The 71,250-nt window shown below is 38.8% G+C and overlaps 7 protein-coding genes across 7 annotated transcripts in view; 3 read left to right on the top strand and 4 right to left on the bottom strand.

Annotated features, from left to right (window-relative positions):
* LOC113764017 (histidinol-phosphate aminotransferase, chloroplastic-like) overlaps window positions 1-2,635 on the top strand; it is a 6,966-nt gene extending 4,331 nt beyond the window's left edge. The window contains exons 8-11 of the mRNA XM_027308047.1: window positions 118-275; window positions 975-1,117; window positions 1,234-1,374; window positions 2,205-2,635. Coding sequence (XP_027163848.1) covers window positions 118-275; window positions 975-1,117; window positions 1,234-1,374; window positions 2,205-2,336 — 574 coding nt within the window. The 3' untranslated portion in view covers window positions 2,337-2,635. The remainder of the gene's footprint in view (window positions 1-117; window positions 276-974; window positions 1,118-1,233; window positions 1,375-2,204) is intronic.
* Window positions 2,636-4,663: 2,028 nt separating this feature from the next.
* LOC113760895 (50S ribosomal protein L34, chloroplastic) lies at window positions 4,664-6,592 on the bottom strand. Its single transcript, XM_027303645.1, has 2 exons — window positions 6,209-6,592; window positions 4,664-5,123 (listed from the first exon to the last, which is right to left on the bottom strand). The coding sequence occupies exons 1-2, from the start codon at window positions 6,429-6,431 to the stop codon at window positions 4,867-4,869; spliced, it is 480 nt and encodes a 159-aa protein (XP_027159446.1). The 5' UTR covers window positions 6,432-6,592; the 3' UTR covers window positions 4,664-4,866.
* Window positions 6,593-15,573: 8,981 nt separating this feature from the next.
* LOC113760770 (protein trichome birefringence-like 38) lies at window positions 15,574-18,007 on the top strand. The gene is made up of 5 exons (XM_027303487.1): window positions 15,574-16,181; window positions 16,306-16,477; window positions 16,901-17,079; window positions 17,253-17,411; window positions 17,489-18,007. The coding sequence occupies exons 1-5, from the start codon at window positions 15,880-15,882 to the stop codon at window positions 17,772-17,774; spliced, it is 1,098 nt and encodes a 365-aa protein (XP_027159288.1). The 5' UTR covers window positions 15,574-15,879; the 3' UTR covers window positions 17,775-18,007.
* Window positions 18,008-18,934: 927 nt separating this feature from the next.
* On the bottom strand, window positions 18,935-23,145 carry LOC113760771. The gene is made up of 4 exons (XM_027303488.1): window positions 22,820-23,145; window positions 21,931-22,007; window positions 19,963-20,074; window positions 18,935-19,367 (listed from the first exon to the last, which is right to left on the bottom strand). Exons 1-4 carry the CDS (start codon window positions 23,113-23,115, stop codon window positions 19,238-19,240), a joined length of 615 nt encoding a protein of 204 aa, XP_027159289.1. The 5' UTR covers window positions 23,116-23,145; the 3' UTR covers window positions 18,935-19,237.
* Window positions 23,146-25,783: 2,638 nt separating this feature from the next.
* Window positions 25,784-32,051, bottom strand: LOC113759767 (protein CHUP1, chloroplastic). Its single transcript, XM_027302341.1, has 6 exons — window positions 30,206-32,051; window positions 29,465-29,596; window positions 29,165-29,346; window positions 28,575-28,686; window positions 26,675-26,809; window positions 25,784-26,034 (listed from the first exon to the last, which is right to left on the bottom strand). Exons 1-6 carry the CDS (start codon window positions 31,520-31,522, stop codon window positions 25,906-25,908), a joined length of 2,007 nt encoding a protein of 668 aa, XP_027158142.1. The 5' UTR covers window positions 31,523-32,051; the 3' UTR covers window positions 25,784-25,905.
* A 9,031-nt stretch (window positions 32,052-41,082) lies between these two features.
* Window positions 41,083-42,405, bottom strand: LOC113757157. Its single transcript, XM_027300569.1, has one exon. The coding sequence runs from the start codon at window positions 42,403-42,405 to the stop codon at window positions 41,083-41,085; it is 1,323 nt and encodes a 440-aa protein (XP_027156370.1).
* Window positions 42,406-53,465: 11,060 nt separating this feature from the next.
* Window positions 53,466-55,074, top strand: LOC113763589 (phospholipase A1-II 1-like). The gene is made up of 2 exons (XM_027307436.1): window positions 53,466-54,127; window positions 54,251-55,074. Exons 1-2 carry the CDS (start codon window positions 53,543-53,545, stop codon window positions 54,854-54,856), a joined length of 1,191 nt encoding a protein of 396 aa, XP_027163237.1. The 5' UTR covers window positions 53,466-53,542; the 3' UTR covers window positions 54,857-55,074.
* The last annotated feature ends 16,176 nt before the right edge of the window (window positions 55,075-71,250 follow it).

Raw genomic sequence — 71,250 nt, 5'->3', positions numbered from 1 at the left:
TTAAATATTTGTCATTTAGTTTTTTCTGTTAAGACTTTATTTGCTAAAGGCAAATGATAATGTGAACTTCCTGGATTTTGTTTTAATATGAACTTTTTTGGTGTTTGTGTTGAACAGCATAATTGGAGATGATACTCTTCTGAAAATACTTGATTTGCCCATATTGGTTGTTTTGGATGAGGCATACATTGAATTCTCAGGAATTGAGTCTAAAATGCAGTGGGTGAAGAAGCATGAGAATCTGATTGTTCTCCGCACATTCAGTAAAAGAGCTGGTAGGTGTATACACCCTCAGTTTTTAACGGTCTGGAATTTTAGGAAGACCTTTCTCCTATTACTATTTCAAGGCGTATCTGTCACAACCTTGACCGGTCGTAACAGTTACTGTGATACTGTAATGCCTGACCAACCTCACTACTCACTTTGAAGAGAGGATGGTTTTATTTATTAGTTAATCAAATTGATTTAAGTCTTACCCCCTGCCTTGCATAATATGGTGCCATACTACATGGACTTGGGTATGGATGTTGGACAAGGAAATATTTCTAGGTGTCTGGATTCATGAAATGTCTTAACTAGGATTCTGCATGGGGATGGGTACAGGTGTGCTATATTACCCTGACTCTTCACTTTGCTCTGCCATACCTATGTCCAACTCTTCATTTTGCACTAGAGTAGTCGTGTTGGCGGGACTCCCATACCTCAGTCCGGGTAATATAGTGGGCGTCTTTCTTCTATCCTTATTTCTAAGTTATATATTATGAAAATATGGCGACAGAGAACCAACTTAAATCTAATTGAGGGCTCATGTTTAAATTATGCGTATGTGTCCAAGAATTATTTATTAGTCATGCATGGGGAGAATGTAAAAGAGAAGAAAAGGCACTCAAATAAAACATCACATTTAGAACCCTGTGGAACTTTTACTCTCTGCTTTATACCTATCAGTTTGGATTGGAATGTTTGTCATTCAGGTTTAGCTGGTCTTCGTGTGGGTTATGGAGCTTTTCCCCTGAGTATTATTGAATACCTCTGGAGAGCAAAACAACCATATAATGTGTCTGTTGCAGCAGAAGTCTCTGCATGTGCAGCATTGAGAAACTCTGCCTACCTGGAGGTAAGCTCAAGACTCTGGCTTTGCAGAGGGCCTAAAAAATTCTGATGTTCAGATCGATCGGTAATCTTCACTTTGATGTCCCATTGACCATCACCTATGTGATTTATTTTTGCCAGAAAGTAAAAGTGGCTTTGGTGCAAGAACGTGAAAGGCTGTTTAAGCTTTTGAAAGAAGTACCATTCCTTAATCCATTTCCAAGTTATTCTAATTTCATCCTCTGTGAGGTTGCATCTGGAATGGATGCCAAGAAGTTGAAGGTACAATACGTCGTTATCATGAAAAAATTTTTTGAGTTTTAAATGATCGTTGTTGTTTGCCACTATGAAAGTTTGGGTTATTGTTCCGTCTCCATAACTCAGTTTAACCTCCCTATCTTTAAGATTGCTGCCTTTTCTTTCCCTGATGAAAAAATGTACTTGTGTGTGTATTTATGTATCTCCTGTGTATGACTGCTAAGTTGCTTGCTGTTAACCTCTTTGAAGAATATTCATGAACGTTACTATACAGCAGCTCTTCTGTGGTTTGAGAATACAGAACCCACTCTGCTTCTTCCATCATTTTTCCATTTTTTGGCTATTCTTTTGAGCCACCACTTATCTTGGCCAAAAAACGGAGCTTCATCTCAGCATTTGACCCTTGATGGCTAGTCCTGTATAAAGTTGCAAACCCATCTTCAGCTTGTTTCCTTAGTTCATGAACAGGGTTCATATTCTTTTCTGCCGCCTTGTACGCTAGAATTATTTGATGAGCCAATTTCCTGCTTACCACAGTCAGCAGGTAGCCAAGCAACCTGAAATTGGTTCTCTTTGTCATCACCTCTAATAGTTGTAAATTTACTTCAGATTTAATCAAGAGGCACAATGTAGAAAATATATTATACTTACTAGGTATAGAAGTGATTATGATCTATGGTTTTCAGTGTTGCAACCTACTCATTATGAATGTGTATGGCCTAGTTTTTCTTCATCTAAAAGAAACTCCAAACCTTTCCCGTCCACATTTTTTTTGTAAGTTGCTACGCATTACTTCTACAAGATATTATGGCTCCACCTACTTCTTTGGCTTACTGGCATTCGGTGTCTTGCAGGAAGACCTTGCCAAAATGGGAGTGATGATTCGTCACTACAACAACAAAGAATTGGCAGGTTATGTTCGTGTATCTGTGGGCAAGCCTGAGCAAACAGATGCCTTAATGAAGTGTCTCAAATGCTTATCTTAATTCTAAAGCAGCACCAAGTACTACTGGAAAAGGAGAATCTCGCCATTACCTGCTCTGGTGACTATATGCGGAACAAAAGCTGCAGAAGTGATTTGGTGACCATTTGAGAATGAAATAGAACGTTGCTGTAATTCTGGAAGGGCATAAAAAAATCTTAATACCCAAGGAAAGATATCAGTTTCCTGGTACGTACGTTGAAAACTTTTAGCACCCTAGGAAAGACAATAAATAAGTTTCCTTGAACGTTGTAACCTTGTACTTTGAGAATATTATTATCTTTTGGACGTTTCATAGCACAATGTTCTACTGGCACTGGCTGTCTATTGTCCTCAGCACCAGTCTCTGCTTATCAAATGGAGCACACGCAGACAAGGACTCCCTCTTTGCATACACTCCGTGTAATTTAAGAAAAATTTGTAGCCTTTGTTTTTTTTGGGGTGAAAACTAATTAATGAAAATTAATTTCAGAGTTTAAATAGAAACATTAAAGTTTTTTACTTCTTTTTCTACTGCATCTCTCACTGTTTGGGTAGCTATTGCTAGTTATTACACTGGTGAATAGGAGTTAATTTTTTTCTTAGTGAAAAGGTAGGGAACCATAGAGCAATCCATCCAAATGGGAGCAAAGGGTGTATGATCATTTCCACCATCGAAACTTGTTTTAAGCTTCGAATGATTTATCAAGCAAAGCATCACAGAAACACAAGAAGTCAACAACCACACAAAAAAAAAAACCCCTAATGGAATATCAATTGATGCAAAAGTAATTACTAATCAGCTCAAAGCACTTGGGACTAATCAACAAACTTCAAGAAAATAAAAAATGGAAGACAAAACATTATCAATTCCTCCAACCAGCTGATCAATTTTTCTCGTTACAGCTTTTAGTGCCTCCCTCAGAAGTTAACAGCTTCCAACAGCCTACAAAACTCCAATTATTCATATTACCTCAGTATAGTCCAGGTTAAATCACTTGGATGATACTAATGTTACCTAAAAGGCTAACTGAGAAGGACTAATATTATATCATCATGAGCAAGGACGCTAACAATGTAACAAATTTTTGGAACATGCAGGTTTTGATATTCACATTCTGCAAAATCATAGTACTACAAACAATCCCCCAGTGTATTCTAAGTGGCAAAGAGGTTCCTGCACTCCTAGTTCTTTGCTCAAAACCCCAACCCAGACAAAATGAAATGTGCATGGCTAAGAGACTAATAGATTCACGGCTCATGATGGATGAGGGTACAAATATGAGATAGAAGGAGGCCAAATGACTCCAGATAATTCCTGAGAATGTTGAATTTCAACTGCACTGGCGATGCCAATAAGAGTCAGAAATCGACTATCTGCAGATCCTAGAAATGACCAAGCGCCATGTTGTTAGCGATGCACTCCAAAGTCAGACTAACACAACAACATTTAGGTAATGTTAGCATAACAAATCTACTTGATGCATTGACAGGAGAAAAGGAGTTGTTACAGGCATCAAAGATCAAGAAGCATGTGGCAACAAACAACCTCATCTTCTGTGTTAGAATGTTATCCACAACTAGTTTCTTGCAGGAACTAAGACCAAGTTGAAATTGGATTTGTCGTTTGACTTGACCACTCTAAAACAAATATATCCTCACTGCCATGATTAAAGGGATGTACTCGCTCAGAAAAGGCAACTTCATGATACAACAGCACACTTCTGGACTGGTATAAAAATTAATGGTGTAGCATCATGAATGATGCAATTGCTACATTTCCCTCAGCACCCCCAGACGATAATGAAGGTTATCCTTATAAAGGTGAGAAGGTGTTTGCCAGAAAGTAGGTTCAGTAGCAGAAAATATTGCAGGCTACAAGACAGTGATCTGACCCAGATAACTAGCTAACACAAACGAAGTTTGCCGCCAAACAACTACTCTGATGCTGTACATGCAAAGACTCTGGGATCCAAATATTCAACATGCAATCTTTTTGCAGGAGGTCACAACTGGAAAGAATAAAAACATTTGCTCGTTACAAACTCACTAGGCACCAGCTGCAATGAAGGGGCATGCAAAAAAGTAAAAAGGCCAAACCAATAGCCAAAACAAAAAGATAATGCCATCATAGAAGGCCACAGTGGCAGGGCCATTAATAAAGAAAAAGAAAGCTGCAAGTTTAGAGCCCAGCCATCCAGAGGTATCTAATTACAGCATTTATTTTGGTTAAACACATCCCTGTTTTGGAAATTTAGCATCTGGCTTCTACAAGTAATCACATCTACTTTGGGAATCGATCATCACTAGAATCATTCCTGTCGTCTCTGTGGTAAATTTAACACTAGTTTGAGCAGCATACTTGTTACTTTCTCATTCCTTGAAATCGCATTTCAATTAACCAGACAAGAACAGAAATTAATGATTGGCACAAACATACCATATATCTCGTACAAAACCAATTTCCCACATGAAATGGTGAAGCATGAGTATAAATCACTAATAGTAGACATTACTTTTCCGCACCTACAGAAAATTGATTGAACAGTCAATATTTAGGCACGTTTTCCACTGCTTGGATTGGACTTTGGGCAGAGGTCCCATCGACCCTTGGCACGACGTCGCCTGATAATTGCTCTTCCACTTGTGGTGCTCATACGCTTCCGAAAGCCATGAGTTCTAGCCAAAGACTTCCTTGACCTATTCCTCTTTGTTTGACAAAGAGCATATTTTTTAGCCTGCACAACCAAACCGCGCCTTTTCACTATCTTTGCTGCACCATTAGAATGCAAGTCCCATCCCAATGACAAACCTGAAATTTTTTAAGAGATGTTAGTGCCAGTAAAGAAACCAACAATCCATCAGCATTCACTTATCAAATTGAAAGGAAATTAAGTAATAGTGGAAATGCCAATCACATAAGCTCCAGCACCACTTAGAGACATGTAAACCTTCAAAACACATGATGAAATCAGCAGTTAAAAGCTATAGCTTTTCAATCAGGGAAAACCACCATAAAACACACAAACAATAAGGAAGTGAGTGACATAATTCAAAAGTCTGCTATCCACATGGGTATCTAACTCTGTATGAACTATATTTGGCATACTCGTATCCATTTTACCATAATTCTCCAATCCCCATTGATTTAACTTTTCTTTTTAATGTGTTGAAAATTTGAAATTTGACATGTATTACAATCAGAGAACACTTCAAACATTAAAAAAAAAAAAAAGGAATGACCAGCAAAATGGACAAAAAAAAGCCTCAAATTTTTCATGAACAATTGAAAAGATAGTCTTCTTTCATTGCTTTCCACTTCTACTTTTCTTTTTCTTTTTCTCTCTCTTTTGGAGTGAAAGTGGGGAGGATTGGGAATTGAAGCAAATAAATGGGAATTTTGCCCAGCTTTGTCAAACTTGCAGCTTTTCTCCCCTCAATAAATTATCAATTTCCAAAAACCATACTACAAATTTCATTTCATCCCAAGAATTGACTAAGCCAATGTCTATGAATACTCAATAAATTCAAAAGAAGCAGCCCTTAATAAGGAATACAAGTCCATTTTCTAGAATAAGTGGATAAAGGTCCTTAATTCTTGTCTAAGAATGAGAAGATTCTACTCTTAAAGTCTCCAGCCTCAATGCCCTCCTAAGTCCGAGCTTCTTCCTCCCCATCCTTATCCTTCTTAAAAGAGGAAAAAGAAAAAGTAAATTTTTTAGAAAGAAATACAAAATAAAAGTCTAGAATCCACCATTTACCGTAAACCAAAACGCTTAAAGCTAGGTACCAAGAAGCAGCCCAACAAAAAAGCTTCAATCTTTATATAGCCCAGCAATTCAGATTGATCAAACATCAACATTCAAAACCAAAAAGAAAACCAAGAATTTACATTACCTGAAAAGGCAGAGTTGGAAGAAAAGGAGAGTGAAGAGGAAGGGGCTAAAAAGGAGCAGTGAAGCAGCCCAGAAGAACGCGAAGTGGCAGCCTTGGCCTTGGCTGCAAATTTGAGAGACCCATGAGAAGTTGTTTTTGGACCAGTGAGAATAGATAATGAAGCTGAAGGGACAGTAAAATTGGTTCTACAAGACAACATTGTGGCCATTGAAATGCAAGCCATTTTCTTCCTTTTGCCCTCCCTGTCCCTGCTTCAGTAGTACAATCTCCCTATTTCTTACTCCTACCTTCCCGCTGGTTTTTTCTTGGGTTCTGTTGTTCTGCTGAATTCTCCCACCTTATCGCCTTTGGCTGCAGAATAAGGAGTGTTTTTTCCCCGTCTAACCAATAGTGAAAATACACAATTTCGAGAGTTAAGAGTCGTGTGGCCCTCCATAATTTGCAAAGATGTCAATTTGGCCTCTAAATTAAATAAAGGAGTTTCCAAAGTTAAAAGAGTAGTTTTTTGATGCCCTTTCGTCCAACTCCCTCCTAATTCTAACCTTTGATACACTCAATAATGAGTAGGCGTGTTTATATCACAGTCAAATCGAAAACGCGACTGATTCAATTTAGATTAGATAGTAAAATTGATTAATATCCAATCTTACAAGTTTGGTAAAATAATTTGATGATGAGTATTGATCTTCGATTCCTCAATTACTGATTATTAGTTGAATTTCCAAAATTTGTATATAAACAATATACTATATGTATTATGTTATAACTAATAATAAATGGTGTTATAAATCATCACTCACAACAACACATGTTGCTATAAGCTTATTCTTGATGAAGAGAGAAAATTTAACACTCTTTGCTTGCTTTCAAAATTTTGGACATTACTAATTTAATGGCTACCTTGTTGAAAATCAAAAGTTTCAATGGTTAAGTCTTGTAAAAAAAAAAAAAATTTAAAAGAAATGAAAATTTCTTAACCGAATTCGTGATTACGAGCCCATGAAATGGTAACAAACACTAAGGTCTTCTCAAAGGCAAATTTAGATGGATACACGTAGGCCTGTCAATTTAGCCCAATCAATTGGCCCAATGATCTAGGTTTCCACAAGTCGAGCTTGGGCAGAAGGAAAACTCGCAATTGTCCACCAAGCCCACTCTCAAAATGACATTTGCGAGGCTCTATCTGTACCCATTTATTGATCAGGGGATTTGAGCCAGGCTTAATTTTTGGAAAAAATGTGTAGTTTTACATTCTAAAAACTGTTAAACTATACTATTAACCGATTAAATTTTATAGAATTATTTACTGGATTAAGATGATACTATGGTTAACTAATGCCAAAAAAAAAAAAAGAAAAATTAAAGAAAGTACTGCCTCTAAATTGTTTCATTATATCTTCTCTCACATACATGCTTTTTGTTCCTTTCAAAATAAAAATGAAGATTTTTTTTTTTTTTGAAGATAAACTTATCATTTCTGTGCAATATTTTGATTCAGTGCTTAAATCCATATTTTAGGTTCAGTTTTTATGACCTACATTGGCTACTTAATCTTTATAAACACTATTGAGAGGGGACCTTACTTGGAAAGTCCAGTTGGTAGAAATCAGTAACTGGTAATTCTGTTATCAAGTTTTGTTCCAAGAGTTGTATCTAAGAACATCAGGCTCATACTACTGAAGAAATAAACATGTTGCGTAAATAAAAGACCGTACGTGCATAAAGAATAGCAGCTTGGATTTCATTGGTAAAAAGATGATTCCTTGAAACTAATCTCCAAGTGCTCAAAGTTTCCAATGTCTAGCTAATTTATGACGGACACACTCTTCATGGGTTATATGTAGGCAAGCAATACTATTCTAAAGGTCATCAGTTTCTTTTTTTTTCTTTCCTTTTCTAGGGTAGATTACATTTTACCCCTTCTATGATTTAGCACTTCTCTGCATAATTCTTATAATTTCAAAAAATTATACATAATTTCTTTATGGTTTGGACTAAAGTGTGAAAGTGATAAAAATTTTCCTCCATAATAGACCTGACATAAATGTTAAAATTACCCCAATGTCATTATAAAAATTAGCTATTAACCACAAGGGATTATGTATAGATTTAAAAAAAAATTATAAGAGGATTACGTCGAAAAGTGCTAAACTATGGAGCTACTTTTCCATACTACATTTATATATTTTTGCTAGTTCAATCATTTTTACTTTTAAATTACGATAATCCTGACATTTCACTTGGTTTCGTTGTAGAAAATGATTGTCATGATTTGACATTTTCGTCCAAATTGTAAGAGAATCATGTTATGATTTTTGAAAGCATAAAGGAATTATGCTAATTTACCTATTTTTATGGTCCTAAAGCTCATCAATTTCAAGAGATATGCTTGTCATGGCTTAAAGTTTTGGGCAATCCTCTAAGGAATTGGAGTCCTGCGCGCATGCCGAAAAGTTGAAGTGAATATCATCAAGTCATCACAGGCATGGAGCCAACTTTCCTAACTCAATCAATTCCGTAGTGTAATTCATAGTGTTATGAGAGTGAAATCTAAGGATTTGTTTGATAACCCTACTTAATACTGAATATTAATTCATTTAAAACTTTTTGAATTCAATATATTTGATAACAGAAATGTATTATTACTTAACGTATTAAGCACTGCTTAATTTGTTTACAAAGCTTTTAGCGAAAATTTTTCATTAAATTTTCTGAATTGACTACACATACTTTAGCTCTCAAACATATAACACGCTCTCATACATACTCTAATACAAAATACAGATTTTTCTCTTTCTGTTCACACACACGCATGCAAATATACACTTTCCTACATAAATATGCACATTTAAACACCACATATAAATTATTTCATTGCCTTCTATTTCTCTCACTTATATACATGCTTTTCTTTCTCTCTAAATACACAAATAAACGTAATTTTTTAAAAAAATTAAAAAAAATATTTTTATGATATTTCAGTTCAGCACTATGATTCAGTTAACTATCAAACATATATAATTTGATCAATTCAACAAACACTTTCAACACTTAATTTTCTGATTTCAAATTTCAGATCTCAATCTTATCAAACAGACCCAATACAAACTTGAATTCGGAAGTGCTGGTTGCTCATCAAGGCAGTAGACCTAATCACTGACCAGCCCTTCGTAGTATCGAAAAAGGTTCATGCAACGGAAATTTAGTTACTTCAAGGGTCCGTTTGGTTGTACTGAAAATATTTTCCTTGGTTGGGAAAATACTTCAAGGGTCCGTTTGGTTGGGAAAATATTTTCCATCGAAGTCATTTTCTTGGAAAATCACTTCCTTCCCCATAATTTTCCAATGTTTGGTTATTAAGTGAAAATATTTTCCAAATTCCTTTTTTCATAATTTTCCGGTGTTTGGTTTGTCAATGAAAATATTTTCTGATATGTTTGTTGATATGTTGCAAAACAAGCTCCACCGCTTGCATGCACTTAAATTTCACACCTTTTTTTTTTCAAGTAACAACAATCTCATTATTATTTTTATTATTTAGTTATCATTTGTTAGACTTTACATTAAAAATGATAGTAAGAGTGTTATTATAAAAAAGTGAAATGCGATTAACATTTCACTTTTGATTATCAAGACACAAATGTTTCAAGTATAATTCTTTGCATTGAAGCAAAAAAATCTTGTTTTAGTTGGACAAATGGCAACTTCTGGTGACAAAATAGGAACGAACAACAAAACAAGAAGTCGAGTTCCCTGCATCCCAAATTTATATTTATATACATACATATATATATATATATATATATATATTGGTCTAGTTGGTGGTAATTACTGCAAATAGAACGCAATGAATTGGACGGCAATGAATCATCAAGTGTAGTAGCAACTGCTGCTGCTACTCAGCATTGCAGAAATGGCAATATATACATTACAAGCCAAGAAGACAGTTGATCCCGATCTTCAATCAATCTCTAGATATACAGATTCAAAAGAAAAGAAAAACATAGTCTAGAATAGATCTCAACTCAAGCACTGATCAGCTAGAATATCAGCACCAATAAACTCGGATGTCCAGACACAGCTTTGAACAAATCCAATTGGCCTGCACCTACAAATTCCCAAGGCCACGGCAAGTGGCAAGGTACTCAATCAGCCCTCCTTTTTCCCACTTCTAGATTACCTCCAAGGTTCAATGTTGCTTAAACACAACAGGAAAAATAAATATCGGCAAGGTACTCAATCAGCCCTCCTTTTTTCCACTTCTAAATTACCTCCAAGGTTCAATGTTGCTTAAACACAACAGGAAAAATAAATATCTTAATACGTGAGAGAAGCATCAAGTCCACTCGTGAAGCACAACCTATTATAACTCATACGCCATACAAGAAACAATTATTCTGACAAGGCAATTGCATAATTCAGTTCACGTACTTTATTCTGGCAAGGCAATTCGACATACTGTTTCTGCCCAATCTGCTTGTGTCCTTTTTCTGCTAAAATATTTGATGCAAAGCCACTGAATATACATGATAGAGAGAAAAAGGGAGGGAGAGAGAGAGCGCACAGAGGGCATGTAGCAATCAAAAAGGTTTTGACTTGTTGATATGCAACCATGGTTTAAAGCTAAACTGAACTATGGCGAACAAAATCTGAATTAATGGTTCAGTTTTTGTTTTCTTGTTAGAATCACTGCAAAAATATTGGCTATTCAGATGGTACAACTAAGATTACACATAATTGTCGCCAAACAAGAATACCAACAAATAATTGAGTAAAAAACAGAGGAGCAAGTCTACAGCAAATGTGCCCAAAATTCGCTTGCTGATATTGTTGTTGATTGATGTTTCCATAAAGTATTGTCGGATGACTTATTTATATGCAAACTTTCTTAAAACTGAAATTTTCTTGTCCTGTTTTCTATTTTGCTCAGTCAGAAAACTAGGCTTTCTAGCCTGAAGCTTGGATCAAATTAATCTGTACTCAACTGAAGCTTGGCTGATTAACAGCTGATACATATATGCAGTGATCTTGTAAACCAATCAAGCAAACTAATCTTGATTGTTTTTGCCTATGAATCTCCCAACCTCTTTGCTTAAAAAGTGTGCCACTTAGATCCATTATTGCACATAGGAAATTGCTGTATGGATCCTATCCAAAAATGCTTGTTTTGGGGAATAGTGTATTTCTTTAAAGAGCACAATTCATGACATGGTTTGTACATTGCCGTAACAATTGAAATTATTGTTCTTTTATGCCATTTTTCACATATATCACGCGCCACCAGCCGCTCAAGTTGGCGTCCACCCCCGCCTTCCGCCCCACCTACAGCCCACTATCTAGAGTAACCACCTTGACCTTAGCCCATTTTGGATTCAGTATGCTCTCCACCAATTATATGTTTCTCTGCTTACACTACCACATTGCCCAGTTCTGGTCCAGCCAACATCCCATTACTGTTTTTTTTTTTTTTGGAAAAAAATTTAGGTGGATTTGGCCATGGTTCGGCCATTACCGCGAATTAGGACATACTTGCAGGATTATAGATCGTTTACAGAAATTTTTATAAATTGAAATTATAGATCATTTACAGAAATTCTTATAGATCGTTCATTAATACAGTCTTCACATCGATGATAAAATTTGAACGCACAATCTTTAATAAATCAACTTGTATTTACAGCTAAGATCGCAATATGGAGTTGATACACAACTGTACTCCACCCAAAACTATGAACTATTGGGGCCTTGAGAAAGTTCTTGAATTCGTTTGCGAAATTGGTGCGAGACATTTGGAAGCTGAAACGGATTCTCAAATGAGTGTTCATATAATAGATCATGCAATCGAGGAGTCTCAACACTACAATTTGATTTGGCCGAAACTGGGAATGTGTTAGAAGCCACGTTTTATCGGGAAGGTAATTCACGTGCTGATATTCCAATAAAGCATAATTTCCTTTGCTGGTAATAAAAAGCATAGTTTCAATTTGTAAAAAGGAATGCATCTTCTTTCAACTCACCACACATATAATAGTTTAGTTGAAGATTTAATGGGTATAATCCATAATAGAACTATGTTAATTTGGCTTCGGCCTCCAACTGACCTAAAAAAATAATTATAAACTATACAATAGGATGAATTATCTAGTGTTATTTGCCATAATTACAGAACTTAAACTATACAATAGGATGAATTATCTAGTGTTATTTGCCATGATTATAGAACTTACTTTTTAGGTTCAAAATTTTTCTGTAGTATTTTCTCAAAATCCGTATGAAACTGCAAAATATATTCCACGGCAAATTAGTTTCTTCATAAATAATAATACCAAAGTCTTCCCAATATTACACATAAAACTACATTTGTGAGGTTATCCATAATATGTGAAAAGATTAAATTTTCCTATATTGTGACCCTAATGTTTTTTTTTTTATATTGATGGCCTAGATTTATGACATACAACTCTAGTCAAATTTGAAATCCTTTTTTTTTTTTTTTTTTTACATATGTGGCATGTACATCCTGATTTACTAACGTTAAAAAAAATAATCTTTCCACTAAAAGTGTAGTAAACATTAATTCCGTGTAATTCCAAAAACAAATTACTCAAATGCTACCCATTTTTCATGAAAACCTAACATGAGGTGGGTGAAACGATCAAAACAAAAGAAATGTATATAACTACGACAATCTTTTTGGAAGTCATAATCAGCGTCCAATATAATTGAATTATCTAAACCCATTATTCAAGTGGTGGAGCTCAAGAGAAGATATTTGGAGGCCAAATGTTACTATCCACCGAAAAAGACTTTTTTTAAATAAATTTTCCACTGGACAAAAATTGGTAAGCAAAGCACACAAGAATGATACAATCTTGCAGAAACCATAGTTTGAAAGAGACTGCAAGTTGAGCTAATCCAGTTCTTCATCATTAAAACCAGAAAAGAGTGAAAATGAGAATTTCATAATGCGGCTCGATCAATTGACTTCAGCAAATGAACACTATAACTCGTTTTGATATATATATATATGTGTTATATCTATATAAATACAAAAAAGAAAAGTACTAAAATTCATATAGTTTATAACTCTTAATTTTGTCGTGCAAGTCATTAACACATAACTCAAAAGGAAAAAGAAATCCTTGCTTGGCTCGCAAGGTCACGGGACTACTTTTTCTATTCAAAAGAAACTTCAAGATCCACTTGCTATATTAATCCAGTATTGTTGAGGACAATCAAATCAAAACTAAAGGTATCAAGCAGCAAAGTGTTGAGCCTTCTAATCCACTCATTTTTTGACAACCGAATCCACTCATTTTCAACCCTCCTCGAGCAACCACCATTTCTTAATCATGTGACTTCTACTCTAGAATGCGGCTAATACATGTACATCTAAAAGAGAGGAGGACCACAGCAGGTCCTATTGCAAAAACCAATAAGTTGCCAAGATTGAGTTTAATTAGAGGTCGTTTGCACTTTGCACATGGAGGGACACAAGAAGACATTGACAACAATATATCGAGGCATCCATTTCTCAGTCATTTGATGTTCGTTTGGTTCATCTGAATTCCATGAAGGGGTGGATGATCAATGATGACCTCTTGGAGTGTGCAGATTAGTTTCTTCCAATTCCAAACGTGCTTATGCTATCATGGTCCTGTAGTGACAGTGATTTCCTCTATTCACTATCATCTTCAGAGGAAAATGCGCCATTGAAAATTCAATATCAGGATATGTATGTTTGGGTGAATTATGATGATGGGCTTAAGATGGAGGCAACTTTTTTGGAAATGAGGATCATATAGGTTGCACACAAGATTTGATCACATAGGAGTGGGAATGTTCGATGGGGTAGACTTGCTTTGGATTTTGAGGTAGTGAGAGACATTAGAGAAGTGATGATGGAGGTGATCAGCCACAAAGTTTGTATCATGGGAAGCCAGGGAGGCAGAGGTGTGTGTAAAGGTTGGAGGCGGTGGCCCTTTTTTTTTTTTTTTACAAAGAAAAAAGGTTTTTAGCAGGAAAAAGATGGAATTTAAAAAATAGAGAGAAGAAAGAGAAATTAAAATCTATGACGTCTAAGTTCTTGAGTTTTAATTTCAATCATTAGACTAAAATCTCATCAATAACGGTGATGATTGCAAAAAATGTTCCTCAATTAACAACTTTGTCCCTTTTAATTTTTTAAACACGGAGAGTAGTGTTGTACAATTTTTTTATTATCGGGGCAGCATCTTACAAATGTATAAATTAAGGGAGACAGGTCTAAATTTTCAAACCCAGAAATTAGAGTCAACAAGTGTCAAAAAAAAATGTCAAATCAAAAAGCCACATTAGTGGTTTCGGATTTCCCTAACAAACTTACACCCGTGATCCCCAAAAGAAAAAAAAAAAAAAAAAAAAACTTACACCCGTGATACTGAACTCCTCCACTGTGACTAATTGTTTAATGACTGTGCGTTGAATTTTATTTCCAAGTTGTACGGGAGATGTAGCTCAGAAAATGAAATAATGAAAAATACCAATTACTAACCCGCCTCTTCCCCCTCAAGCCTCCCATAGTTCTATGTTTCCCTGATTAATTATGATCTATTTCAAGAAAGACAAAGAAGAAGGGTTAATTTCATTTTGTACCTTTAAATTACACCTCAATTTTCACTTGATCCTTTAATTTAGTCTGAAAAATTTTGCTCTCTGAAGTTTTAAACTCGTTCCACTTTAGTCCAATCATTAACAAAATGCACAAAAAAAAAACTGACATTGCAATTTCTACTCCCCATATCCTTGGCACTAAAATTAGAATATTTTATATTTCATTAATGTTGGACTAAAGCAAATTGAATTTAAAATTTCAGGGAAAAAAGCGTCCCAATTTTAACTTAGGGATCAAAGTGAGAAATAAAGTATAGTTTAAAACAAAATAAGGGTGTAAAATTAATTAACCAAAATAAGAATAAGTACATGAATGACTTGGAAGGAGAGGTGGGTTGGGTAATACGAAAAGAGTGAGTATAAGTGAGAAGTTCTGAATTCGAAACCTCTCACTAGTAATAAAAAAAATAGATGAATGAATTTAAGCAAGTAACTTGAACTACTATTTTGGTAACAAAATTTACGACTAATTTGAGTGCATGAATAGCTTTTAGAAAGTAATTTACTTTACCTATTTTTATTTCGTAAGCAAATAAAACTGTATTTACTACTAGGTACTAGCATACTCTATTGCATGAATGACTTCAATTTAGAAATTAATTTAATCATATATACATACATTTGCAATATTTGCAATTGCCGATTCGAGATTTAAGCAATATTGACACTATTACCATAAATAAACACTCTTTCCGAGTCAATCCAAAAAAACCCAACTCATGTAAGCGTGAGATACAGAAATCAATCCACCTTCTACCACCTCTTGACCGTCTGATACCCCGAACCAAAAACCTCCAAATTCCCAGCCTCACCATTGCTCATGTACCTGTCCGTTTCTTATCGTACGCAGAGATAAATATATCCCCCCTTGCCTGGTCAAGAGGACATCTTGCTCATTACCAAAAAGAAAAATACAAAATAGAGAGGACAGCTTGTTAGCCTTTACAATTTCGTCTCTTTCTTTGAACTTTTGTGTACCGAAATCCAAGAGGGATTTTTGGTACAAGAACCTGTGAACCATGGTTGTTTTTCATCAATCAATACTGTTGTTTGCTTCTGTTATTGTGTTATTTGCAGTGCAGCATGCAAACTCATCATCAGTTGAGACAGTGCATTATAATGTCACTGGATACAGAGGTCGACACCTAGGCGGTGGCTGCAACTTGTTCCAAGGAAAATGGGTTGTGGATAGCTCTTTTCCTCCTTATGAATCCTCAGGCTGTTCCTTCATTGACTATGAATTTGATTGCCAAAAATATGGCCGCCCAGACCAACAGTACCTCAAGTATGCTTGGAAACCTGACTCTTGCAACTTGCCCAGGTATCGAATGCACCTTCCCTTTTCACTTGTATTCAAAGCCAAGAATTAAAGATTCTATGCAATTTTCTTTTTTAAATTTTCAATGATTGTTTACATTTTTTTTTTCTCTTTTTTGGGTCAAAAGGTTTGATGGCTTGGACTTTTTGAAGAGGTGGAAAGGGAAGAAGATAATGTTTGTCGGAGATTCTTTGAGCTTGAACCAGTGGCAATCTTTCCTGTGTTTGATTCATGCGTCGGTGCCAAGTGCCAACACCAATCTTGTGAGGAAGGAGATCCTCTCTTATGCGACTTTTCAGGTAATTATTATAGGTAGTTCTCTTTTATTCTTTTTTTTTTTTTATTCCCTTTTGTTGTTTTTCTTGGGAGAGGTCAATTATTCCTCTGAAACATCCAAAACGGGGTGGCGTTTTCGTATCTTTGCTAAAGCCTAAACGTTTGGCTTTACTAGTTGTCGGGAACAAACATTTGGTACAATTTTGTTATGTTTTACCATTTCCTATATTTGATAAATTCAATGTACAGCCAACATTATGACTACTACGTAATCTCTTTCTTCAGTTTGCACCATTACAAAGGATTATGTTTCTTCAATTCTATGAAAAAAATTCCATCTCTCATGGCACTTGATACTTCTCTACCAAGTTGTTTATCCAATAGCTTACAAATTACTGCACATCTGATTAAAATGTTGGTCTAATTTTATCGACAATGTCTTGTAGGACTACGATGTAACCATCTATCTTTACCATTCAACATACTTGGTGGATATAGCACAAGAAAATATTGGCCGGGTACTGAAATTGGACTCCATTGATCGAGGCAATGATGCATGGAAAGGAATGGATGCTTTGGTTTTCAACACCTGGCATTGGTGGCTTCATAGAGGAGATTCTCAGCCGTAAGAATCAACATATTCCATTTTCTGTAACATTGAGGCATTCCCTTTTTATTCCATTTTCCCTTAAAACTATCAATTCATGTAGATGAGTTCAGGGGGGAATCCTCTTTTGGTCAGAAAAGAAAGAAAGATGTACTTTTTCATATGATTAGCATATTTTGTGCTTTTTGCAGATGGGATTATGTGCAAGATGGTTCCACTGTCTCGAAAGATATGGACCGTCTAGTGGCATTTTCCAAAGGTTTGTCTACTTGGGCACAATGGGTTAATCAGAATGTCGACTCTTCTAAAACCAAGGTCTTTTTCCAGGGGATCTCTCCCTCACATTACGAGTAAGTAACAGATGAACCTCCGGCTAGAAAAATCCATCTCTGGAAACTAAGTCTACTTTCTTTTTACTGTAAAACAGTGGCAAGGAGTGGGGTTCAGATTCCAAGAGTTGCTATGGAGAGAGAGAGCCACTCCAAGGGTCAAGATATCCAGCAGGATTACCCCCAGCTGTGGACGTGGTTAAAAAGACCCTAAGTAGCATGCAGAAACCAGTTGTGCTGCTTGATATTACAACACTCTCACAACTGAGAAAAGATGCTCATCCGTCGGGTTACGGTGGTTCGAAATCGGGTAATGATTGCAGCCATTGGTGCCTTCCTGGGGTGCCTGATACTTGGAACCAGCTCCTCTATGCTTTACTTTAGCTCGTAGGAATGATCTGCATGACCTTTAAATCTACGTAGAAACATTAAGGCTGCAGATTTACTTGTCCTATCATTAAATCTACGTCGAAAGGAATAAGACAGAGAAAATCAAGCTTTTGGAATTACCAATGTAAACATACAGAAGGTTGCTTCCGTTAGGAATCAACTCATGCTTGAATACTTGTACAAGTATAGCCAAGAATGCAGTCTATTTGTTATTTGCACTTCTATTCTGTTCTTAGTCCATGTCTCAAGTGAACAACAACATTCCTTTTTTACAAAGCCAAGTTGCTCGGCAATTCAATTAAACAACAGATTCTTCATTACCAGCAATACGGTAGGTGGATGCATGCTGCAGAGAGTGAAAACCAGAGAAGAAAAATGGGCTCTGTCTCAAGATAGGGTCTCAGTATAGCATGCACCAACACAACCTCTCAACTACTGACATTTCATTTACCATGTAAAGTCAGTCAAAGATATGAGTAATTCGTTAGGCCCCTCATAATTATAGTTCAAATTCTACTACCAAACGAGAAAAGAAAAGCAAAGATAAAGGCACAGGACGTGCAAAGGTAACCAATTGGCGGACTTTGGCAAAGAGAAATCTTTGTCTCAACCGGAAAAGGAGAGACAAAAGAGAGTACAAAAACTTAATCCTGTATACACCTCATGATCAAGTGTCTTTCACGGTGTTAGTAACACAAATGCAAACAACCAAGTAGAGATGACCCCAATCATGATGTCGGCATATGAGAAAATTCTGATCCTCATCTTCTTTTGTCCTTGCTATCTCTTTCAACAATAGATAATAAAAACACACACCCAGAATCTAAAGTAACTCCACAAGTTTACTCAAAAGGCAATTGCTTTGTCCTTACTCCCTCAAGTCTTGCTTTTAGCATGCATTGGGATCGGCGGATCATAGCAACAAGTCAGCAAAGAATACTATTTTTGTCATGCTGGATGTGGTGGCGGTAGCGGGAACGGCAGATCATAGCAGCAAGAAATGCTGTTTTTGTCATGCTGGATGCAGCAGCGGTGGCGGTGGCGGTGGGAAGCGGTGGCGGTGGCGGTAGTTTGACATGCAGAAAATGCCAGAGAAGACATCACGAAAAACAGCATCATTGGTATCGGCATATTTATCAATCTCAGACAACATGTGGTAAAATTCAAACATCTCAAGGTCTATAAAAAGACAAGCAACACAACCACAACAAACAAAGGCATATTAGCATATCTAAGCAAGACAGACATGTCGTGTTTGTCCACACACATCTCTGTGTGAGTCAGCAAGAAAAAACAAACAAATCCACTATTTTGAATCATTTTGTGCCTATTACATTATCTGGAAAAAGAACCATCTATCCTACGCAGTTCTGGTAAGCCATCAAGGTGAAAGTGATATACTTGGTAATGAGGACAAAGGGATAAAGCTGACATCTTTAGACAGTCACGAAAACAACTCAATAGCCAACGTAAACAGCAGCATTCACAATGTAGCAGTCATCATTCTTATCACCCATTTCTTCTACGTGCACACCACTTGAGCATATCAACCCACCATCCACGACTTCAACACTCAAGATTCTTCCACTGTCAAAGAGACAAAAAGACAGCCATGAGTCACAGAGAAAGAACATTTTTTGAGGCAATTAAAAGAAAAGGTTGAATTTTCTCCCAGTTCCCCTTCCCCCCACCTACTGTCCTTCTCGAGCTGAAAACCAACCCCCAGTAACAACAATAAGGAGAAAGAAGAAAAGTAACAACATGAAATCTAACACTTTCAGAGTTACCGAAAAGTTGGGAAATAGAAAGAAGCTTCTATATAAGACCCTGTATTCTTGAGAAAACTCCAGGACAAAAAGAACTTTTTCTTTGAAAAGATGGTAATACTTTTGTTAATTATGCATCATTGTTACTAAAAACTATAAGAGAATGCCATACAACAAGAAGAACAATAGACACACAGCTTGATATATCAGCAAAATTGACATATAATGGGATTTATCTAGGATATCTTAATTACAAGTTAAGAATAACCTAAGACAGAAATGGACAACATGACAGTACCTCAGCGATAAGAATCTGATGCAAACTTCATAGAGAAATTATGCTAAGCTCCAATACGTATTTGAGAATCAGAAGGTTGGGTTTATACACAGTACTGAAAAGAGTGCATTATACTCACTAAGGGAAAACAGACTTGACTTTCTCAATTTCCAGGGAATTCTGGAGAGGTCGAGGAACTCCCAATTTGATCTGTAGTTTCATCTCATTAAATGTAACACCAGGTATAGAACCTGCAATAAGCAAAGCATTCTACTACATAAGCTACTACTTACAACAATAAACATTCAATTTAAAGGCTTACAAATGACAACATAATGCCGCACTAAAACAAGACCAACAACAGAATATCCAAATTAGGACAAAAAAACAAGCCATAGTTTGACCTAGACAAAGCAAACCGTTTGCAACTAAAATATTTGAAGTGCATTTCCTTGTTGTCATAAATGCAGAATTACATTTTCTTCACATTGTTAATTTTTTCTCTTTGAATATTCTTAATATGGCTCAGCATAGAGCTTCTGGCTGGCAGAAATAGATACCAACAGTTTCTAAAGTTAATAATCAAAGAGCGCAAGCTTCAAATTTGAGAGAGAGAAGAGAATCAAATATAGGAATTTTTCTTTATAAACAGATAAATATAGAAAGGTATCCGTGCAAGCACAAGGTTGCCGCAAAATGGTTTGCATCTCAAGATTTGCACACGCAAAGCTATGACAAAAGCTGAATCAAATGTTCTGCTTAACTTTAAAAACAACAAAGGGTTCAAATACATGTTTCAATTACTCATTCTAATTGGCAGCAACTAGAAAAACCCAATTGTACAACCAAGACAATTGAGGAACCAAAGATTTGAAAAACACCAACATAGATTTCAGAATTCAAAAACCTGCACGGAACATCTGAGCTACTGCTTTGATGTTCTATTCTCTTTCCTTTTGTCTATACCTTGTTTCTTCTTTCAAACAAAAATGGAGGTTCAGCCAATGAATCCTGACCTTTCTAGTCTTTCAACACATTACACAAGGAATGTGCAGCGCCATCAAGATATCTAATCGTGGTAAAGAAGGAATGCATGGTTAAGTCAGCTGTTTATGATAAGAATACTATTATAATCAATGCATAAATCACGAAGAAAGCCGAGCAATAGAAATCACAGTACAACTGAATATGTGCTTGTTACTCATGGTATCTAAATAAAAGACACTATCGTTTTTGAAGCAGTTAAAAGGTACCTTGAAACCCAAGCTTGCTTATCAAAAGAGGACAAACAGCACTGGGGGTGAGGATAGGAAACAGAAAGCGAGCATGAAAACAAGTTTGGCAATTGATGGTCTTAAATTGGGCATTGATAGGTAATAATATCCTAGTTGTCCAGAGAAAAAGGGAAGCTACAGTGTTCAGTTCAGTGAGAAAGGCAGAAGGCATCTTCTAAGAAATGTTTGACTCTTGAAACTTTTTCACCCTAGTTATTCCAATGAAAAACTTCTATCTGCTCAGAGTCTGAGTGGACTCTGCAATTTGGTAGCAAGCAGACTAAAATTCCAGATTCAGATAAGAATATTTCATCTTAAAATGTTATAGGATGCATAGCATCCAAGATTAAAAGCCAGAAACAAATATAGGCAGTCCCTCTGGCTAACAATTATCATAAACATTGGCTTTGAGTTAAAGAATAAATGGCCAGAGGACCCTCATTCATATCTTAGTCCCTGCAGCAACAAGCCTCAATCTCCAAATCGCAAAGACACTCAAGAAAAGGTAGGGGAAGTATTCTAGTTATGTTTCTTTCTAAGTTCAAAGATGTTCTACTTGAATTGCTAGCATACTGGGGTAATCAGGCATACATTCTTTCAGAATAATGAAGCAGTAAATCCAACCCCACATGTGAATTCATAAATTATGTTGGAGCAATGAAAACCAACAATTATTCCTCGATCAATAAGCACAACAAAAAGTGTTCACATATGACCTTGTAATTTTCAGATAGTTGCATATATTGCTTCCATACATAATAATAGATGAATAAATCATCAGAAACTTATGAACAGATTAACACTTTAGTTAATAATAACAAGGTGACAATTACCTCTCCTGAAGGCAGGAATGGAGTTGGAAGAGATAGCATCCCTACAAGCTCGCATGGCAGCTGAAGTAATATCTTGCCTGTTCATCCATTTGTTTAAACTGGATTCAGTCCAAAATCCCATTCTACTCAAACCAACATGCACATTAGCTTATTACTGCATATCATATGGTCCAGTCCAAAATCCAAGAAATTCATCTAAACTATTGACCTGCCTGTTCATTCACTCATTTCCAATATGCTTAATCCAAGATCCTTTTTTTGTTTTAACGAAAAAACATACAGCAAACAAACTGCTCTGTATAATAGGGCTCAGGCCAAAGTCCCATCTCTTTGTATCCTTAAGAAATCACTAGCAAGCTACGTCTTACCTTTCCATTCTCTATTTTCAGCTAAAACTACATCCAAAATCCCGCTTTTATGCAATGGGCTATATACTTGAATTTTGAAACTTGTGTTGAAATTTTGAAAACAATATATTATTTCTAGTTTTAATTTGTTATTCCCAAACCAGGAAAATTTGTGAAAAATCCACCCTAAAGTTTTAATGTCATAGAGGTCGACTTTAAAGTCAAATCTCTCAGAGATCGCTTTCTTCTTCCTTTCCTGTTTCTGCTCTCTCTCTTCTTCCTCTTATTTGACTCTTTATTCTTTTTCTCCCCATATTCCCTCACTCATTTTTCACTCTTCCCTCTCCTTCTCCATCAATTTCCTATACACATACGACTCCCAAGAAAGTATCAATTCCACATGACAACGTATGGAGAACCACAGTTATTCTATATATCCACTTCCCAATTTCTTTAACACTTCAAAAAAAACTCAGATATCGAAAAAGATTGAATATCGAAACAAAAAGGTGGTAAGGGGATTGAAAAAGAATAGAAAGTACCCATGTTGATCATATCCAACACCCATTTCAACGAACAACAGCTTCATTGAAGGGGAGGGAACAGTTTCACTAGCCATGCTTGTTTTGGGTTGCGATGGTGGTGGAGCTGCTGGTGGTGATGCTCTTGAAATTGAAGCCGTGAGAACCAGGTGGAGGACACGGCGAGGCGGAGAAGAGGACTGTTTGGTAGGCGTCTTGTGTGTGAATCCAAGAAAAGGGTTAGAATTGCGGGTTGCAGAAGAAGAATGAAGAAGTTTAGCAGTGGAGGTGGCAGTGAAAGAAGAAGAAGCAATCATCTTTTTGTTTCTTAGTTTCTTAATCTTGCTTCCATTGGGCACTAATAGCTGGAGTTTATTGTCAAAATAACTTTTCGTTTGAAACATATACCCAAATAATCTAATTTTAAAATTTATTACCTTTATAATTTTTTTTCCCACATAAGTTGCATATATGTGATAGGATAGAGATAAAGGCATATAAATATTAGAAATAAATTCGATTGGATCGAGGAATTTGACCAAGGAAATCCACATAAATATTGCTTAAAAGCTATTTAAATTTATAATTCATCCATTATCAAAAATCAAAACACGTTTTGAACCTGACAGTAATTTGTGATTTATAAATTTAAATGTCTTCTTAAATAAACAATTAGAAAGATTTGGGAGGATTTCAAATTTTTTGTCAAAATTTTCAATACAAACGCAGTTGAATTGCAATTTTCTTTTTTTTTTTGGTTGGATTTTCTTTCTTTATAATTCACCAATGTTTTCTTTACAAATTTATGAGATGTTTTCTTTATAAAATTAACCACTATCAAACACAAATTACAAGAGTTGAATTGTTAGTTTCATGAATAATTTTGAGTTTTTAAATGAATATTTTTTTCATAAATTTTTAATTCATCTTTTACTTAACATACATTACATCTCAAAGAATTATTAGGAGTGCTATTTTTAACACAAAGTCCAAATGTACAATTCAAACAGTTTAGTGTCACCAAAATTTACATAATGTCTATCTTTTCTCCTTCCCATTGAATATCAAAAGGAAAAGGTATTTCTATAATATTTTGTTTACGTGGAAGCTTTCTTACTTAACCAAGAAACTAATATCCCATATTAGTTGAGTTAGGTCTTGAAACATTGAAGAACCCTTATTAAAATATTTTTGTACTTTTTATTTTTTTGACATTTGTTCAAGGATGGTTCTAAGTCTTGCAAAGGAAACGAAGATTATGGAAGGTATGAGGATGGAATTAGGGATCTCACGGTTACTTAATTAATATCTCTATCAATCAGGTTGACACTTGAAGTATTGTGTTTGGATATCCAATTTTTTGCAAATATCATTTTATTTGCATCTTAAATATATTTTCTAAGCAATCTTTTTTATTACGAATCACGTTTTTATTTCACATATATCATATCATTATATTATAACGTCTTATTCCTAATATTTCTCTTAGAATAATCTCCTATGTAACCACTCATGGAGGAGGAAGACACGAAACCCAATTCAAAACCTTCGATGAGCACAGCCGGCCCAAATGTCTGAAGGGGTTGTGTTCACTACAATTGAGAAATTTGATGGCGAACACGAGAACATCCGGCCCACTTCAATTTAGCACCAGGCCGGGACATGCTCCAAACTTACTTCCAAATGCAGTTTTCTCTTCGAGTAAATGCTTACGCAAGGGAAGAAAATCATGCCAATTCTTATTAAGGGTATGTTTGGAGTTGCATGGTTTATCAGGAAGCATATTAATTAATAGAACTTTTTATCAAAGTACTAATTAAGTAGTTAATCATATTATGTAGGTACGTACTTGCATAAGTACTTTTTCTATTTGATAATAGGTGATTTTGAATTTCTAAAATATATTTATCTCTTCATTTAGTTCAAAATTTATAATAAATTTGTTAAGTTAATTTTTTATATTTTTAAACATAAAAGTTGCTCTAAAATCAATAATTTTGAGCTTATGCTAAAAGAACTTTAATGGCCAAAAACTCTACTCCTAAATTCTAGGAATGATGTTGATCAAACATGTTAAAAGTGCTTTTATCTTCTAAAAGCACTATTTTAACAGAAAGCACCGCAACTCCAAACTAGGGCCCCGTTTGGGATTGCAATGCTTTTAGTAAAAAAGTACTTTTAGGTGTTAAAAGCACTTTTAAAGTGTTTGGTGAACATCATCCCATAAAATCAGAAGTAGAGTTTTTGGTGCTAAAAGCATTTTTAGCAAAATCTCAAAGTTGATGCTTTTAGAGTAGCTTTTGTGATTTTAAAAAATAAAATATCAAATTTAATCATTTTATCCTATATTATGAATCAAATACAAAGATAAACACTTTTTAAAATTTTCAAATTACACACTATTCAATACAATAAGTATTTGTTGAATTATGTCTTCAAATAATATATTTAAAAGTATTTAAACAGTTAATAAGTACTTTTATTAAAAATCCTACTAGAGAAATATTTTTCAATAAACTACCGCAACTCAAAATGCACCCTAGGCCTAAAAAAGAAAGCCCCTTTTGTTTGGCTGGACCAGTGACTTTTAGGATGGCAACTCAACATCGGATACTTCTCCAGATGTCATACCTCATGCATTGGAACGTTTGCTGATCCACAACCTTATTGATTTTTTCTGTTTCTCTATGTAAAATATTAATTAGCAATTGACATATGATAAAGATTAAGAGTCGAGATTTTGATCTGTCATTAGTCTTGAAACCAGCAAGTGCAAGATTATGATCCCTCATCAGTCTTTTTATTCAAGATTAGAACTATGACAAATCATCGATTGAATTGGATTCGAAAACCTCGAGCAAACATTGGCCCTTGCAAATCTACGACGGTGGGGGCTCGATGATTTTGGCATCCACCAAGTTTAATTAAGTCTTCTTTTAAGTTGAGAAACAATTGAGGTTATTATAAAATAAATCAATGTATATATTTAAGTGCAAAATGGCAGCAGGCAATTGTATATTCACATCTGTGATTATCCCTCTTGTATCTTTACACCAAAATGTCATGGAAGCCAGTTTCTGAAGCTGAGTTGGCTACAGATGAGATTATTAGTAAGCTGTGGACCTGCAAGGGAACTTGTGTTGTTGCTGATTTTGACATTGTACATGGCAGGACCTTGCCTTGTCCCTCAGCTCTTGAAATGCCCTCATTGTCTCCACATCAAAACCACCAGCGAACTGCAACAATGTATAACCAAAAATCAATTAGGCAAGCATTGTAGCAAAAATAAATTACCTAATGAAAACATGCATTTTGATTACTGATAACCATGCTTAATTACTAAAATGCCCTTGTAAATTACCAAATTAATATGGTAGTACTATATCTTTGATGGTGTGTTAAGCCCCATTTGGAGTTGCAATGACTTATAAGAAAGCACTTCTGACACAAGTGCTTTTAAGTTACCAAGAGTTGGGCTATTTAAGTTACAAAAAAATTGGTTACTAAACACCCTAGAAGTATTTTAGTGTTTAAAAGTATTTTATTTTTTTTTTGGTAAATGCACTACAACTGCAAACGAGGGCTTATGGCCAATTCACCGGATTGACTGGTTCGACGTTAGAACAGATTTTATAACTATGATTTTCTCACCTTACCATCCAACTCTATCCTCCCCTGATGGTGTGTGAATTAGTCAATCTTGACATGAAATGCAAGACATACATTCAGCTAGCAAAGGTTTTAATTTAGGAAATTTCGCGAAGGTAAATGCATGTTTCAATTTTATACGTGTGTATATGGACTTATATATGCATGTGAAGGAGAAAAGCCAAAATGGTAGGGATCGTCGTGTACTGAATGCAAGCCAAACATTACCTGGTGAACCCGGAAGGCAAACCTAACACCTTGAACTATAAGCTCTTCTTCCTCGGGACCACCTCCCACGGTCTCAAGTTCTGCTGAAACTCTCTTCATGTACTTCATGGCCAATTTCACAGATGCCAGCTTTATCTGCAATAATGTCCCCGCCCCCATGCATTATTATCAATCACAAGCTCTTATTTCATTTGTGGCATTCCCCAACCAAGAGGGAATTGAAACAGTTCTTGAAATGGATTATGGCCAAAATTTGCCATCTTTAATTCAGAGGACCATCCATCATAATTCTTGATGGTAGTAAATTCATTTCCCAAGTGGGGTTTTCATGTTATTGGAACACTTACGCTTTTGGTTGTCTACACAGATTAGGATAGCACCCCAACCAATTGTAGCAATTACATGTTACAATTTAGGTGGATATTCACATAACATTTGAAGCTCAAAAACACCTAACCATTATTATTGTACAATAGATTCTCTGTGCACATCTATCTGAATCTGAGCCATCAACTTGAGTGGAGGGTTAATTTGTGCAATCCCAAATATGGAAGGTAACAACCACCACCCGCGTAAAAAGCAAAAAGGAAGAAAACGATAAAGCAGCATTAGGTAAACAATGCAAGATGATGCTCCCAAGGAAGGAAAAATCCTTTCTCTTACTTTTGTTTTTTATTAATTCTATTGTATTATTATTTCCAATGCCTTTCTACATTACTAGTCAATCAATCTCTATTGCAACAACCATCATAGACAATACACGTAAAATATGGAATTTAAGATCCAATTTGTCTTCTTTAATAAACATTAAATTAACACATTAAAGTCTTAATTGTCTAAACAAGACATATGAAGAAAGGAATAATGACTCTGCATGCAAACCTATGCATATTGGTTTATGTAAATCCAAAGAGAATTGGAAGGAAACTTCACACCTTTCCACTTTAGACTCGCAATTATTAAGGCCACCCCATTAAAAGAATTTCGGTCAACACAAGTGTGGAAATATAAAAAACCATAGTGATATATATTAAAAGGTCAACAAGTAGAATCTGATTCTTTTTATATACTCACCTACAACAAACATCAAAAGCAATGCAGACAAGCAAATAAAATGCTAGAGATCTGAGTATTCACATGTGCCCATGCAGGCGTGGGCATAGTAATTGAGGTATGCTGATAATTTTTCTATCTCTCTTTGTCATCTAGTAAGACCTATCGATACTTTGGCATAATTCTTGGTAGACCAAGTCTTTCAATTTTTTATTCACCATCTCTTGGTACTCGGTACTAGTTTGTATAACAAGAAGTCCCACTGGTTTGGGCAAATCAGATTGGCCTTACATGTATAAAAAGTTGTACATCTAAACATGAACATGTAATTATTACTTTTTTTATATATATAATGTAAGGTTTAGGAGGATTAAGGGTTCAATTACTTACTAGTTCCTACAAACTGTCTATCAACGGAGCTGGTCCGTCTGAATTGCTATTTTCTAGAGATTTTATAAAAAAATATGTTGAAACGATTTAATGCATGTAAAGTAAAAAAGTGATTGAAAAATGTACTCATAAAAAATGTAAAAATTTTTTGAGGAAAAATGACAATCCATAGGAGGCAAAACCCAAATATTTCTAATGCGAGGTCGAGTTCTTGCCAATTGAATCATACCAACAAACATACAATTATTGCATGGACCACCTATAAATGATTATATTATTAGTAATAGTTGTCTTTTTTGTACGTGTACAATATTGTAGTTTGCTTGCAGATGTGAGCAGGGGACAGAAAATCAGTGAGCAATTATGAATTTGTAACTGGGCTGTTTTCCTAATCAGAATTTTAAAGAGTTTTACTCCAATTACGAGGGCCAAACTTGAATTTAAAAATAAACTATACCTGACTAACATATCCAGTATCTAGCATCCACTCCATTGGAATATGAAACCCTTTGTATCGGTTTGTTGCAGATTCCCTCATTCTTGACAAAGTGTAGACACCATGCTCTAATCTGTTGCACAAGAAAACAAGCATCTTGTTTAGTAGGGTGGAAAACAATCAATTACGATATTCGTCTACTAGCTAGGTACGCTTAAAAAGTCATGCAGAAACGAAAAATCTAACTACCAATTAGGTTAAACAACTATGAGAAAAACTTATTTAAATACGTAGGGTCTGAAATTAAATAACCTATATCATTCTTAGAATAATAGACCTACGTACAAATTCATGCATCATAGTTGGTGTGTCCTTATCATCCTTAGGTTGTGTTTGGATTGCATTTTTCATGATTTTTCATGAAAAAATTAATGTAGTGATTTGATGTAATGTGTTCGCCGAAAACGTAAATTTTTTTTTTTTTTTTTGGAAAAAACGCCAATCCAAACAAGAATTTACGGGATTTTATAGTAGAACTATTCTCGTAAAGAAAGATGAGAGACTGAAAATAAAAGATAGTTTAACGAGTGTAAGTGAGAGAAATGCATTACTTATCAAACAAGGCCTGCATTTTCTTGAGAGCCGAAGAAAAAGGGTGTCTAGGATCAGCACGAAATGAAGACGCCTCAGATTCGAGCTTTTTCAGATCACAATACCCAAATGCAGCTTCTCTTAATGCATCTGCCTTCTGCTCAGGCCAATTGAAGTGTTTCAATACTGCTCTTTCATCAACCTAAGGAAGAAAATTGAAAACCTCAATTTTGAGTGGGCAGATACCAAAAAAAAAAAAAAAATTAAATAGTTGTTCTAGATCAAGAAAAATAGTTGTTATAGATTAAGACAAAGGTTACCAGGAAAGATAGCTCATCATCAAGCCACTTTACAAAAGGGACAACATCCTCAATGTCTGTAAATGCAGCATTCTCAACTTCTTTGATTAGGAACCTGATAAAATCTCCTTGTGTTTCTACATCTGTCTTAATCTGAAATTTATCCACATAACAAAAACATCATAATCTGAACAACTAACCCAATACAAATGGGATGCAACAATTTAACATTTCAAACAGTAGTAGTGACAAATGTTAAATTCCCATACCTTTACTAATAATTCTCACGTACTTGGCAAAGATATAGGTATAGTTGTAGGCAACAACACATGAAATTTTCACATTTGAGGTAACCAATTTTATGAACAATAAAATCTGGGGCCAAGTCCCATCGACAGACAAAGTACTAAAAATTTCAAGAACCGTTGTTCTTCTGCATTGAGTATATAACTTTAGTTTCGAAGAAGTTCTTGGCATTGAATTGTCATAATTGCCCACATGCTGGCATTAAGATGACAACCTTAGCATCGAAAACCAAATTGGATTTTTCGAATCCATAGGCTGTCTTATCCTGTATAGAAAACAAAGGAAAAACCAACAAAAAGTGCAGATAGGGGTCTAGCAAAAGCAAAAAGACACTAGGGACTGGTCAGCTTTCGATGACAGAGTGTCTCAAAGGACCAAAACCCAGTGGCAAAATAGTAAATAGACTCAGACAAAGATAATTGGGCTCGGGAGAAAAAAAAGAAAAATGAAACTTACAGCTAGTAAATGAGTAGACCGGTTCTCAATCTCTCCTATCATATCCTTTGCCATCGCACCCGCCGCAGGAACCTCGGCTGCGCCACCTGCTCCGCAGCCAGTATCCCGCCGCGAATCCCTTCTCATAAGGGAATGATAAAACTCCACCACCTCGGGCACCCTCCTCACCTTAGCCGGCACAGGCTTCAACCCTCTTGGCGGAGGAGGGGGAGGAGGTGGTGGCGGAGCCGCCTTGGAATGCCGTGAAGGCGGCGGTGGAGGAGGAGGAGGTGGTGGTGGTGGAGCTATTGCTTGTTTTACTGCTGCTGCTGCTGGGGGGGCTGGTGGAGGTGGCGGCGGTGGAGGAATATTAGATATTTCTGCCAATGCCCGTTCTGCTGAATCAGATAACCACCCGTATGAAGGTGAAGATAATGAAGAACGCAGTGAAGCAGATGATGAAGATGAACACGATGAAAGAAGCGAAGACGACGGCCGTGGAGGCGGTTTAGGAACCCGGGGAGCGCGGGATTTTAAACCCATTAAATTTTCTGAAGAATCTACTATTTCATCAGAGTTGCGACGACCATGCCTTGGTTTTTCGTTCTCAACCAGTCCTAATGTGCTATCCTCCTTTTTTGTCTCGTATTCAGATTTCAAATTTAAAGCACCATTATTACTACTATCAACTGTAGCTTGAGCATTCACTTGACCATTTGTTTGTATGCTCAAACTTTTCCTAAAACTCTTCGACTTGATAAGAAAATCGACTTGTTTTTGTGACGATGAAGCGGCGGTTGCGAGTTCTTCATTGGACTTCTTCAGCTCTGAAACTTGTGATTCCAAACATTTTATCTTTTCTTCGTATCTACAATTTTGCTTGGAAATTTCCATGTGTAAAACCTCGACTTCTTGGCGTAATCTTTCGTTTTCATCCTCTAAGCATTCGATCTTCCTCTTGGATTTTTCGATTTCCACGTCTTTGTTAGAGATTTGACTTTCCAGAACCGGGAGAATGGCGATAGACTCTCTCAAGAGTTTTTGCTCCAGCAGTTCTGTTTTCAACCGGGACTCCCTTTCCCTTAGCTCTTCCACTAATCGAAGGAGCTCGGCCACATCTGGCGGGCGAGGCTGGACTTGGGCGGACGAGCGGGGGAAATAAGCTCCAAATGAACGCGAAAAACCAGGTCCTTTTTGGTTTGACGGCTGTTGCTTTCCAGAACTGGCTGATGAGGAAAATGCTGGTTTTGGGGATGACTCTGAAGAGGGTTTTGGCTTTGGAGTTATGAGTGGTGATTTTTGTAATCCCATGGCGACTTTCACTTTTCCAGCAACCATTGTTGTTTGCCTGTTTCTTGAGAAGCCCAGATCAGCCCCAGACCTCTCTTTCTTTTCCCTTATCTCTCAGTGAAATGGTAATCTCTCAATTTTTGCCAATGCTATCTGGTTTGAAGTTAAGGAAAGATAAAGACATGACTAAAACTCCAAATGGGTCACTTTCTCTTTTGCCAGAAGATTGAAAGGCTGTATGAAGAAGAAGCCAATGGTTGGTATTGGAAGTAAATGGTAATATTCTGATGGGGCGGTAGTGATGGAGAAGGAAGCCAGGAGGTCAGTCAAAACTCAAAACTGAGAGAAGAAGACTGAAGTCACTAAACTGGGCTGTAGCACTAGCCTGTAGTGTAGGATATAATCCTAGTCTTTAAGAGAGATTTTGTGAATGTAATTGAGGCAGCAAAATCGAGGAACGGTCTTCTTTCCTTGGATCCAGTTTGAAAAGGGCAAAAACAAAATGGACTTGGCAGTTTTAAAAACTGGAATCAGATTTTAACTTGTTCACGCGCCCCAGTGTTCTTTCAAGTTCACCTGTTTTTCAGCTAGAGAACCAAATAGGATTGTGATAGACGTCACAATTTTGAAAGTCATAATAGATTACTTTTGGTTACTTCTGAAATCATATTACCTTTATCTTGTTATCCTATCTTGTTATCTTTATCTTTATGTTTTAGATATTTTCACCATGATTTTTTTAGACATTTACGCGAGTATTTAAAATCTCAAATAATAGAAGTAATAACGACTGAAGAAGTTTTGTAAATGATTGTAACTTTTAAAGTTACTGTTATGCTACTAAAATCCGTTAACTAGGAGCACAAGCTATCATAAAGATATGAAATTTAAAAGCTTGATCAGTTATATGATATACCAATTCAGTTATGAACAGGCTGTGCTAAGTATTTGCAGTTTGAGGATGTTTGGTTTATTGAAAATTAGGTTTGAATTTAACTTATTTATATAACGAGTGTAAAATTATGTATGAGCTTGTGTCGATAATTTAAAAAAATCTCAAATTTGAAGTCAACTCATTTAACACAAATCAATCAAGCTCGAATAAGTAGAAATTCATATAAAAAAAATAACTCATCAAATTTAATCATTTTAGTAAATCTACTAAACAAGAAAAATTTTATCAAATATAAGAAGGTGCCCAAATGTCAAATGTAAAATAAATTTTAAACTATCAAGACTAGAGAAGTTTACTTAATCACCAACGAAATTAAAATAAGACTTCACCTCCAACGAAATTAAATTATACATATGGTTCTTGAGAAATTTGTAAAAGGTTAAACATGAGTTACTATTTAAAATCACATCTACAATGATTAAGAACCTTTTTTTTTTGGGTTGAGCATAAGCAAGCACGTCTTGTTTGAACTCATAACCTACGAAGGCTTAAAAAAACATACAGTAATTAATGATGCAATAACCCTGAATTTTCACTCACGTTAGCGAGAGGGAGTGTTGCTAGGCTAGGCCGATTGGGCTATGCTGCATTTCAGAAGAGTAACGCGCTGACTGAGAGAGTGGAACTTCTGGTGCAAAGCTATATATGGTGATTAGTTGGAGGAGTACAATGTGAGAAATTTTTCAGATATGGGATATAGTAGAAAATTAGGAAAGTGAAAAGAGGTTTCCAACGGTCGGCTTTTTTTTAACTTAATTGAAAATCACGCGATATATTGCATATATTCGTGGAATTTTGGGGGTTACTTGGTTTGAATTCAGGGGGTCTTATTTATGTCCAAATTTTGACTTGGGGGGTTTGACTTAATGTTGAATAAATTCCAAGTTTTACACTTTTATCTTTAACAAAGATCCATTGTGACATTGGTTAATTCGATTTAAAGGTTTTCTTAGTCATCATGATGTTGGGATTTGTTAAGAGTGATGTCACCTGTTTGTTTTGGTATTTCCTTTGTTATATTTTTTAATTTTTTTTAGACACTGATAACCATATGATTTTACTCAATTTGAATTTTGCTGATTATGTACTTTAAGTATTGCCACCTATAACTTTTCAAAAAAGGGAAAAAAATGATTAGGTAATTGATGTTATGTTGTGGTTATGAGTCCATTTTACAGGACACAAAATTCATAATTTCTTGCATTTAAATAAGGGATAATTGCAGAAACCTCCTCTGAGGTTTCTGACATTTGCACTGACCTCCCCTGTGGTTTGAAAAATTACACTGACCTCCCCTGAGGTTACTAATCCTTTGCAAATTTAGTCCAAACGATTAAAATATTATTTTAGGGAGTGAAATTAGAATTTTGTACCAGATTTGCCCTTTGTACTACATATCCAATGAATGACAAAGTACTATAAATCAATTAACAATTAATAAATTTTAAGGAGTAAAATTTATGGGCAAACACGCATTACTCATTTAAAGTACCAGCTCTTTACGAGTATTTTACTTTCAAATATTTAATTTATGATAAATATATCAATATTTGTAAGTAAAATTCAAAAATTGTTATAGTAATATTCTTGCAAAAAGGAAATCGATAGGTTATTTATTTAATATAAATTAAATATTTTTTTTTAAAAAAATAAATGGCCCATAAAGTATTAATTTTTTATGATTTTCATCCATTACATGAGTAAAGTATTCGCTCTTTATGTGCATTTTATTCTGAATCATTTAATTTATGTTAAATACATAAATGTTTGTAACTAAAATTGAAATAGGGTTATATTAATATTTTTACGGAAGAGAGATTGATAGGTTTTGTATTTAACAAAAATTAAATATTTGAAAATAAATACAAATCTGTATTTGAGTATAAATATTTGTATTAAATTAAATGTTTGAAAGTAAACTACCCTTAAAGAACTGGTACTTTAAATAATTACCGACTCTTTATAGGCAAACACGCATTACTCATTTAAAGTACCTGCTTTTTACGGATATTTTACTTTCAAACATTTAATTTATGATAAATATATCAATGTTTGTTAGTAAAATTCAAAAAGTGTTACAGTAATATTCTTGCAAAAAGGAAATCGGTAGGCTATTTATTTAATATAAATTAAATATTTTTTTTAAAAAAAAATGACCCATAAAGTATTAATTCTTTATAGCTTTCATCCATTACATGAGTAAAGTATTGGCTTTTTATGGGTATTTTATTCTGAATCATTTAATTTATGTTAAATACATAAATGTTTGTAACTAAAATTAAAAACGTGTTATATTAATATTTTTACGGAAGAGAGATTGGTAGTTTTTGTATTTAACAAAAATTAAATATTTGAAAGTAAATACAAATATGTATTTGAGCGTAAATATTTGTATTAAATTAAATGTTTGAAAGTAAAATACCCATAAAGAGCCGGTACTTTAAATAGGTAATGCATATCTGCCTATAAACTATACTCCTTAAAGTTTATTAATTGTTAATTGATTTGTAGTATTTTGTCATTCATTGGACATGTAGTACAAAGGACAAATTTGGTAAAAAAATTCTAATTTCACTCCCTAAAACAATATTTTAATCGTTTGGACTGAATTTGCAAAGGATTAGTAACCTCAGGGGAGGTCAGTGCAAATGTCAGAAACCTCAGGGGAGGTTTCTGCAATTATCCCTTTAAATAAACATTAGCTATAGCTGTATGCCATGTATGTATTTCACTTGTTTGTTTTGCAACTTTTTTTATAACATTGACAGCCATGAAAAATTTTACTTGATTTGATCATTGCTGATTATGTATTTTGAGTGTTGCTATTTAAAACTCTTCAGAAGAGGAAAGCCAGATCAGTATTTTAAGTAATGTTGTGCTTATGTAGGAGTCCATAGTACAGGACACAAAACTCATTAATTCTTGCCTTTAAACAAGCAATAGCTATATTTATATGCCGTAAGTGTATTTGAAACTTTGTTTAGTAAAAGTAATAATTCTATTGGAGTCCATTAACAGTCGTTTTGGATAAAAGCAATGATTTTAGAGAAATCACTAGTCCATGTATGCTATAGACTAAACAAATTGATAAACATCATAGAATTTTTTTTTCGCTTGAAGGACTTTAGAAAAAAAAGAATAAATTTTTTGGTCCTTTATTAAGCTGAAAATTTGTTTATTACTTACCCTAGACAACATAGGAGTGACAATTGGCTTCCATTTGCATTAATGTCTAATTGTTCAAATTAATCACTCCTCTGCACTTGCATTTCTTGCAGTATTTAAATTTACCTGAGATTATGGAGGTTATTTCCTACACATTAACAAAGAGAGAATAATTGTAATTGGTGTAATTGAAAATGCCTTTGCTAAATTTATGACATGATCTTGATATCATTAGTTTCAAAAATGTTATTAAGTATTGTAGTTCCCTTTGGTGGAAGTACTAACTTCATTAAAGTACATAAAGTACATAATCGTTTCTTTAATTGTAAATGCATGGGAATCCAAATGTGTGTATGCGTATATATATCCGTGGGAAACAATGAAATTTAGGAGTTAATAACTATTCATTGCATATTACAAGCAACAAAAAAAAAGAGTACAATAAAGATTTGTTCCTTATTAATAAAATAATCTTAGAGATGAGAACAAGGTCAAGTACTAATTAAAATACTAAAATAAACAACTACCCAAGCAAAGAATTTGAACTAATAAAGTTTAATCTTGTTCTTGCAGTAACAAGATCATTATGAGCTTCGATTATGATTCAAACATTAGTTAGCTTAAAAGCGAACAGCAGGTGAACTTAAAAACAATTAGATATAATCAGCACCTTCTATAGCCCTTAATTTCTTGACAAAAGGACAAGGAAAGGAAATGTTTGCATGGCCAACTATTTAGGTGAGGCAGTTGAATGGAACATGCAAAGCACTAATGGAAGGGATGAAGAGATTTTGTTTTGAATTTTGATAGGGCTGATACATCACTTTCACTGCATTATGCTGAGCCTGTCAAATGGTGACAAACAACCAACTTAGCTCACCCCACCCCTCTTCTTACTGAGTGATTTGTCTTATTTTATTCACAGTTGTTTTGGAATTGGAGAAAAGAGTTGAATACCAAAAAGAGAGAACAAGAGGGCCCTGTGCTGAAATTGATGTATGAATATCTGAACTCCTTGCTCAATTTAGTGTTCTTTTTCTAATATATTTTGGGCCAGTGCCTTTAACCTTTTTGGTCACCCCATCTGGAAGCTGGACATTAGGGCACAAACAGTTGGTAGATCAATTGTTTCTGCTGATTTTGTCCATTGCACAAGATGTATATTTATTTCTTCAGAGTATAAATACAAAGTAAATATAAAATAATTTTTTATGGACCTCATATGCAATGTTAAAATCATTGTACATAACTACATACAATGATTGGAGCATTACAGTTTCTTTTTTTTTTAATCAATTTTCAACCGTTCCTGCCCTACGTTCTTATAGCTCCATTTGAAAGCTGGCCTTTGGTACACAGTTACATGAGATTTTATTTTACTAAAATTGATTTCCTTAATGCAATATGTGTAGATGGCTTATTCTAGTGCACTTTATTTGAAGATACACTCAGTGCTTAACATACCAATAGTAATTAGGACTAAATCTGTGTTGTAATCTGCTATTTTTGTTACTCCAATATTAATTGGAAATAGGAGAGTCAGGTGTAATATTGAAAATTTAAGGGCAATAATTAAAATTGTCAGAAATTCGAGGGAGGTTTCTGACATGATAACTATAACATTAAATATAAGTCCTCTAAATTCTGATGATGGTGTTCGGCGTATCAACGTTAAAGTAGATTAGAAGTAATTGTATGTATACACAAACTAAGATATTAGCAATTTCTTAATACGTCAGAGTGAATTTAATTTAGTCAATGGCATACTAATTCTACTTCTACCGAAATTTACACAAATTGGTAGATAATAATACTTTATTAGCATATGAACTTCCTCAAATAATTATCGCAAATTATAATTTTATGTGGTCTTACCTTTGTTGATAGAGACATTAATTTAACAACATGAGATTTTTAGTTCGACTTTTAAAGTCTAACATTTCCCTTCTTCATCCATTTAAAGTTTAAAATCTCCATTGACCCAACAAAAAGCTGCAATTTAGCCTCACTACGCTACAACTCCCTTCTTAATAAGAATTAGAAGATTAATATTCTTACCTATCTTTTACCGTTGTAACACCCCTTTTAATAAGAATTGTAAAACCAACTTTCTTTGCCTAGTTTTTACCGGTGCAAAACATGTAAAAATTTTGACGTTTTCTGTCAAACAAATTGAGTTCAAGAACTAACCGAACATTAGGTTTCTGCAAATGAATTTGATTCTGCAAAGAAAGAATCAAATGCAGCCTGAATCATCATCTCAAAAGGCGAGGCAGAAAATGCTAAAGCAATGAAAGATTTGAGCAGCTAGCGTCCGAAGAGCAAGAAAGGAATGTGACAGAGAAGAGCCGGGAACGAACTAATAAATGAAAGTGGTCCTTAAATTGCCCGCATCCCCAAAATTGTCCGATCGTGGATGGCTTCACGAAGGATGCCGGTAACGTAGCCAACCAAGGGTGATTGATGATTTTTTTTTTTTTAGTAATAATATTTTTTTTTCTTCATAAAATTTTATTATTTTATAAAAATTTCGGCAGAATTTCCCCTTATAAAAGGACGAAACTCCCTGCCATCAAACCACAATTTGACAATAAATATACAATATAGCGAAGGATTAAGCACTGAAAATCTGATACTAAGATTAAATCTTCCGTTGTCCATATTAGGATGTCTTCCAGTGAATCTGAATGTTGATCCTTGAAGCTCAGCGGTTAATCTTGTCACTTTCACCTGCATTGGTCTTTTTTGCTTCTTATTCCCATTCATGCCAGACACCGTGTACGAAACGTAGGAAGTCCCAATCGATCTAATCTAATAGCCCCCCTGACCAATAGTGGTAAATCTGAAAATGTATTAAACACATGACCTGCGCAAGCATCAGCACCAAAATTTGCCAGATGATCTGCCGGTGTGTTTGCTTCTCTGTAGCAGTGTGTGATGGATTGGAAAGACTGCTTGAATATCATCAACTCATCCAGATCTCTCTGTAGACGCCAAGGACACGCACTAGTCCCTTGAACAATCTGAACCAGGGTGAGAGAATCTGCCTCTAAGTGTAACTCCAAGTACCCTCGAATCACACAATGTCTAACTCCCCATAACAACGCTCGAAGTTCTGCTTGCATGCTAGTTATCACTCCGAAGGGCTCCGCGTATCCAAATACAAAATTTCCTCGACTGTCTCGCACAAGTCCACCCCCCCCACTCCTTCCTGGGTTTCCCCGAGAGCATCCATCTGAGTTCAACTTATAACCTCCACACGGAGTTACCCAATAAACTGGCTTAATAATCATCCGCCTTTGATGACTACCCAACTCGAGAAGTAACCCTTCCCATGTAGGAGCAGAACACTGCACCCCCGGGAACCGTGATTGAAGAAAATCATGAAGAAGCTGAACAATCCGAGTCACCGTATCCCTTATCCTCATCTTCCGATCTTCAAACACCCCTTCATTCCTTATTTTCCACAAAACCCAGCATACTACCGAAGGAAGTATATTTTGTAAAAATTTTACACGGTCATTAGTTCCCCTCCTTACCCAACAAGACCACACCATGTGACGTGTTGTATGCACCCCACTAAATTCACCAGCAGTACTCTCGAATTGACGCCAGACCGATCGTGCCCCTTCTCCTGAGCAAAATACATGATTCAAGGCCTCTTCCTGAGGGTTCTGACAACAGAAGCATTTAGATGGGCCATAGACCCCAAACCTCTTTAGTCGATCCATAAGAGGGAGCCTCCCCTGTAGTAGTCGTAACATAAAAAAAGAGATCTTGACTGGAAGGCCTTGCTGCCATATACGGGCAAAAAGCCAAGAGGTGTCATTGGAATGACTGATCAATGAGTAAGCCGATGCAGTGGAAAAAACACCCGAGTTCGTTAATGTCCACACCATTCTGTCATTGCCCCTACCTGAAGGAGGATCAAGCTCCAGAACCTGCCTAACCAGTTCTCCATCTAAGAATTGATGGAGCATGCCCACATTCCAGACCCGTCGATCTACAAAATCAACCACGGAATGATCATGGAAGACATCCACCTTGTTGCAAAGCGCTCCTGACCCCATCCAATTGTCATGCCAAAAATCCAAAGCACCCTCACGAACTATCCAAGTAATATTCTCCTCCCCAAAACGCTGCATTGTGACCATCCTCCTCCAAGCCTGGGATCCCCGATGACCAATATCAGCAAGACAAGGGTGCTGCCCTGCACAATACTTTTGGAGCATAAACTTTGCCCATAATGATTGCTGTTGCCGGAATTTCCACCAGAGTTTAATGGAAAATGAGTCGTAGACCTGCATCAACCCCCGCAGGCCTACACCCCCTTCATCCTTCGGCCGACACAGATCTGCCCAACTGATCCAATGGTACTTGTTCCCCAAATTCAAGGATCCCCACAAGAACTTGGCAAACAATTTCTCTAGGGCCATCAACATCCCTTTTGGAGGGGACGCGGTTGCCAGCAAATGAATTGGCATAGAGGCTAACACGCTCTGAATCAATACCACCTTGCCCCCTGACGATAAAATCTGGTTCTTCCAAGACAAAATGCTATTCGCCACCGCATTATATGTATCCGTATAGTAAATCGTCTTACTCCTTCCGTCATATAAGGGACAACCAAGGTACCGTATCGGAAATACTCTTCTATTATATCCCAATACCTGGTTAACAACCGCTGTCCTCTGAGCTGGTGAGCGTGGATGAGTAAGGAAACAACTCTTCTGAGGGTTGAGCCGCTGACCTGATGCCTCACTATAATCTTCCAGAACTCGTTTAATCAAATGTAGGGATGACCTGCTGCCACTAGAAAAGATAATCACGTCATCGGCGAATGCCAAATGCGTAATTATAGGACAATGAGGAGGCACTTTAAACGGAGTAAATCCTCTCTGTGTGGGTAGCTTGTTGAGGGCTCGAGACAACAACTCAGCTCCAATAACGAATAAGGCTGGTGAAATGGGATCTCCTTGCCGTAAACCCCGTGAAGATTTGAAAAAGCCGTGTGAACCGCCATTTACAAGCACCGAAAACCAAATATTCGATATTAAGCGCCATATCATGTCTATCCAAGTTTCACTGAACCCGAAATACCGTAACACCTGTAGTAGAAAGGGCCATGAGACTCTATCATAAGCCTTCATCATATCTAACTTGATGACCACGTTGCCACCCCGATTTGATTTTTTAATATCCGCTACTAACTCTTGGGCTAACAAGAAATTATCTGTAATCTGCCTCCCTTGGACAAACCCACTTTGCTGTGGAGATATAATCCGGGGTAATATTATCGCCAATCTTGTCGATAATAGTTTGGAAATGATTTTGTTAGTGAAGTTACATAGACTGATTGGCCGAAATTGCTTGAAATCTTGGGGGTTCTCCACTTTGGGTAACAACACAATTGAAGTAGCCGTGATACTCCTAGGTAGTTCAGCGCCGCAGAAAAAGCTGATAACCGCACGGTATATATCCAAAGCCACTACCTCCCAAGCAAAGGTAAAGAATTTCCCTGTAAACCCGTCCGGCCTGGTGTGCTCTCTCCGTCCATAGCAAAGACTATGTCTTTAACTTCTGTAAGAGATGGAATGTCCGTTAACCGTGAGTTTTCTTGGTCCGTTATCAATTTCGGTATGATCTGCAGACCAGTAAGGCAAGGAAGGCCCCCCTCTGCTGTGAAAAGCTCCTTAAAGAAACCCACTGCTGCTTCCCCAATCTGGCATTCCTCATCGATCCACTCTCCAGCGGTATCTTTGATCCGATGAATTACTGCCCTATGCCTCCTTTCCGTGACCAAGGAATGAAAATATTTGGTGTTCCTATCTCCGTCCGAGAGCCACCTTACCCGCGCCTTTTGTTTCCAAAAACCCTCCTCAACTATAAGCGCTCTGCGTAACCGAGCCCGAGCATGATGTAACTCGCTCCGCCGTTGCTCAGTAGGATCCAGGTCGTATGCTGTTTCAGCCTCTGTTACCATACGTTCGGCATCACGTGCTCCCTGAAAAATATCCCCAAATGTCGTTCTAGACCATTGCTTGAGGGCATTTTTAACATTCCTCAACTTCAAGGCCAATACTTGCAAAGGAGAACCATTGACTGGTTGAGCCCAACAATCCTTGATAACCCCCAGTAAACCAGGATGAGTAGTCCAGATGTTTAAGAAACGGAACGGCTTGGGTTTGTTATCTAGTTTCGTATCCACCGACAACAATAATGGAGCATGATCCGACGGGTCACGTCCTAAATGTTGCACCATGATTTGGTATGGAAGCTCTAAAGCACGCCCGCATAGAAGTAAGCGGTCCAGACGTTTCCATATCCGCGCCGTTCCCGAACGGTTATTACACCAGGTATATCTTGAACCAGAGAATCCCGCATCACAGACACCGGCCATCGTCATGAAATTCAAAAATTCTGATCCCTCCGACGGTCTAAATGGCAATCCACCCCTCTTCTCCTCGGTATTTATGACCACATTGAAATCTCCTATCAAAAACCAAGGGTTGAAGTCGGGTTTATCCCCCAAAAGTGCATTCCACAAGTTTTCTCTTTCCTGCTCCGTACACTTCGCATGTATACAAGATAAAGTAATGAAGTCTTGAAAAAAATGAGATTTAACTCTAATAGTTAGATGTTGGGGAGACTCCCCTGTAATCTGACACGTAAACAACGACCGGTAGAAAATCCAAACAGAACCCCAAAGATTGAACAAGCAACAATCCATCCCCAATTTAATTCTAATATTAGTGATTGACTCCACCCTCAATTTAGGTTCAACAACAACCACCAATTGAAGATCATACATTTTAATAAGTTTCCTTAATCGTCTTAAATTAGGAGCACGAGCTACCCCTCTTATATTCCAAAAAAGAAACTTAATCATCAGAAAGGACAGAAAAAGAATTTGATGAAGAACTAACCATGGAGCGTAGTGTTCTATCTGACGGGAGACCAGCTCGGAGATCACGTGACACCGTCTCCAAATGCCCGGTCTGTAGTGATGACTTCTCCTGTCGGACAAGGTCCTTGCCCCTAGGGGAGAGGGTACCTACCCTCCTTTGAGAATCCTGTATGTCATCAATATGTCCCTCAGCAGAACACACGACCACCCTCGCGGGCAGCGCACTCCCTGCAATCTCAGAACCTTCCTCTCCTTTCTCATGTCCAAGTACCACCTCGATACCTTCGACAGCCACCGCCCCACATTCCTCCTCCGTTTTCCTCTCATGCTGTGCTGCTATAGTATCAGAGGACTGCTGCACCTGGTCCTCTTGCTCAGGCTCGTGAGATGTACCACCTGGTGACTGATCATGAGCAACTAACTCTTTGCTAGCCACAACTCTATTAACTTCTCCCTTTGCCCCATCAATCACTGCATCATCTTGTATCAACCTTGCTGGGTTTTTTGTATTATCCTCCGAAGGCCCATCAGGCCCAGTAGTCTTGGCATGTTGACCAGAGGTTCCTCTCAATTCGGGCTTTAAAACATGACAAATCTCCACATCGTGACCTTGGCGGAAACAATGTGAGCAGTACCTTGGAAGGTTCTCAACCACCAGCTCTTGCCAAAAACCAGTATGATTTCCATTGCCAATCCAAACCCGCGACGGAGTCGACCGCAACAAATCCATCTCAACACACACCCGTGCCACACTTGGTCGTGACACCGCAAGGGTAGCCGCATCAACCAACAAAGGGTTACCCACCATAGAAGCAATCTGAAAAATCACCTCCTTATTGAAAAAATGCAGCGGGAGCTTTGGTAATTGAAGCCACAGCGGAACCACCGACGACTCCCTATCAACATGGAAGTCTGTGGTCCATTTGAATACTCTCATGGGGAATGAAGCCACATACCAGATCCTTCTGAACCATACACGATGGAAATCAGCTTCATTGTTCAACTGAATTAACACATGTCTTGCGTCCAATAGGCCAATCGTCGGGTTCTCACGTAAATCCAGCGATGCAATGAATTTCCTCACCTCCTCCAACTTCGGTCTACCTCTAGAGAATTTCCCAATCAATGCAAAACGAAATGGACTGGCCAAAGCTTCAACCGCTGCCTGTGGGAAAATCAATGCAGGTTCTCCTTTGTGTGTAGCCTCCTGTGCCGCAAAGGATAGTGTCGGCTGCTGTGAGTTTTTCGTGAACAAATCAGAAAATGATTTGCGTTGAAATGTAGGGGGGGCAGGCTGCCCTCCATCAGGTGGCCGTACGGCAGCCATGGACTGCCGCACCACTGCCCAAACTACTTCTTGTAAACCTTAGCACAAAAATGGTAAGAATGTAGAAGTTTATAGAACCGGAGTGGACTTCACCTTTGGCTAGAAAACCAAATCCAGGTTACCAAATCCAAAGCTAGTTTTCTGTATAGGCATTATGACAAACATGTGGTCTACATGACTTAAGTTCCTCTGGTTCTTTGAAGCTAAGCTGATTGTAAAATCCAATTTTTCCAACAATCTTTGTGAGAGTAATAACTCCAGAAAATTATGGGATGAAATTGCCCATAATCAATCCAAGCGATCCTTTAATGTCCGTAGCCCCAAGATGTCCAGTCCAGAAGCTTGGACCGAACTATAACTCTGCTCTCAAATCTACCTTCAAAAGTTACCTTGGCAAGAGGCACAACAGATAGATTGAGAAGCTGAAGAGTAATGGTTGATGAAGCTTGTCTCCTCTACTCACCGATCTTTTGAGTAGCAGATGTTAGAAGTCTATCCTTGTGTGGGTGATTGATGATTAAATGCATTTAGGAACTACTTGCCTGCATGGACTTGCATTGATGATTTATTCTTCTGCTGGCAACATTTGGCTTTGATTTTTGTAACTTCCTATTTGTAAATCCTTTTTGGCCTTTTGAATATGTGACATGCAGATTATGGTAGATCTAATAATCAAGAACTTAATGGTATAAGATTTAAGAGTCTTTATTGCAATTAGAGGTGGCAATTTGTCCCAAGTCCCAATGGGTTACCCATGCCCATAGGGACTTTGGGCGCAACGGATCTTCTGTCCTACATCTTGTGCCACTCTCTGTCCCACTTTTTATTATATTGCTATTTCTCTTACATAAACATCATGTTTTAATTCTTTTTTGTTTCCTTAAGATCCAATAACTATTAATTGAGTAATACACAATATTTAACAAACTCAAAAAATCAAAATGCATAAAAAATGAGATTTTTTATGAATTTTCTGCTGTATTTTTTAATTTTCTATTATATATTACTTTTTTGAAGCTGTTGTATTTATTTTTTACTTAATTAATAGTTATTGGATCTTAAAGAAGCAAAAAAGAATTAAAACATGATGTTTATGTGGGAGAAATAGCAATATAATAAAAAGTGGGATAGAGAGTGACACAGGGTGTAGGACAGAAGATCCGTTGCGGACTTTGGGCGGGATGGGTACTGAAATTTGATATTGGGTTTAAAATGGAACAAATCCCAATTGTACCCATTAATTGATGAAAAATTTTGGGAAATACTTGGGTACCCGTTGGGCTCAAATAGCAAGGGCTCTGTTTGGATTAGTTAGTTTTTGGGGTGTTTTTGAAATATTTTATTGTCGCAGTGTATATGAAAAATTTTTACTATAAAATTTTTTTGAAATATTTGATATACTAATATGGATGAGATAGTTTTTGAGTTATTGTATATTACTGTAACATTGTATTTGAAAATTTTGTTTTTTGAAAATATAGCCAATCCAAACGGAGTCTTAGATTCAAAAATTATTTTTAACAATTTTTATAGTCATACCAGCGATTATAATCGAGTAGTCTTCCTAGTCATTATCCACAAGAATTTCCAGCATTTTAGTCAGTTTAGACCTCTCATTCTTGGACAATGATGATGATAAATATTCAACACCGTAGGTGCCTTGGTCATCTTGATATATGTTGGAATATGGCTATATTATAGCAATTTGCAATCTGAAGTTGATAGCAAATCTATATTGTCACAAATTAGTAGTTGTACACATTAATTTATCGCTTGCATTCACTGGCTCCACCATATGTGGAATAGAATATTCTTAAAGGGCTAGATGGTTTGACATGATAACAATTAATATTTCAAAAAGAAACCAGAGCTGCAACTTTGATCTATACCATTAAAAGATCATTAATGGACTATATAACTCAAGCTTCAAGCAGGTAAACTACATCATTTTTCAGTGTCTAGATTGTTCTTCTTTTTTTTTTTTAAATTTTTAGTAGAAATTATTTTGATTACTGCACAATATCTTGGGTGCCTAGAGCATCTAATATAGCAAGTCATAGGCTAGCACTTTTTGCATCAAAGCTAGTTAATGACATAGATTGGGTAGATGACTTCTCAAGTTGGTTGATAAAAGCAAATAGAATAGATGAAGGGGCTATTGCCCCCTTTTGCAATTAATCCTTGTATTATCAAGTGTTAATATATATAAAGATATTATCATTTGTTGAAAAAAAAATGGTATTGTGAGTTACACGACATGGCACAAGACTACAAGGGAGTAACTAATGCAATATATCTTACTTCATATCAAGGGCCATTCCAAATATGTTTATATTGAATACCTCTATAGCAAATGCAAACCAAATAGGGACCCAAGAAAAACTAGTTTAGCCAACCTATACATGCAGATTTAGCCAATTAAGCACACGAGTAAGCAATGAGCAGAAGGTCGGTGATTTCCTTTTGTTGGTCCAAGAATTGATTGTCTAAGTATAACAACAACATTGCTTATTCTTATTATTATGGAGAAAGTGACCAAATAGCAGAACTGTATCTGTCAAATATACAAAACAGTTGGGCAAAATCATCCCAGTAGTATGTGGTTGGCAAAGGCTTCATGACTCATCAAATCAACAAATTTTTTTGAGAGTTATGTATGGGATACAGAGTTAATATTGGCGATTACGTGTTTTCACTATCATACAATCTGTGATCTTTGCATAAAACTCAGCTTTCTATATGTATGGAAGTAACATCATGGTCCACCACGAGGGGAACAAAATTTTTGGTGAATCCTATTTTGGTATATACTTATTGCTAACAATTTAATAAAATTCTCCAATTTTGCTCCTCCAAAATAATTAATAGTAACTTTCACATCCTTTCTCTACATAACTTAATTTCACATAAGATAACAACCTCTAATTCTTAAATAAATTAAAAGTATCGATCAAATCCTACGTAGACTCAACTGAAATACCAATTAAAATAGAAGTAAAAAATGAAAATGAAAATAAAATCAACATATAAAGTCAATACGCCACTGTCACAAATTATTTTGAACTTATCTATCAATCCCTAAACTCCAATTCCAAATACTCTGAGGCAAATACTACTATTGCTAATTTTTCAATACTCTGGAGATATTGCTCTATTATATTTTCAATCTTTAATTATTCTTTATTTAAAGAATTATTCTTAAGTGGAGATTATTATTCTTAACATCTAACTTTAATGCAATATGGTAATATGTGATTTTTTCTATATTATTATACTTTAGTATCAAATCAAACTTAATTTCTTTGAATTCTATTTTTTTGCAAAAAAGTATAACCACTCATAATTTTCTACGTAGTGAGTGATAATAAAATAATATTTTCATCGCTTAAAACTCGAATTGCTAAAGAATAAAATGATAGAGAGTTTGATTTTGACTGTTTTGTTTAAGATTTGTCCTAGTATTAAATGCTAGTTAAGGTACTTTGAATTTGGAATGTAATTTGAGATACTTTCTTTGCTTCATTATTTTGAATTTCTACATCCTCTATTATTTGCCCCTCCCCCAAGCAAAATTTCTGGCTCTGATCAATCTCATCGAATTTCTCAAACTTCAGTTCTTCCTCTACGTTTACCCCATATGGTTTCAGGGTACAATTAATCCTCAAGCAAATGATACAATTCTTTTCCCTATCCAGATCACAGTGAAATAAAAGGAAAAGATAGATAAACAATAGTGTATTATTATTACCTCTCTAGGAGTATCGATGGTCGTGTTTTGGAGTATACTTGTTTGGAATTATTTTACATGTTGTCTTTCTTAAATATAATTTGGTATGCCCATGCATAAATGTTTCAAGATATAAAAATAAGAGGCTACAAGAATTCGTTATCCTGAATATTTTGATCTATACTTCATTTTTTTCTTTTGTTTTCTTCAGGGCATACATTAATAAACCACAACACGTTTTCCCTTTTATAATCAAAACAAAGCAACAACTATTTTCAGGAAGCAGAAGTCTGAGTTGGCCGATGACAATCTACAATTCCAGTACTAGTCTTAGTCTAAATGTCTTATCAATAGACATTAGGCTAATAGTTAACTTCATGAACAAAGTCATGCTCAAAATAGCCAGAGGCCACCGAGGGATACATCATACATGTGAAACAAGCATGCTACTAGTTTATATCTGTACTGACTTCAATTTGAACCCTTTGAGCTATTTATGGCTTGTCAAAAAATGGAGATGGATTGATTTTGTAAATCAATGAATGTTTTCATAAGGACACCAACCAAGGGGCTCCTCATGCATGTACTACTGTTTTTACATGGTAGCTATGGCCAAATTGAAGGTGATCTAATTCTCGTGAAGATTTTGCATGGATTCTCGGGGGGTGATGACCGATCATCTTCCTTTGTGGGGACTATATATGATAGGATGAAGTAGGCGATAACAGTAGTGATCATATTCAGTTTGCCAGGCTCAGGAGACGATAAATCAACATCAAGAAAGCTATTCTGCCTCACGACCGGGGCCGCGTCGGCCGGATTCACAAGTCCCGGTGGATTGCTGGTGGCAATGCATTAATTTCCACAAGTTCAAGAAATTTTTTTTTTGGATGAGCATATGTTGATTGAATTGGAAGGAAAAAAAAGCGGAGAAAAGAAATGAAATCCGTACTAAGAGTCAGAAAGTACCTGTTCCAAGTTCCAACCCCGACCCATCTCCCTATTAAGAGTCTGCAATTACCCGTCGACCATTAAATGTGCATGGTCTGCGAATGTAGAGTTTTGCAATTGTTAGCTACAATTGTGTGAAGAAAACGTCAGCACTAACTTCACGTGTGTAGATACTAAAACAACAAATTTGTACATTAAGAAAGCAATATTCAAAATCCTTTCATGCAATTTTGAACGTTAACTCTTAATAGTATATCTACAATATGTGTCTTCTTGATGTTTGTGTCTGTTGCATTGGTTAGCGAGAATTGCAGGGTCATCCATCCGTGCTCTAAAATATGTATTCTCATCAATATAAAGACAAGGCTAAGTGCAGGCAAGTTCCCGTGATGAGTAGACGCAATAATAATTAAGTTTTTCATATATAAAGTTACAGTAACATTTTTAAAAAACAGTTTCAAAAATAGCTAATCCAAGCGGAGCCAATGTTATACGTGTAAAATTTGATGCGTATAAAAACCATAGTTGTAATACATCTAAAATCACTAACGTTGTTAACCCAGTGGAGCTCTCCCCGTTGTTAGGTTTAAAGTTCAAATTTTGAACCTGATAGTTGAGAACAAAAAAGATGTGAGAAGTTGTGAGGTTAGAAAAAGAAATAGTTGTAATGCACCCCATTATGAAGAAAAATATGTTATCCATCTTTAAAATAATGTTATGCAGTTGCCTCCAGAATTGTTTCACATTTTCCCTTGAATTAGGTAACATGCTTTGGTACTTCGAATAATCTTAGCAAGGGCAATTTAAGCATATTTTAACGTTTAAGAGGAGGTAATGTGATCGAAAAGTGAAAATCTGAAAAAGTTTAAGGGGCACAGTTGCAAGAGAACAGAAGAATTTTTACTTGTATTGTTAAAGACTAGAGTTGAGGCGCCCTCAACAGAATGCGGCTCCGGACATGACAAATGTGAGATACATTCATGTTATTCCTTTTACATTCCTTTTGGTGAGACTATGAAGCATTTGATGCATTGTAGTTGTTCCAAAATTATTGATGATGCACATAAATCATTAGAATATATGTAAATCACTAGAAACTTTTAAAAATGCTAGAAATTCGAAAATTTAAATATCATTACTTAGATTTACGTTATAACTGCAATAAAATCTCATGTCATGTCATGTATTCAAGCTGTCACCTGGGGAGAGTTTGAAAACTGTGCAATAGAAACTCAAAACTAGAACATTGCTGATTTACTCCAACACCCCCTGCTGGTGCTGGGTGCTGGGTGCTTTCCCCAATAAGGGACAGAAGATGATCTGGGTCCAAACTCTCTGGACAAATGATTTACAGATGGGCTTCTAGGTAGTCCTAGATTGCCAAACATTCGATTGGTTGTCATCTGTAGCCCAGATTGTCTTGGGTTCTGTTTGGTGAACCATGAGTGCATGGGGGGCTAGTTTGTTGAGCGATGTGCCAACATGTATACTTCTTTAGGTGCAGCTAGGGCAGGGTGTTCATTTCTCCAACAGACTTTGTCTGGTTTGGTATGATGGAAATTTAGTGCATCAACAATACCCAGTTCTACTTGCTCCATAAAAAGCACAATTGGTGTAAATAGCATTACAATTCATATACATAAGAAGGTATTATTAATGTCCTATCATATTTTTACAACTCTATGAGGTGCATTTAACAGGTCTATAAATAGAAATTTCTATGTTATTATTTAATAGTAGTATTTTACTCAAATTAAGTTTTTAGTAGTTTATTGAAGTCAAATATAGTAGTTTATTATTTAGGAATTGGTAATTTATTAAGTTATTTATTGTGGCTGTTAAAACTTGTTTATCATGTCATCTAGTTTATAAACCGAGAGTTTTATTATTGTTTTTAATTGAGAAGTGTGAAAGTTTGATACATAATGGATATTATATTGTTGATTTATTTAATTGCCTCTCCATACATGATTCTTATGAAATTTGTCATCTCCTATACTTATGCGTGTAATTTTTGAGTTCTACAGTATGTGATGTGCCAAAATAGAAAGTGTGCGTGATAAAGTAATTTGGACAGACTAAAAAAAATATTACCATTTGTGTTACAAGATCCAATATCATTAATACATTTAAAACAACAAATAGTACAAAGACAACACAATTAATCAAGTTACTCCCTCCATCCCAAATTGTTTGTTGCATTTTCGGACTTCAAATTTTTAAGAATAATGGGTTGATGATGATGTTAGTGGATTTGTTTCTAAATTTATCTTTGAAATTAAACTTCAAATTTCAAATTTGAATTTAATACAAAATATAGACAAAGATAGGGATAACAATAAAAAAAGAGATCAAAAGTAATTTTGATTTTGATAAGATAACACTGTCAGTGTAGATTAGATTTACCCATTATATTTTATTACATCTCAAAATGAAAAGTTTGATAATTTGAATGAGATGAAGGGAGTATTTAGCTAGGGCAATTCAAAGACATTGCACTTAGCTTAAGGGAACACACTTTCTTTTATTATGCTGCATCTTAGTATAACTAAAGTTTGTGGATCTATTAACGGAATTAAGTGGAGTTACCAAGAAATGGACATTCGAATTATCATTCCTACAATTTAGACAGACGTGTTCCTGTGAAACTTGCAAGCATCGTCACTTTGCAGAGGGTCGACTTCAAAGCAAAGACTTTCTAACTTGAGCTCTCGTTTGATAAGTCCTCAAGAAAAGCCTTAGATGGATTATTTTTGAAAGATTTTGAAACCTAATATCTATACCCCAATAAAGAAAAAAAATCCGATATCAACATCAAGAGTGGAGGGAAATGCGGACACTGACATTTGCTCTATTTCTTCCCTTTATGGCCATTGTATCCCAGAAAAACCTTCACCTGAAAATTAAGAGATAAACTATAACCTTGTGGAATTTGTGCATGAAATATTCTATTCTCAAGATGTCAAATTCAGTTTTAATTCTATTAGGCCGATATTTCTTTCTCAAATTTTGTCCAGGCCAATTATTTGTGGCAATTTCATGAAAGAAATTTGACAAATTTTATTGATAGTACTTACTACACTACTTCTATGGTATAGATAGTGTTGATAATTGGGATTACTTGCGAGTTTGAATCAACAGAAGTTGACCTTAGACTCCAAGAATATGTGAACGGACATGGTCGGCCAAAGCCATTCAAATCTTGGAAACTTGCCAAAATGAAATAATGATGTAGGAATTGTATGGTTACTTGCATGGACAAATTGGTGACGTGGTATAAGAAAGCAATTGTTCCAATGCGTTTTGTACACGACTATGATCGTCAAATTGCATGGTAAAAATTAATAAAAATGTGTGGTTGAAGTGGCTAAGAATGGTGAGGTGATTGAGGGGAACATGAGAATGAATCTTTTCTTTACTAATAAGGATGTCCTAGTCAAGCATCTCATATTATTTAGATATCAAGCTAGCTATATATCTTAGTCATTCAAACTATAATAAGTAATAAAGCAATATTATTGTGCATATTTGGGATAAACTTCAAGATGAAGTTTCTCTAGTCATGGGTTTAAAAACAAGCGTTTGGTAGATTAAAGAAGTTATTGAGGGATACAAGATTATGAATCGTTACACATGTAATTGTCCAATTACTAAGAACAGAGGTATGAGATTTTTCAACTTATTACGTAGCATAATTCAAAAAAAAAAAAACTTATTATATGACAATCTGTAATTTGAATGATGCTCCAAGGTTAAATTGTATTTCGACGTGTAGAATGTGAAAAGGATAAAATTCTTTTATAGTAAAAACATAAGTTTCCCCTAAAGGGGCATTAAATTAAAAAGTAGGGTAAATTATATATAACCCCTCATATGACTTTACATAATGTTAGATGATCTCCTTAAGATTTCAAAATAGTCATACAACCCCCATTTGGTTTTATATAAAGTAAAAAATGGATGGAATATATAATCAGTTACGGCGATTAGACGGGACACACTATAGAATTGCGTGTAATTAAATCATAATATCTACTTAACACCCTTATTATTTACATAAATATCCGCATTAAATCCTACAATTTTTGCATTTATCCATATAATTCTCTTGTGGTTTTATATAAGGTGATTAAATTATCATTTGATTTAACATTTAATTAAGGGTACTACTGGTATTTCAACTAATGGCATTATATAGATTATTTTCCGTCAAGTTTTCATCTTACATGAAACCATAAAAGGATGAAGCGGATATTTTGAAACGGTAGGGGATCATGTGATAATAGATAAAACTATAGGAGGCTTATTTGTAATTTACTCTAAAGAGAATTTGAGGAATTAAGGTAATTACATGTCATGATTAAATGAGATAGGCAAGGGGATAAAATACTTAACTGTCTACGTGTCAAACTTGGCCATTTCGTGCATTCATTTTTTCTTACTCATAAATAAATGCAAATTCAGTTGGCGGCTTTAGTTTAGAAAAATGTCTCATGTTTTTTTTTTTAAACTCAATTTATTACACGTCTTGTACAATAATAAGTTAAAAAAGCAACAGTACTCTTGTATAAATTTGGGCTAAACTTTAAGGTCATAATCAAGTTCCCCGATTCAAAGGTTAAACAAACAAGTATTTAGCAGAATTTGCTCCAGAATTGATTTTACGAATTCAATAACATTATAGTTGATTTGACTATAATTCTTCAAGTTTATCAACAAATCCAACTTGTTGATTATACAAAGTTAGAGGAATGAGATTGATCAACAGTTGCTAGTTTTTTTAGTTTATAAATATGTATATATATACATGGCGTATACGTGGGGTTGGGGAATGTCGGAAGCAACCTCGCGCGTATATAGATATATATATATATATATATATATATATATGGTGAGCTCATCCTGAAGAGCAAGAAGTACAAAATAAAAACTTGACTAGATTAGTTATGGGGAATTTTAAGAATTGTTTCAGAAAAAGGCCCAAAAAAACAGATAGCACTGACCAAAATATAGATTCCAATACCATAGATAAAAAGATGGATAGCATAGCCAAAAGATGGAAAGTTCTCAGCGGCAATTACGACTGGGATGGTCTATTGGATCCCCTGGATTACGATCTTCGTCGATACATCATTCACTATGGAGAAATGGCTCAAGCAACTTACGATTCCTTCAATGCAGAGAAGGCATCAAGGTATGCAGGAAGTTGCCTCTATGCAAAGAAAGATCTTTCCGCTAAGGTTGGCCTTCAGAATGGCAATCCCTTCAAGTATCGTGTGACAAAATACTTGTACGCGACATCATCTATCCAACTTCCTGATGCTTTTATCGTAAAATCGTTCTCAAGAGAGGCATGGAGCAAGGAATCGAATTGGATGGGTTACGTCGCTGTGGCGACAGATGAAGGAAAGGTTGCATTAGGAAGAAGGGATATTGTGATTGCTTGGAGAGGAACGGTTAGGAGTTTGGAATGGGTTAATGATCTTGAATTTGTGTTAGTCTCAGCACCTAAGATTTTCAGAGAAAATGATGACGATCCTAAGGTGCACCAAGGTTGGTACTCCATCTACACTACAGATGATTCAAGATCACCTTTCAACAAGATCAGTGCTAGAGACCAGGAAAAATTTGAAACTACCCCATCATTGTATTTTTCTTAATTAGGCCTGTTTTTGGTAACAATTTCCAGTTTTTATTTTGGGTACTAAGTTTAATTTTTTGCTCCTGTGGTATATATGTTTAAGGTTCTGGACGAGGTCAGGAGGTTGGTGGAGGAATTCAAAGGTGAGGAAATTAGTATAACTGTAACAGGTCACAGCTTGGGTGCCGCGGTGGCGACACTAAACGCAGTCGACATAGTTGCTAACGGATTCAACAAATCTGTACAAAATCCAGGCAAGGCTTGTCCTGTCACAGCCTTCGTATACGCGAGCCCTCGAGTTGGGGATCAGGGCTTCGAAAAGGTGTTCTCTCAGCAACAAAATCTTAAAGTACTACGTATTCGTAATTCTCTAGATGTTGTTCCAAATTATCCATTGCTAGGTTACGCCGATGTTGGTGAACAGTTGGGAATTGACACAACCAAATCAAAGTACCTGAAAAGTCCTGGAAACTTGTCATCTTGGCATAGTCTGGAATGCTACATGCATGGAATTGCGGGAGCACAAGGGCTTCAAGGAGGATTCAAGCTGGTGGTGAGTCGTGATGTTGCACTTGTTAACAAGCATATGGATGCTTTAAAGGATGAACATTGTGTACCGGTTTCTTGGTGGTGTATTCAAAATAAAGGCATGGTTCAACAGTCGGATGGATCTTGGAAGCTGGAGGATCACGAAGATGATGATTTCTGATCCAAAAAGGACAAAAAAAAAAAAAAGAAAAGAAAAAATCATCTTCAGTTCTTGATTTCTAGTATGAAATTTAATTACCTTAGGATTAAAATTATAGTGAGACTGTGAGAGGCTGGCAAGGATTGATTCATGTGGTATGTGTACGTTAACATTCCTTATAGATTCCTAGCTTTTTTCTATTTTTTAAAATAAGATTTTACTAAAAGAGCTTTGGTAGAGATGAAAACATGATTTTCTTTCATGCTCGATTTGTAGGAGGATTGTCATTTTTCTCTTTTCGTGTCAGTGAAGTAACATGGTGGGTGGTTCAAATAAAGAGCCTAAACAAGAAGTATATTTGGTGAATTCCCTAAATCAGCTCATGAAATTCTTCCGTTGATTATTGGTATCTTAGCTATTGCTTACTCCACGGGCAATACTATAAGCAATTGCATCATGTATCAAGAATGTAACAGCTTGAGCTTTATACAAGTTATAACTAGTAGTTAAGCAATGGTTGTTGCAACAATCATTCAATGCCAGTTGAAGGAAATAGTTTTAGTGGTAATCGCTTGAGTCTAAAGATCATCATTATAGTAAATTACACTATCATTTTCGTTGAAGAAAGAACTACATACACGTATATATATATATATATATATATATTCATTTCGGGCAAAACAATTAATGATTACCACGATACATAGATATTAAATTAAATGCTTTAAGGACATTAGCTTTTAATTGATTGGAAAGAGAACAAACTATAAAAGATAGTTGAAGAAGCACGGGGCTTCCCCGGACCGAGCTGACCTGATGAGTTCGGCGTGATGATGAGAAGAGCGCGTCCTAAGCCTGAAAAACGAACAAGAAAGTGATCCAATGGGGGCCCCGAGGTCGTCCCCGAAGGCATTCCGACGGTCAAGTTAGTTTTCCGGTGAGTGAAGTTCACGGGAAGTAAAAACGGCCGGGAGTAATGGTCCAATAGTGTGCGTACCTTGCGCAGCCGGTGTGCGTTATTATTTATACCTGCTTAGGAGCCCGACCTCCGTACGTTTCGGGACCTGCCCAAAATAGCCTCAATCCCGCACTGAGGGGGAGCAATCCCGACCTAGGCGGGATTGTTCTCTGGAGCCCCTTGGAGCTCTAGCGGCGGGGGGCCGCGGGACGGTTCCCGTGGGCCTGGGGGTCTGAGTCCAGCTCAGGCCCCCCTGGGCTGCCACGTGTGTGGGCCCAAGACGGGGCCTCTGCACTAGCCCCCTAGATTAAGTAGGGCTTCCAGGCAGACCTGATCTACATCCTTTCCACGTGGGAGCCCAGCGTCGCCCCGCACTGCTGCGGTCACCTCCGGCACAGTGCTGTCATTGGAAAGCTGCGCCCGCGTCCTTTCAGTTGTCGCGTCCCCTCAATCTCCGTACCGCTCTTAAATGCGTTCATATGGGGCGGTTCAAATTTAAGCAACCGTTTTCCTCCCATTCTCCTCCCTATAAATAGGGATTCCCAAACCTTCTCAGACTCTATTTGCCATTTTTTCCTCCCTTCGTGCATTTTCAATTTCCAGCAACAAGACTTCCGGCTTCCAGCACCCAGATTCCGGGGACTCCTTCATCCTTTTTTCCACCCCATTTACCAGTAAGTCTTCTTTTCCTGCATTTTCTTTTCCTCCTTTGCCACCTCCTGCATTTTATGTCGGATCGCTCCGGCGTTACTTCCACCGCCTCCCAAGTTCCGGCTCGTCGTAGAGCCCCCAGAATCCTTATTTCGTCCTCATCTTCGTTCTCATCTTCATCTTCATCTTCTCCTCCCCCTCTCTCTTCTTCCTTTGCTTCTAATCCCAACTTCCTCATTCCTGACTTGTTCGAGCCCATTGACATCATGAGTTCTCCATCTGCCCATTCTCCTTCTGCACGACTCCTGGAGGAGGTGGCCGAGCTCGATGCCCTCATCGAGCAGCAAGCCACTTCTATCCCCTCCCCCAAGTCTCCACATGACTCTCCTGGTGGAGCCCAGGGAGGAGCTGGGGAGGACAGGGACTCCTCCGAGGGGACCCCTGCTCCCGAGTAGGAGGATGATTCTGAGTTCAACTATGGTCACCCCGACCCGGAGGAGGTCACCCTCTCACCCGGGGCGGTGGCCGAGCTGGCCGGGTCTTTTTCCATCCCTCGGCCTTCGAGCTGCGAGCCGCCGGACCCACCGATCGAGCCTGCCGACCTCCCCCTGGCTTCGTAGCCATCTACAGGGAGCAGCTGCTCGCTGGGCTCCGTCTCCCCATTCCTCCAGTTCTGGCGGAGATCCTGAGCTACTGGGGGCTCCGAATCACCCAAGTCCACCCTAACTCGATCAGGATCATCATTGGATTCCTGATCTACTGCCAGATCTGCTCCATCCCCTACTCACTTTCCCTCTTCCGGGCCTCTTACATCCTCAAGTTCTCCCTCCCTGGGTGGTACTACTTCTCCCGCCGAGGGGCTAGCCAAGTCCGGGGAGGAAAGGGCTCCCAGGATCTACTTTATGGGGTCCCCTCTTCCGTAAAAAATTGGAAAGGGGACTTCTTCTTTGTAAAATCCACGAGCTTTCCCCCGAACGTGTGGAAGGTCGGAGAGGTCGACTCCGACCCCTATCCGGAGGACTTGGACCCCAAGGCCCTCGGCCAACTGATGAGCTCCGAGGTGAAGCTCTTCGCCACCAAGTTCTCCACCGAACAGATCTCTGCGGCGGGGCTGATGGGGATGTTGTCCGGGTTCCCTGGAGAGGTGGTGGCCTCCCCTACCAACCTCGAAGACTGTAACGTCGACTCTGTCCCTGTAGCTCGTTGTATTTACATATATATTATATTTTTTCCTAATGACCTGTTTTGCCTAACCTGGCTATGTTTGTTGCAGTGAGGAAGCTCTCCAGGCTACTGGGCGCGCCAATCGAGCAAGTCGCCCCCACCACGCAGCCTGAGGAGGCGAAAAAGGCCTCCGAGGCCTCCCCGACTCCTGGGGGCAGCTCGACCCCCTAGAAGGAGGCCTCCCAATCTCAGTTCCCCTCCAAGCAGGCCGCCGGCAAAAAGAAGGCGCCAGGGCAGAAGAGGGGCCGAGAGGACGAGCCTTCCTAACCCGGGAAGAAGCCGACGCCAGCCCCAGCACAGCACCCTCTCTTGTTGACGTCGGGGGGCCCTGTCCACTTGGGGGTTTGCTCTGCGGAGGAGCACGCGCGGGAGAGCGCTCCCCCGAGCTTGTGGCACTTCCGCCACGTGGCCCCCGTGAAGCCGGGACAGGCCCCCACCATGCACGACCCCCATCGCTTCTGCCCGTCCTGGGAGCTCTCCCTCAATGACCGAGTCCAGTTCCCTGAGGTGGCTCGCGAGTGGGTTGCGGGATCAGTCCTTCAACGCGACAGAAAGTGGATGGAACTGGCCAGCCCGTCCGAGCTCCAGGACGTGTACTGCACCGCCCAGACCCAAGTAAGCCCCTTTTCTGCTTAGGCCCCTTGGGTTTCCGTTCTTTCCCTTGACGAAGTCCTAATGTTTACTTTCCTTTCCCTAGGCCCATGCCGCCGGTGCCGCCCTGGTGACCCGCTTCTCCGAACTGTCTCCCGATTTGGAGAAATTACAAAAGAAGAATCGGGAGGTCGAGCAGAAGCTTGTCCAGGCCCTTAAGGAGGCAAGCTCCTTTAAGGCCAAACTGGGCAAGGCCGAGAAGGGGCTGGAGGAGGCCCAAGTCCAGCTCGCCGTCACCCGGTCCGAGCTGGACCAGGAGAAGAAGAGCGTGACGAATCTGAGGGATGACCACGTCATTGAGCTCTCCGGCACCGTCAGTCGGGAGCGCAAGAAAGCTGTTTGGGAGTTCATCTCCTCTGATCAGTTCGCCGAGGACGTGGCCCTCCTCAATCCTCCAGGTCGGCGTCACGCAGGCCCTGGACCAGGTGAAGGGCCTCAACCCGCCCGGTTTCAACTTGGCTGACTTCAAGGACTACAACCCCGCGGCTGAGGGGAAGTTGGACTGGCTCTTCGACGGGTAATGCAAAGGGCACGCCCTGAAGGACTTGGTAGGCAGGAGCGACGTGGGGACCGAGCTGGCGGAGCTTTCCCTGGAGGAGGAGGGGACTCCTGGCAGGGCTTCCGGGAAGGAGCCGGTGGCTTAAGGCAGCGGCCACTCCAGAAACCCTTTCCATCCCCTTATAAGGATGTGGCCATGCCCCGCAGTTCATGATCTCCACGGACATCCTTTTTAACAGCCTTCTCCCCCCTCCACTCAACATGCTTAAGGTGTACCTTCAACTCCCGCCTCAAGCAGGTCGCCAGCAAGAAGAAGGCATAGCTAGGTCTTCCTTTCCTTGTATAGCTCGGTAGGCTTTGTAATAGATAGGGTCTGAATGTATATGTGAGATGAAATTTGAATGAAACTATCTGATTTGTCTTTCAATTCCTTGTTAACGGTGAACTCTGGTAACCGAAAAGGAACACCGACCTCCCGGGTCGAGCATCTATCGCCCTTTAAGCTAACAACTAAGTTGTCAGGGGCACCCAACCATCAAATCATCAGGCTGATTTAGCAATCGAACTCTAATAACCGGAGTGACGCGCCGACCTCCTGGGCCGAGCGCCAAACCTCTAGGCCTTAAGTTACGCCGACCTCCCGGGTCGAACGTCCAACTTGATTTACTGAAGCAGCGTGCCGGTCTCTTGGGTCGAGCATCCGCCTAACTGTAAGCCAACAACCAATTTGCCAAAGGACGACAACCTGGGGTCCCCTCAGACCACCAAACTACATTAACAACCCAACTCCAACAACCTGAGCGGCGTGCTAATCTCCTGGGCCGAGCACCGGACCCTAAGGCTCTTTGAAACTGCGCTGATCTCCAGGGTCGAACGGCAAAGTTCTAAAGATAGTTTTGCCGACCTCCTAGGCCGAGTATCGAATTCTCAGATTTTTAAGGTTTTAATCCCTGCCGACCTCCTGGGCCGAACATCAATTCTCACACTTATCTTAATTTGTCCCTTAGTCGCGGACCTCTCGAGCCGAGCGTCAAAATTTCAAAAATAATCATGCCGACCTCCTGGGTCGAGTTTCGATCTCTCAAACTTGAAAGGCATTCCATCCGTTACGATTTCTCACCCCTCAACCCCCCGCTAGGACACTTAGCATCATTTGAGTGTGCTAGTGTAGAAGTGAAGAAGTTAAACGGCATTGATAATGAGAATTTATTTAATGATGAACTGCGCATTTATTTAATGATGAACTTGGTACGAAAATTCCAAAGAATACAGTAAGATACCCTGAACCACTCTATCCTACGAAAAACCGTAAATTCAAAAAGTGCCAAGTGCGGGGTACCTCTACACCGTCTAATTTGGCAAGTTTACAGTACCCAGCCCGGTTTGCCTCGAGAACCTTGTACGGCCCTTCCCAGTTCGGATCAAGTTTGTTGGAATTATGAGATCGGCTGACTGAGTTCTTTCTTAGGACGAGGTCTCTCGGCTGATACTGCGTATTCCTTACCCTCGCTTTATGATAGCGGGCGAGTTGGCTTTTATACTTAGCCATCCGTAGCGCCGCTTCCTCACGCTTAGCCTCCAACATGTCCAAGTTGCACCTCAGTTCTTCTTCGTTGGTTGACGCCACGAAATTCTGTGTCCGAGACGAGGGGAGACCGACCTCCGCGGGCACCACCGCCTCCGCCCGGTAATTCAAGGAGAACGGGGTCTCATGAGTGGCTGTCCTTGGCGTAGTGCGGTAAGCCCAGAGGACGCTAGGGAGTTCATCTAACCAGGTAGATTGGGTTAGTTCCAACCTAGTCTTAAACCCTTGCAGAATTGTTCGATTAGCATTCTCTACCTGACCGTTGGCCTGGGGATGTCCGACCGAGGTGAAGTGTTGGCTAATCCCGAGCTCGGGGCACCAGCTCCTCAAGGGATTTTCAGCGAACTGTCGCCCATTGTCGGATATCAGAACCTGCGGAATCCCGAAGCGGCAGACTATGTTCTTCCAGAAGAACTTCTGAATCGCCCTTCCGGAGATAGTGGTCAGGGGCTCGGCCTCCATCCACTTTGTGAAATAGTTGATGGCCACGACGAGATGTTCGTGGCTTCCAGGAGCTCGGGAAAATGGACCGAGGAGGTCTATTCCCCACTGGGCGAAGGGCCAAGGACTGTGGATGGGGACCATCTCCTGAGTAGGCTGGTGACGCAGCGGGGCGTGCACCTGGCAAGCCCGGCATTTCTGGACAAGAGCCGCGGCATCTCGGAACACCGATGGCCAGTAGTAGTCTAGGAGCAGGTATTTTTTGGCCAACACTCGGGACCCCACATGTGCCGCGCACAGGCCTTGGTGAATCTCTCGGAGGACGTAGTCGCCCTCCTCGGGAGTCACGCACTTTAGCCAGGGTGACAAGTACGACCTCCTGTAGAGGGTCCCCCCGGCGTAGGCGTACTTGGCAATTCTGAGTTGGAGTCGGCGAGTCTCGGTCTTGTTCACTGGGAGGGCACCCGAGCTGAGAAAGTCCACGAGGGGAGTCATCCAAGTGGCCGGACTGTCTATAGCCAAGACCTGGACCTAGTCAATGCTTTTTTGTTTAACTACCTCCATTAAGACTTCCTTGCTCAAGTGGGTAAACGAGGAGAACGCCAGTTTTGACAGGGCGTCCGCTCTCTTGTTCTGTGACCTTGGCACCCGTTCGATCTCAAAGAGGTAGAACAGCTTTATCGCCTCCTGCACCTTAGCCAAATATTTCTTCATGATATCCTCCTTGGCCTCGTACTCCTCGCAGACTTGGTAGACTACGAGTTGAGAATCGCTCCGGACTCTAATCGCGGTTATGCCCATCTGGTGGGCTATTCGCAATCTTGTCAATAGCGCCTCATACTCAGTCTCATTGTTGGATGCCGGGAAGTCTAATCTGAGAGCGTAGGTCAGCTCCTCCCCGGTGGGCGAGGTGAGCAGCAAGCCAGCTCCGCTCCCTTCCTTACTTGAGGCCCCGTCTACGAACAGTACCCACGGCTCCTCTGGCCGCGCCTCCTCGGGCACAGAGCTCTGCTCGGTCACGGACAGACTGGCTCCCTCGGCGAGAAAGTCTGTCAGGGCCTGAACTTTGATGGCGGTGCGAGGCTGATAACCGATGTCGTGCTCGTCCAGCTCGACAGCCCATTTGGTTATTCTGTCCGAGATCTCGAATTTTGTGAGTATCTGCCGTAAGGGTTGATCCGTTAGGACGGTAATGCTGTGGGTCTGGATGTAAGGTCGGAGCTTCCGGGCGGCATGCACCAAGGCGAGGACCAATTTTTCCGCCGGCGTGTACCGCGTCTCCGGCCCTTGTAGAGCTCTGCTAACGTAGTATATTGGCCGTTGAGCCCCCTTGTCCTCCCGCACCAAAATCGCGCTAACGGCCTCGTTGCAAGCAGACAAGTATAGGAACAGGGTCTCTCCCTGCTCCGGGGCAGTCAGAGCAGGCAGTTCAGCCAAGTATGCCTTTAGATCGGTGAAGGCTGTCAGGCACTCCTCCGTCCATTGGAAGTCCTTTGGTTCTTTCAAGATTCGAAAGAAGGGCAGCCCCTTCACCGCGGAGCGCGAGAGAAATCTATTCAGGGCGGCCATCCTTCCCGCGAGCCGTTGAACCTCCTTGACGCTCCTCGGGGGGACATGTTCATGATGGCCTGGAGCTTATCCGGGTTGGCCCGAATCCCCTCTCGGGAGACCAGAAAGCCCAGGAACTTTCCCGACCTAACCCCGAATGTACATTTCTTTGGGTTCAGTCGCATCCGGCTTTCCCATAGAATTTTCAGGATTTTCCTGAGGTCGGGGACGAGTTGCCGATCCGTTCGGCTATTGACGATCATATCATCCACGTAGACCTCCATACTCTTGCCGATCTGATTCTGGAACAGTTTGTTGACCAGACGTTGGTAGGTAGCTCCAGCGTTTTTTAGCCCAAACGGCATGGTCCGGTAGCAGTAAGTTCCTTCCTCGGTGATGAAGGAGATCTTCTCCCGGTCTTCTTCGGCCATCTCTATCTGGTGGTATCCCTTTAAAGTATCTAGGAAACACAAGACGTCAAAACCAACAGTAGAGTCTACTAACCTGTCGATCCTCGGCAAGGGGAAGCAGTCCTTCAGGCAGGCTTTGTTGAGATTTGTAAGGTCCACGCACATCCTCCAGGACAGGTCTTCCTTCTTTACCAGGACGGGGTTGGCTAACCAGGTCGGGTAGTACACCTCCAGGATGATTTTGGATTCCATCAACCTACCGACCTCCTTTCTGATCACCTCATTTCTCTCCGGGGCGAAACTCCTCTTTTTCTACTTCACTAACTTGAAGCGGGGGTCTACGTTGAGGTGGTGGACAGCCAGATCAGTCGGAATTCCAGGCATATCCTCTACCGTCCACGCGAAGACCTGGGCGTACTCCCTTAGTAGGGCCTTCAAGCCTTCCTTCTCTTCGGGGGGTAGCGACGCGGCGATGCGGAGGACCTGGTCAGGCCTGTCCTCTCTCAATGGGAACTCCTCGATCTTGTCTTGGGTGCCCAGCTGCCGGGCCTCCTCCCTCGGGATGTAAGGCTCCAAACTGGTCGTCTGGGCGACCACCTTCTCATTTCCCCGGAGCACGGCCAAGTTGCAGGCTCTGGCCACCTCTGGATCCCCACGCACCTCAGCTATTCCTCCCGGGATGGCGAATTTAATGCTGAGGTGGAGGGACGAGAGGATAGCTCAGAGGGCATTCAAGACGGGTCGTCCCAAAAACACGTTGTACGGGGATTGTTGTTTGACCACCACGAAGTTGACGGGGATGGTCCGGCATTTGAGCGCCTGCCCTACCGTAACCATCAGGGTGATCATCCCCTCTGGGGTGATGGGCGGTCAGGTGAAGCCCACCAGGGGTGTCTGAACCGGGGTTAGCTGTCCGTCCTCTAAGCCGAGCTCCTTGAACACCCGGTAAAACAGGATGTCTACCGCGCTCCCCTGGTCGATGTACACTTTTTTCACCCGGTAATTATTGGTCACGACGTCTATCACGATGGTCTCGTGGTTTCCAGACGCGCAGGGGAACCGCGTCCCTTGGTCCGAAGGTGATCTCTTCGTTCATACGCAGGCGCTTCAAGAAGTCATCCCCCTCCGGAGGAGGTCGCCTGTTTTTCCGAGCTGCATGGTTGTCCCCTCCCGTGGGGCCCCCAGCGATGGTGTTTATTACTCCTGCCAAGTTCTGAGTGTCCGGGTCGGGAGAGTTGCCCCGAGGGACGTCACGCCGCTCAGGGCGGTCGCGACGCTGGCCTTCGCCCCTGTCTCCGCGGTAGGTGCGTTCGCGCTCTTGGCCTGGCCGACCTTGCTGCACGAATGGCCCCAGGAAGCCGCGCTGGATCAGATCCTCTATCTCCTTTTGCAGGGCCCAACACCCTTCCGTATCATGCCCAACATCACGGTGGAAGGCACAGTACCGGTCCTGGTTCCTCTTGTTCCAGGGTGTCCCCATCTTAGTGGCCGCCCCACTGGGCCCTCCGCCTCCATAACGGCCAGAACTTGGGATCAGGGCTGAGTTAGGGGGTGTAGCCTTTCTCTGGAAGCAGCGGCTGAGCGAGGGTTTTATCCTTTGAGAGCCGGTCGAAAACATTCTTCTTGGCCGGGCCGTCCTTATTCTCGGGCGGGTTCACCCGTTCTCTCCGATTTCCGATCTCTCGATCTGACTCTCTCTTCAGGCGAGCAGCCTCTTCCGCATTAGCAGTTGCGTGCGCCCTGGTCAAGAGCACTTCCAGGTCTCTGGGAGGCTTCTCGGCGAGCTTGAGAAAGAGCTCTTCCACCCTGAGCCCATTCATGAAGGCGACCATGACAACCTTTTCATCCTTGTCTCTGATCTGCAAGCTCTCCGTGTTGAAGCGGGTCATGAAGTTCCTTAAGGACTCGTCCGGCTTCTACCTGATTGCCATCAGATGAGTTGCGTTTTTCGAGTATGTTTTCGAGGAGACGAACTGAGCGGCGAACTGCTTGGCCAGCTCGGGGAAACTCCGAAATGGACCCCGGTGCCAGACCTTGGAACCAGAGCCGGGCCTTCCCCTTCAGGAACATGGGGAAGGTTTTACAGCGGACCCCATCCGCAGCGGTTTGCAGGCGCATATGGGTCAGGAAGACCGAAAGGTGATCTTCCGGGTCTGTCGAGCCATCGTACAGTTCGATGTTCGGGATCTTGAACCTCCGGGGTAGTGGGTAGTCCTCTATCTCCCGGGTAAAGGGCGAGGTGTTGTAGTTGTCCTCGTACAACTACGGCCGCAGGATCTGCTCAAACTCGTCCCGGACAGGCTTCCACTGGGGGTGGTCCCGCGGCCGGCTCTTGACAGATCGGCCGGGGGAGCGCTCAGGCTCCTTGCGCGCAAGCTTCCACGAGGAGGGATTCCTTGGTCAGCTTCCAGCAGACCGGTCGCGAGAGTACCCCTCGCTATCCCCGACCACCGAGGTCCACAGGATCTGCTCAAACTTGTCCCGGACAGGCTTCCACTGGGGGTGGTCCCGCGGCCGGCTCTTGGCAGATCGGCCGGGGGAGCGCTCAGGCTCCTTGCGCGCAAGCTTCCACGAGGAGGGATTCCTTGGTTAGCCCCCAGCAGACCGGTCGCGAGAGTACCCCTCGCTATCCCCGACCACAGAGGTCCGCAGCCGAGGGGGAGTCCGTGGGCGTTTCCTCCTGGGGGCTGGTCCCGGGACTCATCCTCCGAGGGAACGGGAGGTGATTCCCTCTCCTTCCCCTTCGCTTTGGAGGTTTGGGCGCCCCCGACTTCACCCCTCTCCTTTGCTTGCCGGATTATGTCTTCCAGCATGGGAAGGTTCTCCGTCACGAATTGAAAAATCTGCTGCCTCCATTCCCCTGAAAGGGCAGAGCCCCCAACGCCCCGGGCCGCCTCGGTCTCCATTCGCCGGGACCCTTCGCCGGCTCCTGGATCGGTGTTCTCGACGGTTCGCTTGGAACTTGTTCTCGCCATCAACACAACTACTTGTACCTTTCTTCGACTTCCCACAGACGGCGCCAACTGAAGAAGCACGGGGCTTCCCCGGACCGAGCTGACCTGATGAGTTCGGCGTGCTGATGAGAAGAGCGCGTCCTAAGCCTGAAAAACGAACAAGAAAGTGATCCAATGGGGGGGCCCCGAGGTCGTCCCTGAAGGCACTCTGACGGTCAAGTTAGTTTTCCGATGAGTGAAGTTCACGGAAAGTAAAAACGGCCGGGAGTAATGGTCCAATAGTGTGCGTACCTTGCGCAGCCGGTGTGCGTTATTATTTATACCTGCTTAGGAACCGGACCTCCGTACGTTTCGGGATCTGCCCAAAATAGCCTCAATCCCGCACTGAGGGGGAGCAATCCCGACCTAGGCGGGATTGTTCTCTGGAGCCCCTTGGAGCCCTAGCGGCGGGGGGCCGCGGGACGGTTCCCGTGGGCCTGGGGGTCTGAGCCCAACTCAGGCCCCCCTGGGCTGCCACGTGTGTGGGCCCAGGACGGGGCCTCTGCAATAGTTTTCTTAAGAATTCCTAAAATTACTCCACATTGGAACTTACTATCACTTGGTTTTATAATTACAAGAATTTGAAGTGTACGTGCACAAGACATGTAACAATTTTTGTAGTAATAACTATAATAAACTTAAATTATAAAACTAGAATTTTCTTTTTCTTCAACTACTTTATATTTTATTTATTGTTGGTATAATATCATCCAATTATAACTTATTTAATAAAAATATGCTATTTAGGCTACAATTATATTGTACCAATATAAAGTGTTTCATGAAATTTTATAGAAATTTAGGATCATATTTATCGTATATTTAATTCAGTTCACAAACTTTGGAGACCATTTGATGTTGACCATTAGTTATGATTATTTTCCATTAATTGTAATAAAATAGCCTAAAATCACAAACTTTAGGGACCAAAAGTGTAAAGTCAAAATTGTTGACTAACGGCAATTTGATATTGGCCATCAATCATTGCTCCATTTCAATTAATTGCCCTAAATCTGTCTAAAATCACAAACTTTAGGAACAAAATTTGTTTTGATCGAAATATTGGGGACCAATTTAGCATATAGGCCAAACATTGGAGACCAAAGTTGTATTTCTCCATACATATATATGTAGGGAAGAAGTTAAAGTATGTAAAAGAAACATTTTTGACATTAAGCTGTGATTTTTTTTCCAAAAGTTTTAGAATTAATTTTTTCTTCACTGTCAGTATTTGATGAATTTAAAATTCAACTTCTGCATTTATGTCATAAATTCGATGGTGATAATGTATATATTATCAGTGTATATAAGATTTATTCAAAGTTTTATTAGTAATAAGGTAGTTTACAAACTTCTAATTGATTAATTGAAATTTTCTATTATTTAGTATAATAGTTTTGTAATATTTTTTTCGGTCTACTGGGAGGCTTAAGGCCATATTACACAGATACAAGTGTAGGCATAGCAACGCCCATCACATCTCGAGTTAGCAGGCTCCTTATGTTGACTGGTGGTGCAGCAAGAAGCTTTCCTCCTGGGTCTGAGTATAGGTGCTCCTTTGCTAAGAAATCAGCACACATTGGTTCCCTTCTCTCCACTGGTGTTGCAATCTGCATTTCCACTGTTGCTCCACAAAGCTCATTATTTGCCTTATCTGGTTGTGATGTGGACTGTCACTGGGCAGCTTTGATAGAAGCTCTAAACTAGTTTTAGAATCAGTTTCCAAAACGACCTTTCTAAATCCCATATTCCAGGCTAAGTTTAGCCCACGCTGTGTCCAATAATTCTGCACTAATGTTGGTCGTGATTTCCACATTTGCCAGGAATCCCCCTCTCCATATTCCCCACTGGTCTCTAATTAATCCTCTTGCACCCGCTGCTCCCAGATTTCCACTACAAGTTCCATCCACATTAATTTTTACCCATGCCTCTGGAGGCTTCTGCCAGGCAATGTATTTGATCTCCTTCTGGTTCTCTCGTTGCTGCCTTTCCCCTGCCTTCTGTAATTGCTCTGCTTGGCTAAGAATTGCTTGTATCTTTGTCTCCAATTTTGTTCTCTACCCAGTACAGCAAAATTGGTTCCTTGCCATCAATGCTAAATAAGTTAGCAGTTGAAACAGGATTTGCCACCATATTCTTCAAATCTGCCAATGTGATCATCCTTAAACTTGTTATCAATCCAATCCATTGGGTAAGTGTTATTAAATTCCTCCCACTTTCCAAGGTGCACCAGCTGTATCCATAAACCGCTTAATCCATCGGAACAATTATTGGTGAAAAATTGACTATATTAAATAAGTTAGGCTATATTTACTGATAACAATGTATATTAAATAAGGGTATTTTAAAAAAGTTAAAAGTTAACTATATTCTTTAAATGGAAGGTGGATTACAATTTGAAACTGACGAGTATTTTACATACGTGCAAGTTAAAAAAAAAAATCGAATTACACCCGTTCACTGCAAGTATACAGGTCAACTAGTAGTTTAGGGTATATATTGGGTCGATCCCACAGGGAAGAGTGAACAATTACCGGTATTACTAAAGCTTCTCTATTATTTAAACTATCAATGAATTATAACAAATTTAACCTACTGAAATTATACAAAATAACAAATAAAAGCTCCTTAGGTTGTGGTATCCCTAACTACTCATGCAAGTGCTATAATTGGATCATTGAGTACTACATCTAGGTTAGTTATGGTGTAATTTCCTTATGCATTTGAATCCTACTTTCATAGTGAATCAATTATACTTATAACTAATCCATACCTATTCTCATGGTTATGAAATTAGTTACAAGTTCATTTCTTCAGTAAAATTACATGAAATGAATCACTAAAAACCACATAGGTGCACCTCTACTTTCGTGAGTATACTCCCTATGTTTAGCACTTCTTGAACTAGTGTTAAATCTCAAATTTCATTGCAGAAACAACACCTTAGATAATCACAATTAATGGTACCAGATTAATCATGATTTAAAGAGGCAAAGTGCTAAATAACTTGCTCAAATCATAGCAATCAAATAACCAAATAATAAACACTAACAATTATAGAAAGTTCAACCAAACCCAAGGCATAAACTTTAGAGACATATATTGAACACAAAATCCAGAACTTGCATATCAACTATACTTAAGAATCTGATGCAAAAGATAAAGAGTTGGAGAAGAGATAACCCATGTCACTTGAGTTTCAACTCCTCCATTTTCATCTCCATCTTCATCCTGATCTAGCCAAGATACAAGAATGGATGATCTATACTACTCTACACTAAGCTAAACTAACACCAGGAAGATGAAAGAGCTACATTTCTGCACTCCAAGCTTTCTCCCGTTTCTCCTCTATATCCCTCAATCTTGCAATGAATTTGGCTATATAAAGATGAAAGATTGGTCAAGACTTGAGGTTTACACCTCCCTTTTACAGTTGGGAATATTTCTCACATGTCTAGCATCACATGTGAGTTGGTGGAGATGAAATTGAGTTTTACGCGTACATAACAGCCTTTTCTGACCACAATCCGGCCAGGAATCCGGCCACAAATTCCGGCCAGATTGCTACAGTGACCATTTGGTCACTTCTGGTTCAATTTCCAGCTCTGCTCCGATTTTGCATCAACTTCCACTGAACTTTTCTTGATGATAAAAGCTGATTTAGCTCTTGACCAAACCATGAAACTTGTAGCCCTTTGAGTTAGCTTTCCAATGCATAAGAATCACCTCATTTGGATCTGTGTAGGCTGAGAAATGACCGAAATACCCTTGCCTGCTCATTGCCCTGTTTCAGCTTCGACCAAATGAAATTTGCTACTGTAATTCAGCTTTTTGACTTTGAAAACCTTCAAACTGGATTCAGATTTCTTCACCAAAGTTGTAGATCTATCTCTTATCTTCAAAGTGGTTCAAGAATCATCTCAATCCGATCATTGTAGCTCAAGTTATAGCCAAAATACGAAAATGTGTCAAAACTGTCAAAATGCACAAAATCCCACTAAAAAGTGATAAAAACGTCATTTAATCACTTAGAAGCATTTTTCACCAATTATAGCCAAAATGATTCATTTTCTTCCAATAATATAACTAAAGTGACTAAAAATAATATAAAATATCATACAATTATTACGTAAATTAGTCACTTATCAGAAACAAATTTAAAAGGAAAATAAGACTATCAAAGTGAAATTAAGGGAGTAAAAGAAACATTTATGACATTAAGTTGTAATTTTATTGCCAATAGTTTTATTAGTAATAGGGTAGTTTACAAACTTCTAAGTGATTAATTGATTTTTTTAATTATTTATCATAACAATTTTTGTAATTTGATGCTTGTAAGATACAAAAGTATTGAGAAAGATAAAGTAGTAGTAAACAAATCTTGTTTAGGGATTAATAAGAAAAAAATTTGCAAATTATTTGCTTTCCAATCGCATCATTGTCGAGGATAAGGATGGGCAAAATTATCCAATAACCCGAAAACCCGTCATATCCGATCCGATCCATTCTGAAAATTAAGAATTTGTATTATTTGATCGAGTTTAAATAGGGTCGGGTACCCGTTAAGATGCGGCGCGGGTTAGGGTCACATAATTAAAAATTCACAGGTATTCGGTCCGCCCGGCATATATATTTTTTTATTTTTTATTTTATATACATACTATAAAATAATAATTTAGAGCTAAATAAGTAATTTCATTGAACAAATTGCATTACAAATATGAGAGACTATAGTTTATTTATAAGATTTGTTTGTAGAGGTTATGATTTTATATTTTATAAAAAAGAATTTAATTAATGTGGAACATATATTTAAAAAAATGTGCTACTTATTTCAAACTTTTATTGATTTTGAATTCTTTAATTTTTTCCTTTATCTTGTATTCTTTTCATATGCTTGTCTCTTGGTGGAAGACATTTTTTGAGAAAGAAATTTTTATTAAATCTTAGATAAATGTGTAAAATATAAAATTAAATTAGTATAAATTATTTTTTTAAAAAATTAAATGATAAGTGGAGCAGATCGGGTACCAGTTGACCCGACTCTATTTTAGCGGGTACTTTATAATTGGATACCCACCAATATGTAAAGTGAGTAAGGATCAGAAAATGGTTGACCCGTAAGGTGTGAGTCGGATCAACCAAATGGTGGGCGGAATGGGTACTTGACCCACATCCACCCCTAGAGCCAAAAAATAATAAATACCCAGCAATTGCGGATTCACTACAATTTAGACAGACGTGGTCCTATGAAACTTGCAAGCATCGTCACTTCGCAACTGGGTGGACTATTAAGCAAAGACTTACTTTAGCTCGTTTGATAAGCCCTCAAGAAAAGTCGTAGCCCGAGAGGTTTGGAAACCTAATATCTATTACCAAAAGGAAAAAAAAAACATCCGATGTCGACTTCAAGAGTGGGAAGGAAATGCAGACATGGACATTTGCTTGATTTTCTT

Source organism: Coffea eugenioides, chromosome 2 (genome assembly GCF_003713205.1).
Source record: "Coffea eugenioides isolate CCC68of chromosome 2, Ceug_1.0, whole genome shotgun sequence".
In the NCBI taxonomy this organism is placed as follows: domain Eukaryota; kingdom Viridiplantae; phylum Streptophyta; class Magnoliopsida; order Gentianales; family Rubiaceae; genus Coffea; species Coffea eugenioides.
Note: the sequence above shows the minus strand (reverse complement) of the source record. Positions and strands in the feature narration are given on the sequence as shown.

Coding starts and splice junctions, on each gene's coding strand:
- LOC113760895 (XM_027303645.1), bottom strand. CDS start 6,431: ATGGCTTGCATTTCAATGGCCACAATGTTGTCTTGTAGAACCAATTTT. Junction 5,124..6,208: donor TTCCAACTCTGCCTTTTCAG/GTAATGTAAATT, acceptor AAAAAATTTCAG/GTTTGTCATTGGGATGGGAC.
- LOC113760770 (XM_027303487.1), top strand. CDS start 15,880: ATGGTTGTTTTTCATCAATCAATACTGTTGTTTGCTTCTGTTATTGTG. Junction 16,182..16,305: donor GACTCTTGCAACTTGCCCAG/GTATCGAATGCA, acceptor TTGGGTCAAAAG/GTTTGATGGCTTGGACTTTT. Junction 17,080..17,252: donor CATAGAGGAGATTCTCAGCC/GTAAGAATCAAC, acceptor TGCTTTTTGCAG/ATGGGATTATGTGCAAGATG.
- LOC113760771 (XM_027303488.1), bottom strand. CDS start 23,115: ATGATTGCTTCTTCTTCTTTCACTGCCACCTCCACTGCTAAACTTCTT. Junction 22,008..22,819: donor GTTGGATATGATCAACATGG/GTACTTTCTATT, acceptor ATGGATGAACAG/GCAAGATATTACTTCAGCTG. Junction 19,368..19,962: donor GTCAAGTCTGTTTTCCCTTA/GTGAGTATAATG, acceptor TCTCTTTGACAG/TGGAAGAATCTTGAGTGTTG.
- LOC113759767 (XM_027302341.1), bottom strand. CDS start 31,522: ATGGTTGCTGGAAAAGTGAAAGTCGCCATGGGATTACAAAAATCACCA. Junction 26,810..28,574: donor ATACTGGATATGTTAGTCAG/GTATAGTTTATT, acceptor ACATTATTGCAG/ATAAAGCTGGCATCTGTGAA. Junction 26,035..26,674: donor TTGCCTTCCGGGTTCACCAG/GTAATGTTTGGC, acceptor ACATTGTTGCAG/TTCGCTGGTGGTTTTGATGT.
- LOC113757157 (XM_027300569.1), bottom strand. CDS start 42,405: ATGTATGATCTTCAATTGGTGGTTGTTGTTGAACCTAAATTGAGGGTG.
- LOC113763589 (XM_027307436.1), top strand. CDS start 53,543: ATGGATAGCATAGCCAAAAGATGGAAAGTTCTCAGCGGCAATTACGAC. Junction 54,128..54,250: donor AGATCAGTGCTAGAGACCAG/GAAAAATTTGAA, acceptor TATATGTTTAAG/GTTCTGGACGAGGTCAGGAG.